This window comes from Equus quagga, chromosome 7, assembly GCF_021613505.1.
Source record: "Equus quagga isolate Etosha38 chromosome 7, UCLA_HA_Equagga_1.0, whole genome shotgun sequence".
NCBI lineage: Eukaryota > Metazoa > Chordata > Mammalia > Perissodactyla > Equidae > Equus > Equus quagga.
In genome coordinates, this window is record NC_060273.1 from 60,246,617 (window position 1) to 60,318,705 (window position 72,089).

At 36.2% G+C, this 72,089-nt stretch overlaps 1 protein-coding gene across 1 annotated transcript; it reads right to left on the reverse strand.

The window, feature by feature from the left end:
* Positions 1–1,166: 1,166 nt before the first annotated feature.
* GABRA1 (gamma-aminobutyric acid type A receptor subunit alpha1) lies at positions 1,167–53,106 on the reverse strand. The gene is made up of 9 exons (XM_046668035.1): positions 53,033–53,106; positions 49,625–49,734; positions 36,201–36,268; positions 28,934–29,154; positions 26,564–26,646; positions 19,980–20,123; positions 10,895–11,047; positions 6,126–6,328; positions 1,167–1,478 (listed from the first exon to the last, which is right to left on the reverse strand). The coding sequence occupies exons 1-9, from the start codon at positions 53,104–53,106 to the stop codon at positions 1,167–1,169; spliced, it is 1,368 nt and encodes a 455-aa protein (XP_046523991.1).
* Positions 53,107–72,089: the final 18,983 nt, after the last annotated feature.

Below are 72,089 nucleotides of genomic sequence, written 5' to 3' on the forward strand. Positions count from 1 at the left end.
CTTAAATGCAGGCTCTAAAGGTGTTTCCACAGCACTTAACAACATTCTAACAGCTAAGAGCGGTGAGTCCTACACAACGTTTTAAGAACAGAACTTTAAAAAAAGTAAAAAATGTACAATCTCATGCTGTATATTTACATATAGAATTTATATATTCTATTTTTGTTTACTGGTCATAAATATCAATCTAAAGCTTTTAATGTACTGTTATATAAAATAATACATTCAACAATTCTAGAGCTTGCAAAATATTTTTGCCCCTCTAAAAACATCTTCATAATGAGAATCAAGTGATTATTGGACCCATGTGCTATGTGGATATAGACAGGGTATAAAAGGGAATCTTTTTTAATTGTTTTATTTTATTTAATGGTTTTTTTTTTTTGGTTTTTCTTGAGTGTATGTCTCTGCTAAGATGATTCCTCATCGAGTCTTGAGGTAAAAGCTCCGATGAGAGTGAAGTAGCCTATTTAAAGCATTTCTCTCCATTGGACTAAATGTGCTCTATAGTGAGGATGTGCACCTTTGCCTATGCAACTCCCATGAATTTTAAAGTAGCATTTACCACGAAAATAATGCATTAGGCATTTTTAAAAGGAGAAAGAATGGGGATCTTCAGCTTTGGAAACAAAATGTTAAAGCTATACATCGGTTTTAAAACAAAATAAAAATGTAAGCACGCTGTCGTTTGTGCAATAAAGACATGGATTTTTAAAATCTGTTCTGCATCAAACATTCATAATTTATTCTTTTAAACACCTTCACATAAAAATATTTTTTGACATATACAGTATCTTCTTTTAAGAGTATTTGGAAATATGTATCTACAAATGACCTGGAGTGATAGCTCAGTTTTATTTTTCTTCTACTTTTCCTCATACCTTTGGACCTACTCCCCCCCTCCTCTCCTCTTTCTTTCATTCTGTCTCCTTCTGTCGCGATTTTGCCTTCTTGCTCCCTCTCTGAGAATCCTGTCTCTCAGCTGTATACTCTGCTCTGCTCTGGACTGCCAGACAGGGGTCTGTTGTTCTTGTATGAATTATGGAAACAAGAAAACCTTCAAATTCTTTAAGACAGAGGCAATAAAGCAGATGGGAATTACCTAGTTGGGAACAGAAAGCAATTCCCAGTGCAGAGGACTGAACAACTGACTATGAATAAAGGACCTACTGATGTGGGGTGGGGGCTTTTAGCTGAGGCTCTCTGTTTAAATATGTCGCCCAATAGACCAAGTTAAAGATTCCAAAGAGCAGAGGGAAGGCTATTCTTGACAGTCGGTCAATTTTGCTGACACTGTTAAAGGTTTTCTTGGGTTCCGGTGGTTTTGTTTCTGGCTTGACTTCTTTTGGTTCAATGGTTGCACTTTTAGCAATGGTGGCTAAGCCAGGGTCACCCCTGGCCAAATTAGGGGTGTAGCTGGTTGCTGTTGGAGCGTAAGTGTTGTTTTTCTTAATGAGAGGATCCTTCACTTTCTTTGGCTGTAGAAGGAAATATAAAAGCATTTTGTTTAGCATGGAAAGCAAGTTTATAAGCTGCCGAGCAAAGTGGCCCTTACTTTGAAACTCAAATCTGTGCTTTGCTTAAAATCTACGAAATGTAACTTCTGACTGTATTATTGGGATAAATTAAAAATGCAGACACAAATATCCAGTTACAAGATTAACAAGTTTGGAGACTTAATGTATAGCATGGTGTTTACAGTTAATAATACTGTATCATATACTTGAATGTAGCTTAGACTAGATCTCTAATGTTCTCACCTCAAAAAAGAAATAGTAACCATGTGACCGAGTGGAGACAGCTAGCTAAGGCTGTGGTGGTAATCAATTCACAACATATAAATGTATCAAATCAAGCACATTGTACACGTTAAATTTACACAATGTTGTGTGTCAATTATATCTCTGTAAAGTTGGATAAACAATGCAGACACAATATTTTCCAGGCTGTCCCATCAAGAAGTAGAGTCTATTTCCCCACTCATTCAAGTCACTACACTTGTGACCTTGCTAGAGTGATGCTGTACTGGCTTAGGAGCCCATCCTCAAGAAGCTTTACAGTCTCAGTCTTTACCTTCTGAAATATTCCACTGCCATGTGAAGTGAAGCAGCCGGGACTGGACTACTGAGTGACCAGAAACCATGTGCACCAAGAGCCCCAGCCAGTATCGGGCCCTAGTACTGCGAGAGAGGCCATTGTGGATCTTCTCTCCCTGGCAGAGCCTCCAGTTTACTGCAACTATGTAACTGAGCCCAGCTCAGACTAATAGAATTGCCACCCAGGTCATTCTCAGCCCGAAATGCGTGGTTGCTGTTTTAGGTCACTAAGTTTTGGGGTGGTTTGTTTTGTAGCAATAAATTACCAAGACAATTACTGTTTGCTCCTTCTCCCCATATTACAAATGGGCAAATGATAAAGCAGGGTTATTCAGGGTATCCCGAATTCAAATCTTGATCAGTGCCAGCTGCTCATCAATGATTGACAACTGCAGCATTTCTTAGGGTTTCCGTCAGATAGACATTTCTAAAAAATGAAGTGGAACATTGTTTAGAGCTATGTGGTCTGATACAGTTGCTACTAGCCACTTGTGACTATTGAGCACTTGAAATGTGACTAGTCTGATTTGAGATGTGCTGTAAGTATAAAATACACATGGGATTTTGAAGACTTAGTGTGAAAAAAAAAAAAGAATGCAATACATCTCCTTAATAATGCTTTGTATGGTTTACACGTTGTGAAGGTAATAGCTTTTATATATTGGCTAAAGTATATTATTAAGCTAAATTTCACTCCTTTATGCTTTTTGAATAAGGCTATTAGAAAATTTTAAATTGCACACATGGCTCACGTTTGTGGCTCATTTTTGTTTCTGTTGGATAGTACTAGTCTAGAAGAGTCGTTCTCATTCTTTTGTGCACTAAATCACCAGTTAAAAATTTTTTAAGTGCAAATGTCTTGGGCACAATCTCATATTTTGAATCAGAATTCCTAGGAGTGGAACTTGATTATTATGCCAAAAAATCTATACAGAGAATATCGATGAGCAGCTAAACTTGACCAACTAGAATTGCTATCTGGATAATTTGTATTTTTATTATCAAATCACAATGAAATATTACTTCCAGAATACCTGATGCTTTTTACAAGGCACGTCAGGAATTCTAACGAGTTAATTTCTTTATTATACAGCTCTGTGAACTATCTGCTACTTTTTCTCCCCTCCAAAACCTTAAGCATATGTTAGGACAAAAAAAAAGTCCGGATTTTTTTTTTCTAGTATTATGTCACTAACATCAAGGCCACTTACTTCAAGTATATGTACACCCATTTTGTAGTGAAGGCAGATTTGGTTAAGCTTTATGAGGAGTGGCAGAAGTTTCCATAACTATTTGTACAAAAATAAAGTGAGTAAATGTGATTCTCTCTGAATATGGTCCAAGTGACTACAGGTCATAAATAGATATGATTTATTTCAACACAAACAGCCAAACAGAACTTGTATTGAGTCCATTTGTTAAAAAATAAGAGTTCTACTATCAAAGGATACGTTAAAAAGCAAGTATATCCTTCAGATAAAATGCATATGTATCCTGATGTTGAAGAGAAAATGGGTTCCAATCTATTCAAAACGTGTTGAGTGACAGACACTCTGTTAGATAAACTGAAATGAACAATCTGCAACAGGAAAAATTCTTGAATAGTTGATATTATTGATAGATTTCATCTCTCCCAGTGCCAGTATATCATAATACCCCAAAACTAAAATTTCTCAAGCTAAGTTTTTAGTAATAATTAATAGTTTTTTTCACTTCTGAAAATGTTGAGTTCCCTCATATTCTCTAAGAAGCTGATATTTCTATCAGCAATTAATCGTATGAGGATGGATCTTAGGCAGGCTATTGTATGCTCACCTGATAATGTGATGACCTATGGGAATTTTCTTTTTCCATGTTAGAGACCAGAAATTTAACTTACCTGGTTACAGGAAAAATATTTTATTCACCCTCTCTGAATGTCAAAATGAGACCTGCATCATACTCTCTGTAATAAGCGAATTAAATTGGCAAAGCCCTAGGGAAGATTTTTACAGAGGCATAAATAATTTATAGAAAATAATGTCTTTCTCATTAGGATGATCAATATAGATATAGATGTAGCATTTATAAATATATATGTACATATCGGTATAAATAAGATATGACTACACCAAATCTATATATGTACAATGAATAACAATGACTGTAGATTGATAGAGTTTAAAATACTTTGAGACACAGAACTTCAAAGACAATGTGAGGTCAGGGAGATAAATATAAACTGAACTATGAGCTCACCAATGCCTCAACTCAAATTCTATGCTTTCAGACCAAATTCCATTTCATCTAACCACTAGTCACTAACACCTGATACTGATAAGCCAGAATCTGAAAGACACTGGCTTCTTGTAGCATGCAGAGAAAGTATCAGGATAGAAAAGCAACTTTTCCCATTGTTTACACTTCACTTTGCAGTTGCAAATCACCAATGTTTGCCTATTATTAATTCTGAAAAAATCTTTAGTGGAGCATTTCAGTGATTCCACGTCGTGCATTTTTAAGATTTTCATGTCTATGACCATGGGCTACGTCTTACAATTAGTAGTGTCTTAGGATCACCCATCTCGGGGTTTGTCTCTCTCTTCTTTGGGCTGCCTTTTCATTCTAGGACAAGTGGAGGGCATCAATGGCTAAGGCAAGTATTTGAGAGTAACTCTATCTCCACCCTCCCGCCCCTCTCCTACTGGTAAATGCAATCTCTTTATCTTCTCTCTATCAAACCTGAGCCAAGCTTCTTGGATTGCAAATTCAGAGATTTTTTTTTTTATACTGAGTAAACATGTCACGACAAGGTGAATTTTGAGAGCCTGGTTTTGGTACATGTTGGCTGCAATAGCATATCCTATACAGAACCTTCTTTGCTTTTACTAGTATAGGAGATGATTGGGATGTTCAACTGATTCATTCATGGCTGAAGGGTAAATCTCAAAGAGCTTTCACTTGGCAGCATATTACCTTTCTCACTTATACATATATTAATGGTACACCTTATAATTAGTAACACTTTAGATTTTATTAAATATGATAAATGTTTCCACCACAAAGGATTCTCTTTTCTGGTACATTTGTGAAGATGTGGAAAAAGTATCACTAAACAGATTTCTTTATTGCAGACCCCCTCAGACTCTTTAATACACTGTGACTCTGTGACCCATCATGTGCCATTATTCAAGTATATTTTACCACAGAAGTGTATTTCCAGGGGCTATCTCAAGGGACTAGTATTCAGTGGAACAGAATTTTGGGACAGTCGCTGTAGAGTGACTCCTCCTGGTTTACTTCTAGATGTCTTATGAGCTCGGTGTCTCTGACCTTGCCCTTCTTTCCACCATCCCAAGGCTCGCCTGCATTCTGACATATTTTCCTTCAAACCTCAGAAGTAGAATTATCCTCCCGACTGTGCTTTAAAACCCGCTCTACAATAGGTTCTAATCGAGGAGAACAGTGATAGTCTTGACTGGATAATTTTCTACAACGAAGAATTTTTCTGTCATTTCTGTGTGTCATGATCCTTAAAGCAAAGCTCTATTTTGGAGGGAGAAAATATGTTTCCTGCTCTGCACTTCACTGAAAATTGGAGATAATGCATTTTGCAAAGGCGATTAAATTGAGGCATTATAGTAATAATATATGACCAAAGTGATTAGGCTCAGAAAACAACCAACAGACTATGATTTTTAAGTTGTAAAAATTATAAGGGTGTGTGTAAGCTTATTTGCTCCTAATGTCAGGTTTGTTAAAACTGTTCTCAAATCAATAGAAACCATAGGAAAGCATATTTGAGGCAGAATGTTTACCTTTGTATCTCTCCTTTATCCCCTTCGCTATACACATCTATCCGCTCAAACAACTTCTCTCCTTAGCAATAACAAAATTATCATAGCACTGTACCATTTATGACAGAAGAAAAAAAATCCTCATTGCCATCTTTCTGCAACTTTCATCCATTCTCCCAATTCCAAACATTCTATCTCATAGGTTTAAAAAGACATAGTAGTGATATATCACAGGGGATATTAAAGCATTTACCTTTTCTGGAACCACACTTTTGCCATCCCATGCATAACCTCTCTTGGTGAAATAGTTTACTGTGGCAAACTCGATCAGAGCTGAGAACACAAAGGCATAGCACACTGCAATAAACCAATCCATAGCAGTTGCATAAGCCACCTTAGGGAGGGAATTTCTGGCGCTGATACTCAAAGTTGTCATGGTGAGCACAGTTGTTACTCCTGAAAAGAAAGAAATTAAGTGAATTTGTAATTTCAAACCACAAAATTTCATCCCTGGAGTTCAGCGTACTTGCGGAAAGGGAAACCAACAGGACCACGGAGAGACTGTTTTCTAGTTCAGCCCACTTTGGTTTGAGACGGATGAGTTTTACTTTCACCTCAGTGTAGTTTTCAGTTCATGGTGTGGCAGTACTGAGGGGGATCTGTTGGAGGGCTAAAGTGCTCTGCTATTGAGAAGCTGTGAATAAGATAGGAAACACCTTTAAATGGGCATCTTGAACATGGTGTCCTGGGGAGGAAGGAAATATTCCCTCACTGTCCCCAACTCTTTGAAAAGAAATAGCTCTTCACTGTCTCTGATCCACAAGAAATCTCTGGATCTTCAGCTCTAATATTCCACTCATGTACCCCGAATGTATAAACTAAGAAGCCAATATCTTCTTGATAATTGATAGATCATTGCATTATCTTAGGATAATATTTTCTTACATTATTAATTCTTCTGCTTTTATGCTATTTTTTCTTGATTCTGAAATAGCCATTCTTTTGAAGAAATTCCTGACATAACTTACATGTAACTTCTTTGAGGTCACATAGCTCAGAAGTGGCAAAACCAAAATTTGAACACAAGTTTTTCTGACTTAAATGCCCACAATCTTTCCCTTTCTGTTAATACTGCTTTATCTTCCCTATCGTGTGAATCCATCTGTAGTGATTAAAATTATCCATATTCAGAAAAGTTTTAAGTCAGTTGTTTTTAGTTTATTTACATAATTATGAGTTGGCATGTGAATGATGGTATCCAATAATGTTCATTTAACAAATTAATATTATCAAACTAATATGTAATGTACTGTACTAGTTAGAATATTTAAGATCCTTTTTAAGCTGTTTGAAAATGTATAATAAACAATTCACAGTGACCCAAAGCAGGTGGCTCAAGCTGTATGGTGTGGAAAAATTCTAACCCCTTCCGGTGACTAGTACCAACCTCACCACTTATTGGCTCTGTGGCTTCGAGCAAGTTAATTAACTTCCAGAGACCTCAGTCTTCATATCTGTAAAAGGGGTAATTTAGACTTCATTCTCTTGACTGTCTGTATCATTGTTGAAATTCTAAGAGAGGGAAATTTCTGCACATTCACAAGATTATTTGAGGATTAAATATAATATGTGAAAGCATGTTAAAGATGATAATTATTGTCATCGAAGATATTGTCATCACATGTCTAAAACTCATATCTATTATTCCTCTTTTAATTAATTTTTAGAGAATCAACAGGGTCACACAGCTAGTAGGTGGCTAATTTGTCGAGGCTGCTTTAAACCATCCAATATTCCATAGTTTTCCAGGAATTTCAAGGCAGATAATCTTTGTAAATATATTAACAAGTCACAGGATTAAGAAGAAACACTGAGGCTTTATTAAATCATATTTTTGAGACATGGTCAAGTTGTAAGGAATAGACTTACTTTGAACTTTGGAGGTGTTACAGAAACTTCTGAGGCATTATCCATATTACATAACCAATAGATGGTTTAAGGAATATTGGCTGGAAAACAGCCCCGAGATTTAAATATCAATATTTACTTGAGCAAATTGCAAGGTAATTAAATGTCTGTATTTAGAGAACAGAGCAACCCAGTTTCAAATCCCAAGTCTGTAAGTGCTCAATGACCTTGGGAAAATTGCCTCACGATTCTGAGCTTCTGTTTTTTGTTTCTCAAATTATTTCCTTGTCAATTAATTTTGATAAGTCTAACTCAGAGGGCTATTGTGAATATTAAATAAAATAGTGTAATAAAGTGTTTAGCACTTGGCCTGATACTGACTAAGGGCAAAGTTAATGACTATTATTATTGACAACTTCAGTCCTGTTTGATAAATTCCTGCTATGGTGAATTTCTATTTTTTGAAATTTTGGTTTATGTAGGCAGCTGTCAGAAGTAATTGGCGAATGGGTGTTCCTAAAACAAGTGCATCCATAAATTAAAAGCAGTTAGGAATAGTATAGAGAGAGGGGTATGTGTGTGTTGTCTTACAATTCCTGCTATAGAGAAAATGAAGGGAATGACAGTGTACTAAGGATCCGTTAAGTTTCAATTACCGAGCCTGATAATTTACGTATTTTATTTTATTTTTCTCACTTAATCTTTTAAACAGTGCTATTTGACTTCAATTGTACTCTCATTTTATAGGCAACTGAAGCTTAGAAAAATGAAGATTGAACCTAAAACTTGCATCTGTCTGGCGGCAAAATTACATGACCACATCGCCTCCAAAAGAGAGAATATGGAAGGTCAAGAAAATGATGTTTTAAGACTTAAAAATAGCCTTCACTTTTGTTGCATTCTAGATGCCTTTAATAGACTATTATAAAGTACAACTTCTAGGATTTTTCCTCTTATTTCTTTAGACACTCATGGCCCTCTCAGGCATCTCACACAGCTCAGAGGAATGTGCTGAGTTCAGACTAAAAAGAATGGAAACGTGTACTAAATAAATGTTAAAAGGCTAAAGGTCTTCGAAAATTGTGTTCGTGATTTTATTGAACTTAAAACATTAGATATATAGCTTGATAAACAGAAATACTTGCCACAGCTGGGTGTACAGATATGTAGTTACGTTCACCAAAAGGGCACGAGTCAGCTGAGATACCAGATTGTTGAAAATGTTAAGAGCAATGTTTTGGATCTATAAAACATTCCAAAATGCTTTAGAGAATTTCCAAAAAGGAAGGGTAGGACTTGTTGGGAGAGGGGGAGAAAAATCTTTTTCACTATAGTGCTGGGCCCATTCTACAAAATAAACATCAAGTAAATATCTTGTGTGTGATAATTTGTTTTTGTAAAATTCCTAGTGAATAAAGGTCTCGAACTACATACACAGATAGAAGCGAGGATCTTGACAAGAGTTCAATCTTGAATTCTAATAAGCGGCTTCAATGCTAGCTAATCTTCACAAATGGAAATAAGGAAAACAAAGAGTTTGATTTGAACTATTCTTTTGCTTTATACCTGGATCCTGATGTAGCTTGTTCTTAGATTATCGTCAGGGCAAAGGTTCAGTGGTTTCCAACCTAGAAGCACTTTGCTAATTTCAGAAGAAAGGACTCCTTTTGGGGCACTTCTAGCAGAGTCTTGCTTTTTTCTGAGGTAACTGACTTTTCACACCTTGCCTGTTTTTGAAGGATGATACCAGAGGGATCTCTGCACATGAGTAATCCTTAGCTTAGACTGTAGGCTTCTTCAGGCTTTTATTCTGTAGTAAATGGTCTTAAATATAGCATGCGCCTTGCTGATATTTTTGGAATGGACTTTGCTAATTGCACCTTTCACCGATAAATAGGTGGTTGTTATTTGTTATTTCCAAATGAGTGATGTTGCCCACGACAACCCCATTTCATGTCTTGTCATTACAGTCAGATGGCACATTGGTTGTGGTACATGGTCTTTAAGGGCACAAGAGATCTAAGAGTTTGGATCTTACTCCAGACTCCTTCACCTAATAGCTTCTGATCTTGGGCACGGTACTTAATCTCCTGTGCTTTGGCTTTCTCATCTATAACACAGGGATAATAATTGTACAGAGGATTTTTTTAGTGTCAAATAAGATAATGCAGGCTTTTTTCATACAACAGAGTCTGATATAAAAGCACTCAAGAAACAGTATGTATGATTTTATTGTATTCAAATTTTAAGCTCCAGAATATAACTGTCATGAGGGGTGTGGTTTATGTCAAGGTCATTGCTGCATTCTGTGCCTAGAACATAGTGGGAGCTCAAAGTAGCCTTCAAATTAAATTCCCTGAATGAATCAATCAATCAATAAGTTTATTGTAATGGAATCCTTCGATTATGTCTTTCTGAAAAGTACAATTAAGGTAGTGTAGTATGATACAGGCAGAAAATATGTCTTTATATGAAATTTAAACTTCTAAAATAAGAAATTAAGGGGTGAGTTATCCTAAAAGCTTATTGCCTTTTAAACAAGTTTCCACTAGATTGCCCTAACTTGAAGCATCTAGAGTACTTAAAACATTTTAATAGAAAAAATTATATTCGTAACTCTTCTGAAGTGCACACATTAGGTAAAGTGAGATATTCTTTTACTGATATCATGGTCGCAAAGGAGCTCTCCCTACACGAGGAACCTCTGCTTTCATATATGTAAGGAAGCAGCTCTGCTGATATTTTCTCGGATTCTCAGAATATACACTGATACATGATTATGTGTTCTAAATGTATGCTTTAAATATTAATGTTTCTGTGTATGTGTATTTTAATCTATCCTGATGAATTTTATGCCTGCTTTATTTCACTTTTCTCCCAAAATATCAAATTAAATGTTCACTAATCCCATCTACTTACATGCACTGAAACAGTTTACTATTTAAGAAAAGAATTTTTTTGAAATCATGCTATAATGAGAATGGTAATTCCTTGAACTTTTCTTTGTACCAACTTAAGATTTCAGTGTATAATATTTTTTTTCATTCCATTTGCCATGTCACCAGTCTAACTTGCCCTCCCGACCCTTGCATGCTTGTCTTGATTGGCACTTACCAAAGACAGTCCTCGCTGGTACAGACTCTCTGTTGAGCCAGAACGAGACTTGGGAGAGAATAACCGTCATTATGCATGGCAGATATGTTTGAATAACAAAATAGCCAATTTTTCTCTTCAGGTGAAAATGCGTGGTCATAACAACATATTCTCCTAGAGGATGAACAGACAGTAAGGTTGAGCAATTTGACTTTGAGAAGAAGTTATCTCTGAGTTTTGCTATTAGCAGTAAAGACCTAGAGGTTTGACACATCCTTTCTCCATGTGACATTTGGTTCCTGAAGAGAAAAGCTTTCATCCAAGAAAGAAAAGATGCATTTTTAAAACACTCCAAAATAGCTCTGAGGATAAGATTGAGGTGCCAAGTTCTCATAGATATTCTTACATCCTAATCCTGGTACATTATACATTTAAGACACATCTGAGCATATATTTACAGATTGCCTTTAATGACCATAAAGGCAATGTGTTGGATCCTGATGACATACACCAATTGCTTAGAACAGACCAGATCTTGAGGGTTGTCCACTGCAGGAAAGATTCAGGCTGTCTGATGAAGGAGATTTGGCATCCAAATCAGGAGAGCCAAATTTTAGCTCCAGCACTTCCTTTCAATAGCTTTCTGACTTTGGGTAAGTCATTTAATTTAGTCTGATCTTCAGAATGAAGAAGAGAGTGGGATAGAATCCAGTGTTTCTCAAAATTTATTTTGAGGAACACTTTCCTCAGAAAGTGTTCTTTCAGGTGAGGCCAGGAAAATCTGCATTTATAACCAGCTTTTGAGCTTGTCCTGATTCCTGGCTTGGTCTGGGAAACAATGCAGGAGGTGTTTTTGTTTTGTTTTGTTTTTTAAATATTATATCTTTTCAATTACAAGTCTTAGAAGTTTTTAGCTTTATTCGCTCTGAATATATGCTGAGATATCTGTGGGTGGGTTGCTAAGAAAACATTACTCTCTTTTGCATTCATATTTCTCTATCTTTCTCCTTCCCTTCACCTCCAAACTTTTCCCTACTCAACCTGCAATTCATGCCTCAGCCACGGCCATCCAGCTTCAGCCTCTATAATGTGGCTAAAACTGCTCAAAACCTCAGTCCTAAAGATCTGCGTCTTCAAGCTGACTCTTCGCCTCCTCTGCAGCATTAGGAATTAAGCACTGCTGACTGCCCCATCATCTTGATAGCCCACTCTGGATTCATATTCTCCCTTTATCTCTCATTTTGCGTTTCTTCTGCTAACTTATTGATTATTTCAATCAGGGAGTATTTATTGAATTCTTTCTTTCTGTTAGGCACTAATCTTCATCTTTATGCAGAGTAAAGGTTCCTGGTGTAGCTCTGTCTTCAGCTTTCTGCCCCATTTTTTTCGCGACTCTAAGAGGGGATTTTCCTTCCCATCCCTGTGCTTCTAGTGTCATTTCTATACAGAGGGCTGCCAAATCTACATCTCTAAGTGACATTGCTCTCAAAATAGAAACCTGTATTTCCAAATACCTACTAGGTATCTTATAGATATATTGATTTTTCACTGACATCACAAACTAAATATTTTCAAAACTGACATTCATTAACCTTTCCCATAAGAAATAATGACCAGCATATAACAGTGCTGCTTTTCCACTTGGCATTCATCTCTAGATTAACAGCACTGTCGTTCGTCTATTCACTCAGGCTAAAAACCTGGAGTTAATCCCTGGATGTTAAGGAGGGCTTGTGAAAGAGAAAGGAATCCTTTGATCACCACAATTTTAATTTCACCTGTGCAGTATCTCTCGATCTATCTCTTATCTTGTGGCCACTGCTCTGATCTCCTTTGTAGATTCCTTACAATCATCTATTAGCTGTTGTGTTTGCCTCCAGTCAAGTCTTAACTCCAATTTTCCCTAAATTTTGATGTCTCGGTGATCTTTTTAAAGCATATGTAAACACCTTAAGATACCTTAATGGATTCCCATTATCTACATCAGGGTTTCTCAACCTCAGCATATTGACATTTTGGACCAGATAATGGTTGTGCGTGGCTGTCTTGTGCTTTATAGGATATTTAGACACATCCCTGGCCTCTACTCACTAGATGCCATTAGCAAACACTCTCCCCTCCCCCACCATGACAAGCAACGTCTCCAGTTTTACAAACTAAAAAGCAAAGTCTCTAACTTGGATTCAAGACTCGCCACATCCTAGCTCTAAGACGCATTTCAGTCTCACGTCTCATGTCACACAACGCATTTTCACATCTCAGAATCTTGACCTAGAAATATTCTCTGCTTGACATCTTCTGTTACTGAATGTTTTGGCTATCTATGAGTTAGGCTCAGCCCAAGTACCAAGCCCACAGTGGAAAAGGAAGAAATGTACTGTAGAAGAAATCATGTGCTTTGGAAGTAAATTAATTTGGGTTCAAAACTCAGATATGCTATTTTCTTGCTGTGTAGCCTTGGGCAACTCGCTTAAACTCTCTGATCCTGTTTCCTTATTTTTAAAATACTGAGAAGTATATTGTGGGGCAAATAAAGAATATGGACTCTAAGATTATGCTACATAAGAATTTTAAAATAAATTTCATGTTTTTTCTGCATGTTCTTCTCTCTTCTCCTCAATCAGAATTGGTAGAAGTATTGGTAGAAGAAATGCATTTACTCTCTATATTAAAAAATCATTTATGCATTCACATATGCTTTCATTACTAACGCTCATGAATGATAAAACCTGCCATTTACTGATGAATACTGAGTAACTTCAATTTTATTGATAGCTCCTGTTTATATTTATAATATCTCATACTTTTAATTTTAGATATTTATAAACTTATATCCTTCCGTCCAAACTGAAGGCTAATTGAGGAGCAAGATAGGTCTTTGGACATAGCATGGCCTTACATATTCTAAGTACTCAGTACCTGCCTATGGTGAAAGGCATGCACCGGGGCTTAAGGGCACTTGTTCAAATGAACATCCATGAGCATCTCTTTTGAAGGATACACAAAACGTTAACTAATCTTTTTTTCATTTTCTGTAGATACTTTTGGTGATATTTTCAAGGTCATCTGAAAACAGTGGTCCAAATCTGAGAAAAATGCATGATACCAATTTTCCCAGGACTCAGCTAAACTGTGACTTGTGTGGACACAGCTATGTTACATTTCACCCTCCCGGGAGGGTGCATTATGATTCCTAACGATTCATTCAGTTGTGGCCTGCAAAATGTCATCAGCTCAAAGGATAAAATTCCATCTTTCATATAATATCAGAAAAATGAACATCTACATATATTCCATTATCATCTTTTGTTGTTCGCAATGTGACATTTTGGGAAGATTCTGCAAAGAATATGATTTCGGAGATCTGAGGAGTTATTATTTGATATTACATTTGTTTTATAAACCACTTCCTCAGTAACAAATGAAAGAAAGAAGAGAAGAATTTCGAATCTTTTAAAATCATCTTCCTAAATGAAGTAAGAAAATCTAAGAAGTTCCGGTGCAAAACGTTTAAATAAGGAAAGGAAAAGGCAGCAAAATCAGAATCATGTTGTAATAGTCTAAAAATGAAAGAAAAACACAAAAGAAAATCAGTCGCCTAAATTGGATTGAAAGAGTATGTCTAGACATCAAGTGCTTATGCACGAAGCATGTTAAATTCTTTTCCTCCAATTCAACAGTCCAGAAGGATTTTAACTCATATACCCTTGAACATCATGTAACTCTGAGGGACGTTTGTAAATCAGATGTGACAATATTCCTGATACATTACAATAAAAATTAAGGGGAGTGGAAGAAACGAAGCAGGGACATAATTTTGTAAAGCAGCATCAAGGGCTTGTTTAGACCTGGCTCCCATTCTTTGCTTTCTTAAATGCTAGTTACTTAAAGGGTAAATACCTTGCTTAACTTTATTTGACTTCAGTTTGCTGATTTGTTCAATTAAAATGATAGTGTTTTACTTAACTGTTCCTGGGATGCTGTGAAGATACAATTAAATAATAGATGTGAAAGCACTTTTGGAAAATTCTGAGTCACACACAGATTTACAGTGTAAAGATAGAAAGATTAGAAATGTGTTCTCTCCAGCTCAAGAAATTAACCATTCACTTCTTCAACAAAATTGTGGTAAACATTGATTCCATGTAAAGCTGTCATTTTCCTTTCAAGTATTCTCAACTTAGTGTTTTCTACAGATGCTAACTTTTAAAGAAGAATGAGATATCAAAAATATCATTGAAGGTGGGGTTGGTATTTTAAAATCTGCTTCAGAGAGTACTGAAATAGAAATAAGGAAACAATGTTTAGAGTTTTAGGCCAGTTAGCCTCTCTGGACTGTCTTCTCATCTTACATACAAATAGATTGACCAGATGACTATAGACTCTTCCTCTGTCACCCCTGGTTTTCACATTTTATGGTTATAAATATTTCTCTGGAGATTATGTACTAGGCTGTAGGAATGCGAGCCCTGGGGCTTCTTTGTAGAATATTCATCACCATTGTTTCTCCCTGGTTGGGGAAGACAGTTGAGCTCATTCATTTTGACCCTGCAGGGTCATCCTTAAATCAACTCATGCGGAGAAGACTGTCTCTAGAAAAGAGCATCCCGCAATTTCTCGCGGTCATCTGTCCTAAGGATAAACAACAGCCATTCATAAGGAATAAACATTCTTATTCAGCAAAACCAACCTACATTTTCCTTGATCAGATTTGTCTTTTGACTTAGGTAAAGATGAGGACTTTCTAGTCATCACTGTATGTTTTTAAAAAAAGCATTACATACTATTACATTCTTATTGTTTTCTGGCCATGATATTCTTCTTATGCCGAATAACTAATTTAATTATTTTTACTTCTTGGTATAAATCATGTTTTCATGTTCTTTAATCACTATTATAATTTTTTCCCTGGGCTCTCTTTAAAGAATTACCAATCAAGCATAACGTGGTGTAGCAGAATGGGACAGGGGGCCATGCCTGGGGTCTAGTTTCAAACTGCCTTTCCTGATACTTCTAGCAGAAATGATCTCTTCTTCATGTCATCCTGTATCTCTCTTGTAATAACTCCATCATCATTATTAATAGTAATATTTAATGTTTATTACATAATTTTTTATGTCAGATACTCTGCTAAGCAGTTTATATGCATTTTTCTTATTTCAATCTCAGAGCAGCTCGTGAAGTAGATCCTCTTATAATCTCCAGATAGTACAAAAGGAGAGATGAACAGAGAAATGTTGTGCCAAAGGTCACACAGTTAATGAGTAGTAAAACCGGAGTTCAAACCCTTGCAGTATAACTCCGGAGTCCACACTCTTAAACTCTGTGCTGTGCCACACAACAAATGTTGCTGCATTTTCACATGTCTATCTTGCCAGTTACTAGTGTATCAGGTGGTTGAAAGCACAGACTCTACAGCTGGACTATCCAGGTTCAAATCCCAACTCTGCCACTGCCTAGCTGTGTGATCTTGGAAAAACTGTCAAACTTTTCTGGGCCGCAGTTATGTCCCACCTGGAAAATGGGGATAATAATAACGCCTACATCCTCAGATTGTTGTAGGCATTAGATGCGAGGATTAGAACTGTGGCAATACATGTTAGCTACTTATATCGCTCAACAATGAGCTTCCCAATAGTAGGAACTATGTATCTGCCATCTCTCTTCTCCAGGGCCAATCACAGTGTCAAACACAGCAAATGAGCAAATGATTGAAGGGATAAGTGAATAAATGAGTAACAGAGAATTGCATTGGATTTGAAAACTGACTGAACTCATCCTTCTGTGTGCCTGTAAAGGTATGCTCTGCCAGATGAATAAGTGCATTTCAAACTAAGTCTATAATTTTCTCCCGCCAAATCTGATGGCAGACTCCAAGGAAGGGATCGAACCTCTACTGTGTTTGCACTGAATTAAAAAATCCAGATGTTAGATTGAGACTCATATTTTTTCCTCCTGTGTCATTGAAGTGATCTAGAAGTATTTTGACCTGAAAGAGGTCACAGGTAGTAGATGTCCACATGTGTGTTGGTTGTAGGCAAGTGGGGCAACATCTTCTAATCTCCTAAGAGGTGATCTGAATTGATTCTCTCCCCACAGAGAATTTTAAGTTAGAAAAAGATGCTTTTTATCTAGTTATCCTCAATATGTGTGCTCTTTCCTGCCATCATTCTTAGTCTTTTGGCAGAAACAGGGAGGTAATAATACTCAATGTCATTTATCTTAATGTTTTCAGGGCTCCACGAGAAGATGTGAAATATGAGATTGAACACCTTACACAAGATCTTTGTTTCTTCCCATAGAAGTCTATCATGTTGCGTTTTTGATGAGCTAAAGTAGATCCAGAGGAAGTGTAGTTCACTATCTTACTGTGGAGTTGAAAATGTACATTAAATTGAGCTCCTACATTTGAAAATTTACTCATTATTCTCCTCACTGCATCTCCCCCATATCCATTATGAGAATGATAAGAAAAAGCTCTTATTTTGTGCAATTAATCTTGCTGCTCTAGCACAGAATGATGACTTTTAATGGACCAAACCTATAAGGTCCAGCCAGTTTGGTGGTGGTGGATTGGGCCACTGTCTCTCATCCCATTGCCCCTATTTGTCACTGTATCTTTTTAGAATAACTATAATGCAGGTAGGTTGAATCCCAAGGAAACCAGAGGTAAGAGAGTTCTCCAAGTGCATCAGACTAAGCTACTCATTTTGCACACATGGGAACTGAGACATAGAGAGAGATATGGTGATATGTCAAGGTCACTAGTGCTAGAACTAGAATGGAGCCCTTTCTCCTCTGAGAAACCTTTGTGGCTTGTATATACTTATGCTATTGCAGACACGCTCCAGCACTTGAATTACTGTTTCCCTGGCATCCTCCAACCTCCCTTCTAGTCATAATAGATGGGAAATCTCTTGAGGAAGAGTTCTATGTCTATTACTTTGAATGCCCTGGGCCTAGAACAGGGATTATTTGATTCCCAAGAAATACAGATTAACAAAATACAAGTCAACACCTGCAGCAACCCTTCCTTGATTATCCAAGGCTGGATTCATTTATTTTTTATTCATTAAGTCAAAATATTTATTTAGTGCCTCCTCTGTATTAGCTACTATAGTAAATAATAGGGATGCAGAAGATAGACATGGTCCCCGCCCTCACAAAAATGTTAATCACAGCACTTGCCACCCATTTTGATAATTACAGTTTATGTGTTTGTCTTCCTTTAGCCCTCAGATTCCTTGGGAGCAAGATCTCTATGTTGTCTATCATTGACCCCAGTGCTTGTCACAATATCCAACTTATAATAGCATTCAATTTTTAAAAAGTAAACACTGCTCATTTTAGTATCTTTTCCGACATAACTTGTGAGGAAGGAAAATTTTCAGTATTTTCCGTGTTCTGGGATATTTTCAAGACTACAGCAAAAACTACTACATACCATTTTGAGCATCTACTATATAACACTCTGCTTAGTGTTTTATATTACCTCAACCTTAAAGCAAAATTGTAGTCCACATTCTTCAAAGAGACCAGAGTTTCTAATTGGATAAATAACGACCTTTCCACTATGTGATGTACATTTCCAATGTGGACAAAGCTGGGAAACAATATTCTTTATTTTTCAAAGCAAGAGACACAAATATGTAAGCTTCTAGGGTAGCCATAGATGCTTTAAAACAAGCAAAAGACAGATCCTGCTAAGCAGGGACTACCCAATAATCATAGCAAGATATATTGACCTATTACTTGAATATGTTAACATGATCAGGGTCCCCATATAAAGTTTGAAATTTAAGAAAGAAATTTTTCTGAGAAAAATCTCACTCTTGTCCTTATTTATTACTACATTATCTTTCTTTAGAAATTACAAATCAGAGTGAGTGAACTAACTTAAAATTTTAAAGACAACCATAAAAGTAATTCTTGACCCTTGCTAAGCTTTCAATAATTGAACATAATTTAAAATTTGGGGATTGAGGGGGAGTAAGTTTTCCTAATTGTTAGAATCCAAATTTTACTTATGATTATATGGCCTTATGATCACATTCAGTTGGTTACAAAATGGATACTTGCATAACTAAACTCATCTTACTTCTTGCAATAACGTTAAAAATTTAAAATTTTGTATCCAGCTGTCTAGCCCTGTCTGATCTAGTTTTGAGTATTTCATTGGTAAAACAGTTACCATACTAAGAGGGATAGCATCTTACCTACTTCTGATTCCAAACTGGAGTGATGAGTAATGTGATTATGTTTCTGTAGGTTTTAGCTGTGGAAGATCCTTGGCTAGAAATACAGGGGGATTTGTAGAAGAAATTGGCTTTTTGGCATCCTGTATGTAATGATCACTGCTCCGAATTCACCAAGATTCATTGAATCATAGCACTAAATGGGGCCTGGATGATATTAATAGCTATTATTTATTAAGAGCTTTTTATTTGCTAGGAAGTGTGATAAGTACTCTTCATGGATTTAATTTATTCCTTCCAAAAGCCCTGTGAAGTAACCGTAATCAACTGGCAAGGTGGAGGAGTAAGAATTTAACCCAGCTGTTCTTCCCCAAGAGTTTTCATACTTAGGGACTGTGCTACACTGATCACACAGAAGCAGTGCTTTATTTTGCAAAGAAATGGGAGCCCGCTCTGTGGCCAAGTAGTTAAGTTCGAGTACTCCACTTGGGCAGCCCAGGGTTTCTCCAGTTCAGATCCTGGGTGCAGACATGGCACCTCTCATCAAGCCATGCTTGGGAGGTGTCCCACATGGCAGAGCCAGAAGGACCTACAACTAGAATATACAACTATATACTGGTGGGCTTTGAGGAGAAGAAGAGGAAGCAAAAAAAAAAAAAAGATTGATAACAGATGTTAGCTCAGGTGCCAATCTTAAAAACAAACAAGCAGACAAACAAAGGCTAAAGGACTTTAAATGACAAGTCCAAGGTCACAGGTCTATAGAATTTATGCTAGTTCTCAGCTCAACTCTTCCCCAGTTCAGTGCAATTTTTTTCCCTCTCTAGTTATGTTATTGAAGGACTCATTGAATTTTCATATTCTTACAAAAACTTTTTAGGCTCCGTTCTCCATATCTGGAATACACTTACCTGTACTGGACTGAACAATTCCTGAGTCTACTGTTTGTCCAAGAAGATCATACTGGTTTAGGCGCGATCCATCTTCTGCTACAACCACTGAGCGTGCTGGCTCTCTGGTCCACTCATAAACAACTTCTGCTCTCGTATAAGCATCTGAAAGGAAAGAATGAAAAATGTCCACATGTTTTGTCCCTTCGTTTCTCCTAATTAGTTGGTGTGTTCTATCAGCTTCATATTTTCTATTGCATGGTTCCAGAGGTCAGGCTTGGAAAGGAGAGCTCGTATCCCTTAATTTAGGAAAACTAAAACATATTTTCCCAATTCATTCAGTTATCTGTTCACTCTTATGACAAATCGTTGTTAAGCATCTGCAAAGGACAAAATACCTTGTGGAGGATACTGTAGTGAACATAACAAACAAGGTCTCCTGGTCTTGTGGAGCATGCACTGCAGTAATGAGGACAAAGATGGCTAAGCTAATGAATATATAATCTCTAGTAGTGTTAAATGCAATAAAGCCGTACACAACAGGTAAAGGGATAGAGAATGAAGAGGTAGGGACTCACAGAGGGTCACTAAGACAATGACATTTATACAAGTACATGACAGAAATAAGTCTTGGGGAAGAGTACTTTCTTTGAGCAAACTAACAAGTTTCTTCTTGAGGGCAGGTAAAATCCTGACATGTTTGAGGAAGAACAGGAAGACCAATGTGGCTAGAATGAAGTACATGAGAGATGAAATGAGGTTTGAGGCAGCAATCTGGGTCCGGATTATGTCAGGTCAGGAGAAGGTCATGATAAATGTGAAAAATAACACTGGAAATTTTACTGAGCATCTATTCTAAAAGAAGTCTAATTTTCTTTGTCTTTAAATAAATTTTTATAGGTATTTGTTATTATGAGGATGATGATAATGTGTTATACCATAAAGCTCTTTACCCCTTTCAAGCATTTTCATTTGCCATGTCACTTTTTCACCTAGCCATCCTCCTATAGGAGAAGTTAGGTCTTAATCCTGATCTTTAATTCAGGAAGGTTGGGGGAGGAGGTATACAGAGTGAGAGAGAAGGAAGAGGAATTCCATAGCTTTTCTGATGTCTAGTCACAGAACACCCGCTTCACATAGGTTGAAATAATGGTACATACTCTTCTCTGTTTAGATATAGATTGATATTAAGTACTTAAGGAATATCACAATAGCAAAACCAAACTGTTTCTGGATTTTGAGAGAAAGATATGATAGCAAAAGTTGGTCTTACTGTGAAAGCTTCACCCCTTGGCCAACTTCTCCATTAGGGACAGTAGGTACAGTGCCCAGGGCTCACAATGCTTTTAAGAGGCACAAAAATGTTCTAATTTCTTTCAAAATCAGAAGAAAAAATGAATATTCTCTACCTTGAATTACATTCACTTTTATATCAACAGTCATAAAATTAAAATAAGTTTTCAATATGTATTTTTGGAGGGATAGTCCACAAATGCAAAAGTGCTGAGGGCCCAGAAAAGTCATAACGTGTCCCTACTTGACCCAATCCCCTTCCCCAGGTAACAAGGCTTGGATGTTTTTCCAAATCTGTATTTATCCAAGCCGAAATATTACGAGATGTAAAACGATGTTTGTCTTTTTACCCAAGCATGGAGCTGCCTAAAGTGATGTGAGCCCGTGCCCCTCATTCTCTGAACAAAGCTTCTTAAAGTGACCACTTGTACCTTGGGTGAGTGACCCAGAAAAATGTAGTCAGTGTTCCCTAGATTTTACGTGGGTATTCTGTCTGCTCCAGCATCATTTATGGACCAACATACAACTTACAGATATCTTTTTAAACAAATTTTTCCAGAAGTTTGAGAGAATACACTAGGAATTAATTTAGTGGTATTGCTTCTTTTATGAAACATGTTAAGAGTGACAAATCGATAATTTTGAATTTGTCTTCATTATCTTATCTTTTTTAATTGTAGTTGTCCTCATTGACTGTTGTTTTCACTTCACTAGTCTTTTATTTGTTAATTTGTTACTTATTTATTTAATTTCAGCTTTATTGAGGTATAATTGACAAGGAAAATTGAAAGATATTTAAAGTACACGCTGTGAAGATTTGATATATGTATATATTGTGAAAGGATTCCTCCCATGGAGTTAACACATCTTACTGACTTTAAAAAAAAACCTGAAGGATTTCAGCATTGTTTATACTTGGAGGATCGCATTGTTAAGAGGGTCTAAAACTTCATTTATTTAAAAAAAAACCCCTTTGAAGAGAGCAGAGCACACTAGTTTGAGAAGAACCACATTGCTTACAATGTAGGTACCGATGTTCAGCAAAATGTTTTTCTGATCATGATAAATTCTTATTTTTTAAAAGGAAGGGTTATACCCAAGAAGACATATTGAGTTTATGGTAACATAGAATCATTGAATGCTAATGTGGAAGGACTCTAGAGGTCATACAGTTTATCTCATTTTACAGATGGCAAACTGAGGCACAGAAACACTCAACGATTTATTTACAGGTGCATAGCTGCTTAGTGGGAAAACTGAGATGAGAACATAGAATGCCATTCATTCGACTCCACTGCTGTTAGTAAGGATTTTCTAGGCAAAAACTGTATATTATATGCTCAAAAGCCACGCAACGATACTTGGTGGTCACATGATTATTGATGAAGTCTAGGCCTGTGTCATTTTATAATAAATTAAAGCTCTCGCTACGGTATCGCACTGTCATTCGCAACAGTGCCTGGCATCTATCTTTTTATACCTTGTCAGGTGTCACCAATGTGCTGCTAATAGAGTCGAAGAGAGAAAAAAATGTGTCACCATTTACTTCTCCATGTAATTCAGTGTTTCATTTCTTAATTTCTTGGAAACTCTATTGTGTATGAAATCTATCATAAACATGACATTGTTGTGAAAATGAGATGACTCATTGTTCATGTCTCTCAATGGAAATCTCCCAAAATGTACAGTTAATTCACATGATGAAAATTGGTGTTTTCAGATGTAGAAAACGGATATGCCCATGGCCTCACAATAGGTGGTATCAGTATACCTTGTTTCTTCACTTCAGTATCTGGAAAGCAGATCCTATGAAAACTTTCTTGATTTAAGACTATTCAGTATAAATAAAAGAAGGTTAAAAAAGAGTCTCCAATTATTTAGTCAAAAATATTAAGTTCAGATCTCAAGTAAATCAGCAGATTACCTAAAGAAATATTTTTAAAAAGACGAAAAGGTTTGGGTCGGGGTTATGAAAGAACTTTGCGGTGATGCAGCACTGGGAGCATGGACTTAGAAGAGCGTCTGCTCGTTGGCACTGTCACTTCACATCTATGCGACTTTGTTTCTCCACTTGTATGAAGCAGGCACAGTGAGTAATGTCTAAAGTTATTCATTGTTCAGAATTTATTGAAATTTCTCTGTGACTCGCTTACAGTCAGGAGACGATCATTTACTAAGTCCACACTAGATGTAGCACTTGCCCAGATCTTATTGTAAAAATATAATCGGAATCTCTTCTTTTAGAATCAGAGCCTTATTTCGTATTTTCCTCAAAAAGCAGCTGAAGGATGTCCGCTACATGATGCACATTGTTTTCAGGATATCCGGCCTTATGAAGAGGGCTTTATCACCAACAAGCAGAAAGTGTAATTTACTTCTGACAGTCGGAATCCAATGGAGAGTGGTAAGGAAACATCTGCCTTTCCAAGTTTGGTTCTTATCAACACATGGATGAAGTTACTTCAGATGCTTCATAAACATTTATTACATGGTGTTCTACTAAATTATTGCAAAATCCTCTTCTTTTTCTCTTGCTGATTCTCTTCTCCGATGTTTGGCAAGATGTTTGCTTCAAAAATTGGGTCAAAACATTTTTAGCTCACTTTTGCCTCAGTTTCTTCATCTCTGAAATGTGCTAGTTAGTCCAGGTCAGAGAAATGGCTACACAATAAATGGACCACCACTGTTCCTGTCATGCCAATGGCAGGCAGTGGTTCCGTCATGGCGTGCTCCCCCACCAAGCATGTGCCCTCTGAGCCTACTTTTCAATGTCAAGTCTACTCTGATTAAGTTTAATTCCCCATAGGTCTTAAACCCTCTTTTCTGAGACTTAAATACTGAAGGGGCATTTAAAACCTGATTATTGTAATGTTTATTCATTCAATAAATAATTTATTGAGTGCCTACACTGTATTACGCTCTATGCTAGGAAATACTGAACAAAACAGATATTGCTCTCATAGAGTTTACAGTCTCCAGACAGTAAAAATGTTAACAAATCAATAAAATGAATAATTACTTCTGTGACAAACAGTATAAAATAAACTTGTCTTGTGATCAAGAAGGCTGATGAGCTTGTATGCAAATTTTGATGAGGTCGTCAGGGAAGGCCCTAGGAGATGAATATTTATGCTGAGATGTAGAGAGAAAAAAAAATCCCAGCCACACTAAGAACCAGAGGAAGAGTAACCCAGGCAAAGAAAAGAGCATGTGCAAAGGCTCTGAGGTGGAAAATAGCTTGCTTACTTTTCTTTAACTTCGGTTTTCTTATAAGAGATACTATTCGTTTTCTACTCACTATCCGTTTCCTCCTTCCTAAAATACCTCCAATTTTCTTCAGGAGGGCAATGTATATATTTTAAAATACCTCTTCCCACCCTCCTTTGCAGGTAGTTAGCATTGGCAAGGTGACACAGCTTTGATTAACGAAGTGTGGGAAGACATCTGTTAGGATTTTAGGGAAAGTTTTTTTCTTTTTCATGCAGGCACTATTCCTTTCCTCTTTGCCCATTCATCCTCTTTATCTTGAAAGCAGATGCAATGACTGGAGTTGCAGCAGCCATTTTGTGGTCAAGAAAAACATCTAAGGACATCTTAAGATATTATCCTTGTTAAGATGCTGAACTAACCAGCAATCAATCAGCAGTCACTTTCCTTTGCATAACTTATATGAAAACATAAACCCCTCTTTTTTTTCCAGCTATACTCATTGCTTGAAAGCATTCTTGACTAATATACTAAACATATAATTCATTGTCCAAAATGACATAATTTTGAAGGCAAAAGGGGGTACTATTAGTAGTTATACCAGGGTATTAGGAATAAATCAGTACTGTTCCAGGCAAACTACGATGCATGATCTCCCTAACCAGAGAGTTCCTTTGAGGATTAGATGAGCCGATGCATATACAAATGTTTAATATACTGCCTGGCATACTACTAACATGTGATACTTAATATTATTATTAAAAATGGAACTGGTAATCAGGAGAAAACATAATAGTCCCTGGCATAGAATATACATTAAATTAAATTGGGAAAAGAATGGAGAGAAAGGAGTTAGCACCAAAGGCCTATTTAGCTGACAGTTGTTGAAGTAGTTTATCCTTGGGTTTCAAGATAGAATGAGATTTATAAATAGAGGAAGTTGTCTCTCCATGACTAGTGCTGCTAGGAGCCTGAAGGCCCTTTGCTATTTTCTTTACTTGCTGTCTTCCTACACTACCACTATTTTTCTTCTATGAATCATATCTTCACCAAAATAGTTGCTCAGACTGCCTGTCTAGTGAGAACAGAAAGCTGGTTATGTAGTCCGGGAGTTGACTCAGTCCTTGTATGTAACTCCCCTGCAGGAAACCAGGACTACATATTCCCACTCACTTTATGTATGCGTACTAGTCAGAGCAGAAGGGGAGAGGAAGACCAGAGGACCTGACTCTGCTGCCCACTGTTCTCTTGCCTCCTCTGACACGTGCCTGCGTATTTTCAAGTAGCAGAAACCCAGAAAGTTATTACAAAGGGGATTTATCTAAGATATTTTCCAGAGCGTTAATATATACATAAATTTTATGGGATAGACAAACAAATCTAGAACTTTTTTGTGTGCATGTGTGAGGAAGATTGGCCCTGAGCTAACATCTGTGCCAATCTTCCTCTTTTATGTGGGATGCCGCCACAGTGTGGCTTGACAAATGGTGCTAGGTCCATACCTGGGATCCAAACCCACAAACCCCAGGCCACCAAAGCAGAGCACATGAACTGAACCACTACACCACCAAACTGGCCTCTAGAGCTTTTTCAACACGACGATCAGAGTAAATTCTTTTCTGGCTACACCTTTTAACTGTAGGCTTCATTATTAAGAAGCACCTAATTATTGCCCTTTGCCACCTACCAATATTTCCATCTGATAAACAAGTTGAATCATTCTTAAGGTCAAACAAGTGTCAGTAATGATATAAAATAAACACAATGATCTCCATTTATTGGAAAGAAAATGCTATCTTTGATGTATAAGCATCCATTCTCCACTTGATTTTTATGAATACAACTTCAACAAACAGAATTTTTCCACAAAATAGTTAAACTCATTCTTTCTAGTCCAGGAGTTGGGAATATCCCCTTCCTAAAATAATATTAAAAAGTGAAGTCAAATATTATTACTTATAGAAAGTACTTGCAGCAAATCACTATTTAAACTTTCTTGATGCTCTTTATTTGTCTCTCTAGCAGACATAACGAATTGGAGGTCTCTTGCTTAAAGACTTAGACTTCTCATAAGAATAAAAAACAATTAAAATAAATTTACTCACAGCTTCCAAACTTTAGTGGGCAGGCATGGGCATCCATAGGGAAGTCCTCCAAATGCATTGGACATTCAGCTCTCACCGTCAGCCTTATCGATTAAGGGAAATATAGGATATAAACAAGAGCCCTATAGATTAGATACTTCCTGATAAATTTGATTGAGATCTCACTAACTATAGCAAATATATTAACAAAGCAGGAGAGACAGGCACAAACTGCAGTGCTATTCTGAGCTGTCAATCATCAAATGATCTAAAAAGAATTATTTAGAACAATGACTGGACTCTACCCATATTTTTGCTTGTTTTGAGAAAATAGGTGACACTTGATTTTGCATCATGGGCAAGCATTGCTAACGTTTTCCAAAACAACCCACCTCGTTACAGGAAATCTTTTGAGAATAAAACTGGGTGTAAGCAAATAAATACTTGCCAAAATACTAATTCATCCTTTGTTGAGAAGATGGATAGCAAGGAAGAGAAGAGAATTTCTCCCTTCCTAACTGGAGCTCTTCCTACCTCCTTCTCTAAAGTAGTACCAAATGCGTAACACAACAAAGGAACAGGTGAAGGAGGAACTGTCCCTCAGCTTTGCGAAATTGAGATTGATGCAAAGTCTACTTGAGACTTTATCTGTGATCTAACCACTTTCCAACCATTTAGTTTTATTTACAAATCCACCGCCTAATTGAAGCCAGCACTTTGTTTTGCTTCTCTTTGGTCCCTGTGTTCTGGGAATGTTGATTCTATTTACATTTGAGAAAGGGTAGTTAAGAAAGGAATTCACTGAAATAGATTGGATCTCATGTGGTGGAATTCTGAGAGAATTTATATCCAAATTCCTCACATGATTTTTAGAAAATATATTTATCTATTAAGTAGCTCAAGAAATGTGATAGGATGTCTTTATAGCCAGTAAAAGCCCTAAATGATTATAATATTGAGTAAGCCGAATAGGAAATGAGTAAATTAATGATTAAATTTGCATTCTTAAGTCAAACCATTAAGGCAAGTAATAACACATTAGCAAAGGTACTGAGAAACTTACTAAATAGAACATATAAGCTAGTTATTGATGAAGAACACTGCATATATCAGAAACCATTGATTGGTAAACTATGCAGCATATGCAAATCGCTCCCCAGAAAATTGCCAGCTGGGTGGAATGAATATTGGATTTAGGCTAGAAAACATGTGAAGCGTATTTTGCAGGGGGAGACTATTTCAAATTTTAAATTTCAAATATAAATAGGTCCTGCTCAGATGATCTGGAGAAGTCTCAACACATCTGTCTGCTGATCTTCTATTTTCTTTGTCTCTTTTGGGAATTTTCATTCTTTAAATCCTATTACACTTTTACTTGTTGAGTCCAACATCTAACATGGCTCTTGAAGCATTTTTTCTTTCTTCCTCATTTGCATATTTGTGTATAAAAAGCTAGGAGTTCTGGCAGCTTTCTCCAAAAGCAAAATATCCTTCTATTCCCATGCTAAACAGAATCCACTAAGTCTAGGATTTTGCTTCCATTACCTTTTCATACCAAAGCAATAATTGAACAACCTGAATTGCCAAGTGCTGTCCAGATCGACAAAACAACATTCTAACAAGTCATCTGTGTATAAAATAACCTCTTCCCTTAAGAATGAGTCCCGGACAATTCTTATTTCTCATAAATTAGGAATATTTCTAAGCATTGCTTTTTTTCTTTAAAAATATTCAAAACCTTATTTGATCCATGTTTCCTTCATTCAATCATAAATGAATGACTAGTATCTAGGTGTTGGGCTTCCTAGTAATCTCAAAATGGAGGAAACGTTGATAAAGCAGAAATATATATGCAGTTTTCAATTTAAGCAAAATTAAGAATATCTACAGTATCAATCTAGCAATATCATTGTGGATTCATATATTTCTTCAAATTTATACTCCCATATGAATCTATGTTTTTTAAGACTGGAGATTTCCCTAGTTTCATTCTTTTTCCCTTCTTATTAAGTAGAAACATTCTCAGATATATGCTTTGAGACAGCTTCTAGAAAGTTAATCTAGATCTTACTGGAATGCAGGAATATATAAGGTTAATAGTAGGGAGAGGAAGTTTCTCATATTGAATTAGAGTATGTTGGAGAGATACATTGCATTACTTAATATACATCTTAAACATGCTTTCCCATTTTATCTAATCATTTTACTTAACACTTGAATAATATTTTAACCAGTTTATTTTTCATAGGAAGGTAATTATTAAAGTTGAAAAAACAGGGAAAACGGGAAACCAGATGCTCTATCCTGGCCCATCAGCTTGATGCTCACCTACACTTGGGAGAGAAAGAAAAGCACAGACAGATTCACAAACGGAAAGGCAGTCGTCCTCACCTCATGGTGTACAACAAGGTGCCATCCTCCGTGATCCTCAGGAGTTTGTTGGGCATGGTCATATTGTGTGCCACTGACTTCTTCCCATTGTGAAAAAACGTATCCGGAGTCCAAATCTTACTTGCCATTAGGTTATTTAACCGAAGAACTGTCATGGGTCCTTTAAATTTTAACCTTTCATCCTTCCAGCTTTGACGGAAAAATACGTCTATTGTATATTCCTAGGTAATTTTGGAAAATGGCAAAGAATTCACTGTGCTGTATTATGCAATGCAAATAGCTTACACAGACAATGCACCATTTTTGCAACTGTAAAAGCAAAATATGAGCTAGGTGATGTTTCTAGAAGTAAACTTGTGGTGGCCTGTACATATTGGTGTCAAGTGAATCATTGATTGGTATAACCATTTTTGAAAATATCATAAATGCCTGAAATATTCCTTGGTCCAAAAAATTCTGCTGATTATCTCCTTAGATACGTGAAAGGAAAATAACACCCTCCACTACACCAGCGCTGGAAGAGACAGAACTTATTGCATACAAAAACAAAACTCATGTTGGAGGTTATTACATATAGGAAAATGTTTAAATTAGACAATTCCAGTTATAAAGATAAAGCACAGTGTTTTTGGGGAGGCCCTCCTGTGGTCTCAGAAAACCTCACACCCAATGTGAAATTCTTTGTGGTTCTAATGTGGGTGTGACAATCCCATCTTCTTTTTGGCTAAGTAAACATTTTTTTTTCACAGACATTGTATACAGCTTTCCAATTCTCCCACACAATGAAAATAAGAAATTTGTTTAACTGGTAATTTGGATTTTTTCCAAGGAAAAAAAAAGAATGCCGAATACGCTAGTGTGCATCAGTGTGTGTTTGTGAGTGCATGTGTGTATGAGACGCATAAGAAATGTGTGAAGCTCATCATCATTCACAGCCAGGGAATCTATTTATTTGAATAAACACAGCATTCCTTATGGCAATACCCAGAGACAAACATCTGCTAATCTGAAAGCAAGCAATATGACTTCCCAGCTCCTAAAATTGAAAAGGGTAATATCCATCTTTCTTGCAGTACTTGTTACTCTGACACTAAATTTGGAACTCAATGGTTTGAAATAAAGATGGCCACATTCTCCATTATTCTTAGCATGCTCCCAACAGGAAGAAAGACTAACGCGAAAACGTCATGCTACATTTACTTAATCCTGTAAACCTTGATGCGTCAGAAAGCTGTTCTTTTTTTAATCTTGTACATATCGTCTTTAGGACAGACATAATTAATGTCTGTGTGTAGGTGTTTTGTGCAGGAATTTAACTACCCCTCTCTTTCTCCAGGTTTAAGCAAGATTGGGTAAAGACTGAATAAAGGTTTATCCCTCTGGCACGTGTTTGGTATGGCTGAGCTCTCACAGATCAAGTAACTAACAAGTATTTTTGGATAGTTTATAATGCCCCAGGTATAGTGCTAAATGCCGACTGAGATAGAAACAAGGAAGTGTAACACGCTGCCAGTCTCTCTTTGTAGGCAAGAGAAGTTACTTTGTTTGTTGGTTAGGTTTTTTTGTGTCTGGAAGCGTCAGCTGAAAGGCAGCAGGACACAGGAATTCACTCACCAAGAAACATTTCCTAAGCATCTGTTAAATTCAGCGGAGGGAGAAACTATTTAGACTTGGATGCTGTAAGAAAAACTCGTGGAGGAGTAGCATGGGCATAGAATGGTATTTTCCATGAGGAGAGAAATGGGGAGGGAGCCTGTGGATTACGTCAGGAGATTCTATGGAGCAGCAGCGCTTGCCAGGGAAGTAGAGTGGATGGATTTACTTTGGGTTGTGCACGTTCTCTTCTCTGGACAACAGACAGGTAAGCTTATGAGATAGGGGTATGATAATGATAAGATTCCTATTACTTGGGAATCAGACACATAAGCTCTGTTCTCTGTCCAACTGAACTACCTTCGCTGGGTCAACAGCAGAGGGAGTGGCCACTTGTAGACCAAAGTTCCAAAGATGTCTAAACTGACCATGTTCCCGTGGAGCTAAAAATTTTGTACATTTGTTTGCTTGGTCTAAGGAGATTTTTGAAAATAAAATGTTAACTATAAAATAAACTTAAAATATATTTATTATCAAACTTCCATAAGATATATCCCAAAGGCAATGATTTCAAAAAATTACATCAAAATTTACCAAGACCTGATGTTTACATATTTAGCATGTTACAGCCAGCTTTACTTACCGGTGCTAATGGCAGACAATGAAATCCCCAAATTCATTTAATATAGTCTCCCTTCAAATATTGTACTGGTCACACAAGCATGCAAGCATACACAAGCACACATACATGGAACAAAATTAACTAGATAAGCTTTTATTTCCATGTTCCACTCTGTGAGAACTAGAAATGAAGACTGAAATAAAAGGAGTTGATAGTGATCAGATCTTGCCTAATCAAGAGTGTAAATATTTGCTCTCTCATTTCCTAAAAATCGCCCTTGCAAGATTGCCATGAGAGCAGCTGGCAGCTCTCAGGTGACCTTGCCCTCATGGTCACAGTTCATTTAGACCACGATGGGCCAGATGCCCTTCTTCAGGAAGTTGGAACAAGAAGGAGGAGAGGGCAGAGCCGTAGCACAATGGTTACAAATGTAAGTTTTAAACCTCCTAACTAACTAGAACTGAATTGTTCGTCTGCCAGATGAATGGCTTTAGGTCATTTTCTTACCTTCTTCAAGCCCCAGTTTCCTATCAATAAAGTGGGGATCAGGGCAGTACTTATTACACTTACCTATTGTAAGAACTGAGTTAATACAAAGGAACAGCTTGCAAGAATGTCTGTAACATAGGAAGTTCTCAGTAAATGCTAGGAGTTATTATTTGTCTCTTTTTTTTATCAACACAAATTTATATTAGATTTCTATGTTGCTGGGAACGAAAAAGTGCTATTTCTTAGGAAGGGTGGTAGGACATGAAACCTGAGGAAAGTGAGAGGGTGGTCGTCACCAAGCAAAGCAAAAACAGAAGGCGAAAGAGAAGACTCCACAGAACAGTGTCTGCACAGCTAGAAAGCTCTAGTGATGAATCTGTTTAAGATTCCATGTTCCAGCTCCCACCACTCAAGTGAAAATCTCTCCAAGTTACCCGGTTCAACCGAGCAGGTCCCTGGAGACTGTGAGCTTTATTCTGAAGACTGGGACAAAACATCCATTATGCTCCTAAATAAATATTGTATTGAGGTGTCCCCGTTTGCACCATTTGTTAGCTTCTGTGTGTGCTTTGATTTAACACATTTTAAGCAGTATGGAAAACAGGGCTCTGTGACTGCACTGCCTGGATATTTCTGTCAGAACCTGGTGCTCTGGGAATGTGCTGTTTGATTGCCAATTAATGGTTTTTAAGATAAAGTTAAGGAGCTGTCCTAATTTTGTTTTCTATTCCAGATGAAGTCAGATGCCTTGGGAGCTGTGGAGTCTCTGGAGACAGACAGCCTGAGTTCAAGTTGCTACCTAGCTGGGTCACTTTCCTCCTCGGGAAAAAAGTGGATAATAATAATACTTAGCTAAAATGTTTGGCATGAGGGTTAGATGAAATATGATCTGTAAAACTCTTAGCATGTGCCTAACATATTGCAAGCATTCAATAATGTTGACTGTTGTTATGGTTAATATTATTAATTAGGTATTCTATTAGTTCACACTTTAAAAACGACAAAGCTTTTCCAGTCTTGAAAAATAGCTTTGTCATTCTGCCTTCTAATTTTGATAGCCTCTAAATCATACTGCTCTTTCTTATGCATAATTCTCCCATTATGTGGCTTAAATGATTAATCTTCTCAAACAAAGTGGTCAGGTACAATTTCCACTAACCACTTAGCAAATCAGTTGCAGACCTATGGATAATTTGATCCTTTGAGAGAACAATTCAAACATTGTCTGATGCATGAGTTTTAGACAATAGGGAGTATCACTGGGTTAGACACTGTTCCATCTTCCTATCCGATATTTGACCAAAGGCCAAGTGTGAAAAGTAATTCATGATAATCACAGGGTTAATGGGTATCAAAATCCTATTGTTCACCTTTAATCTGAAAAAAAAGATATCATTGATTCCTTAAATCACAGTTAATCTGAACCAATAACTCAGAGGCATGCTAAATATTTTTCAAGAGAAAAGTTTTTGATGGCATTTGGCTTTATCTGGGCACTCTCTCTTAGTAACTCTTAGGGAGCATGTACTCTGTGAGGCATCATGCTAGGTTCTCAGAGATAGAGAAGAAGAGACAGGGATAAAGAAGAGATAGAGAAAGAAGATCCATTTTTAATTATTATTATTATTATTATTAGGAGAAATAATATCATTATTGTGTGTGATGTTTGCAATGCTTCATCACCTCTCCTAATGTTTCGGTCAATGAGAAGAGAGTTTTACCAGGGTAAGGCTTCTGAATGCTCTCCATTCCCTCACACTCTACTATTTGGGGCGGGGAGGAGGGAGGAATAATTTAATCTGATGGGTGAATGTGTAAGGAGAAATCAATCTTGCCTATCTCAGCCTCTTTATCTTGTCTTTTCCATTTTGGAAGCTGACTGTCCATCATACTCACAAATTCTGCTGCGTTCCATCATGCTACAACTTTTGCATGGACAGGCTACACCCTGGCAGAGGTAGGCCAACATGCCAATTGACTAGGTTGGTTAATCTGGCTAATCCCAATGTTTACTCCCTGGAAATCCACTTGTCTGCCGACATAAACCACCTTCTGCAATATCATCATTACTAATAAAGATGATATTCTCATTTTCCATAGCCCTTACTCTATTGTCTTATTTCTCAAAAGGTTCAGAACTCAGGTAGGGAAGAAGGTGTTATTTACTGAGTCCTGTTAAGACCTTAAGTTTTTAAAGATAATACAGACTCCGAAACCTATCATCAAATAAGTAGTAATTCAACACTTATGGTAAATCAGCAATGCTCTGATACTGTAAGGAATGTGAAACAAGTGTGTCTTTACATTTTTTGGCATCACTTTAGGAAAATAAGACATTTATATAAGAGAAAAAACTTTGCAAAGCAGTACTGTATATGAGACCTAAAGCTAAATTGTATTTTACAGCCAATAAATGTGATTAGAATGCAGAAAGAGAAAGCAAATTTGTTATTGGGTTAATAAAAAAATGTTTTCATCAAGCATTGGGTCTTGGTTTGGGCCTTTGTGGAAATATAGGATTCAGATGAGTGAAGAATACAGGAAATTTCCATGGAGAGTACATGGCATGAAAAAGAATTCAGGGATAAAAATAATAATAAGTTTATTGAGCACTATCAATAGACACTTTAGTTACATATCTCATTTAAAATTTCTGACAATCTTACAAGGATAGGCAATTTTAATAATACACCCACTTCAGAGACTTTGAGCTTTGTAAGCTTAAGTGATTCACGCAAGGTCATGCTGCTGCGGGTGGCAGGGTTGGAATTCCACCAGCCTGAATCCTAGAGCCAGTCCTCCTGGCCCACGAGTGGTATTGCCTCACAGAAAGTAGCACTTATGCAAATGACTAAAGTCAATAGTCAATACTGGGAAGGAGTGAGGACAAGTGGTAAAAGTATTTGTGGGTTGTATGGAATACAGGCAGGGGACTTTAAATTTGACCTTAAACCTGACTGGGATGTATCAAATGTTCCTACTTAGAAGAGTAGCTTGGGAGACTAGTGCTGTGGGAAGAATGAGTTCCAACATGGGAGCAACATAATAGGTCCTCAGAGAGCAGTCAATTTAGCAAAACATATTGTATCACAAAGTATTTCAATAAAGAGGTCTACAGACTGACCACAGTGACGAAATGAGTTGCCAGAGGGGTAAACCCATAATTATGGTAACTTTCATATCTCTATTTCTTACATACTAAAAATGGCTGACATTTTTGAGTACTTATTATATGCCAAGAATTTTTTAAGTGCTTTTCATGCATTAACTCATTTAAGACTTGTGGTAACCCCATGAGGTGTTATTATTCCTCCCATCTTACACATGAAGAAACTGAGGCAGAGAGATATTAAGTAACTTCCCCAAGGGTACAACTTTGTAAGTGGAGGAGCTGAGATTATAAATCTAGTCATTCTGATTCCGAAATCTGTATTCTTCCCTACCACTCTGCTGTCTCTCATATGCTCCACTGACTCTAATTTGCATGGTTGGTACATTTCATTACCTGTCTTAAGATGTAAAATATCTCATTATCCTGAGCCAGCATTTCCCAATGTTTGACCCACAGCATACTAGTGCTACAGAATGTCAACAACTATCGCATGACAAATATGATTGAAAAACACTAGATTAAATGTAGTTAAACAGGTTTTCTTACTTCAGGACTTGTCAGAGCTTCTACCCTGCCAAGGTACATACAGTGTGAATTTCTACACTTTGAGAAATGTGGTCGAAGTCGATGTTTTTTGTAACTTTTATTCTGAATTAATCTGAGCTACTATGAAATCAGAGGGTTTTTATGTTAGTCTGGTGTCAAAAAAGGGCATTTCAAAAATAACACTCCATTATTATACCTTTGAAATATTCATAATGATGTGTCTTCATGGCCTCTTTATGATTTTTTTGCTTATATAGGAGCTTGGCTGTTATGAGTTCAGAAATATTATATAATATCTACAGAGCTCTACTGATTTATCAGTTCTCATCAAATAGAAGAGAAATTCACGTTAATTTATTTGGGTTGGAAAACAAAGAAAAGGTATGTGTTCATTTTATTCCCACTCTTGGTAGTAATTTGACAAATGCCTTGATTATTTCTTTGTCTAATTCTGGTCAAGTATTCATGCTGCTTTTTAAAATCATTTCTCCTTTTTAGCCAAAAATAATTCATAAATCACAATGTTTATGGCTATTCCATAACAGTGCTAGCTACTCAGAAACCTAGCATCCTTGAATCAACATGTCCTCCTAACTGAAATGTAAGTTGACTCTCACTATTTGGCTTACAGAACATAAACTAAGGCAAAGCAATCATTTCCACGATGGAAAAAAAGAAGACTTCAGTGGTTGATAGCCTTAAATAGAGCCGGCCTGGGAAGTAAACGGATATTTTCTATTATATAAATATTATATATATCATGTATTACCTATCACTCACACGGAGAGACACAAAGATATAGCCAAGCTATTCCAAGTTGCTCGCTAAATACTTAGTCCACATTTTTCTTTTAAAGTTAAATTTAGAAAATACCTCAAGAAAACCAAAAATGCAGTGTCACTTACCATGTCATGGTCTGAAACGGGTCCGAAACTGGTGACGAAGATGTCAGTCTTCACTTCAGTTACACGCTCTGATGAAGCAGGAAATTGGGACAGTGAATGTCTATCAACAGCCCTTATTAGACCTCACCACCACATCCTCACATCCAAATGGGAAATTTATTGGCTTTGATTAGCTATTTCTAAAATTGGTCCACTGTGTAGTCCCGATAATTTACTGCTTACACATGAAATTTCACACTTAATATTTTTCAGTGGAGAACGGAGCTTAAATATTCCACTTTGGGAGGCAGAGGCTTTATGGAGAAGTCAGCTGCAGCTTAATAAATTCTTCAAGAATGGACACAATTTCCTAAATGATACCGAACCATTTCACATTGTAATAAAAATATGTTAGCAGGTGGGTACGGGTTAAGCTTAAATATTCCTACAGCTCACCAGATCCTCCAGGTGTTTAGACTACTCTTGGGAAGTATACAGTATACTGTAGCAAGCTTTATTAACTCTTTAAGGACCCACGGGTATATTTTGCAAATGATTGCTTTCTGGCACTAAATCATAACTGAATTATCCAAATTAATCCCTGGGAAAAATCTGACAACCTATACAGGTAGCTTCAATTTTAAAGATGAGAAGAACATATTATGGCACAGAAAAAGTTCATTTAATAGATTCCATTTCAAGTTCAACATGATTTTATTTTATTGGCCTCTGAGGTATATATATCAACCAATAAAACATTTTTATCGTAGTTTGCTGACAACTCAGCACAGACATTTTCAACAAAATATAGTCACTCACCAAAAAAATGTTGTTTGCATAAAAGGAAACAATTTGTTGAGGGGTGTGAATGGAAAAGATGAATTTGTAATGTTCAACTTTAGCTTTGAGAAATAATGGTCCAGTATCTTAAGTAATTCATTTCATTTATCAAGACATTTGTATGTCTGTCATAAGATGTCAAAAAGGTGATCCAATATGTGCAATAATGAGTTCTTTTGAAAATCAAGAATTTTATCCCTCAGCCATTCACTTGTAAATAGTTAATATTTTCAGTATAAATTTCTTTCAAGGAGGTCATGTTATACATTCCACATAATGTCTACCTCAAATGAAAAAATACTTTGGAGGCAGAGATAGTCCCTTCACCAACCAATCCAATATTTTTTGTCTTTTTTTTTTGGTAATCAATTTCATTGGCTCCCAAATGCTTAAATGAGCCCCTGGACATAAAAAATTTCTGGGGTTTCCCCTTTAAGAACTTCAAAATGGAAGACATAGTTTGAGATAAAGAAAAATAGAATTGTGTTTTTAGAACTCGCTTCCAACCTCAGCTTTAACATTCTCCAGCAACTGCGTAGCTTGAAAGGAGCAGCTGTCAGCAGTAAATGTCGCCTGTATTAACTACTTGTCTTTAATACTGGTCCCCATTCTCACCCCTTCCAGCAGTCATTTTCCCAATCTGTACATCTCTCTCTCTGTTGCACATGCTCTTTCCATACAAATTTTTTACCAGAAGGACTCTTTTCCTTAGTTTAGACATCTGTTATTTCTTAAGGCTATCACAAGCTCATACTTTATTAGAATGTGAGAACTGGCTTTCAAATAAAAATAATAATAATAAAAAGTAAATATATCCTATCTATTCACAAAAGCTAGAATTTATCTTATTGATTGAGCTTATTTTTATCCTTTCTTTGTCAGCATTTCCTTTTCTAGATGAAGGAAAGGAGCCATCAATTGAATTTCCTTTGATTTAATAAAATATGCACTTATTGTCATGAAAAAAAGTAGAAAAAGAAAGATAGATTATAGAGAGTTGGGCATATTTTCCTCCTAAATTCCTTGTGTACCAGGTATGCCTCTTATTGGAAATAATTTTATTTCTTATTATTTACAGATTAATATCTTGGAATTAAAAGCACCTTAAATTGCGTGATCAAGGAGAACCAATATCTACATTGTCTTTCTACATAAGTCTTGAAATAGATCCTCTTGTTATTTATTAATTTTGCAGTTGGTTGACAACCTAATTTTGTTTCCAAGGTTGAGTTTCAGTTCTCTCAGGATTACAAATGATACGATTTATGGTGAATACCTTATGAACTCGAGTGGCATCTATAGAATTAAATGATGTCCATGCTTACATTTTATTCTGTGGCAGCAATCTACCATTAAATGCATGCCTGTTTGGGAAATATATGCTAATTCCTGTGTGCCACTTGCAAGTGCCTGGCGGCATGGGACAGCCCTCCTGCACTCCTTTTTCACTATTATCTAGTTCTTGAGTATGAGGAGGCATAATTTCTGCACTCTAAGGTAACTCTCCGAGGTAACTCGCTTACGAAAATTGGCTTACCAGATGTTTTAGGAGCAACCAATCTGTTTTATTTAGCATGATAAAGTGCTTTGAAGAAGAGATATCCACTTGCCAAATATATGCGCTATTTCCTTCTGCTGCTTTTAGATTGTCAGGAGATGACTATGCTATAAGCAATGAATTCCAAAGGCCAAAAAGCCTATTTATAACAATTACTGTACCCATCAAATAGAACATAAAACATGGTTAAGTTTACAGACATTAATTACCATGCACAATTCTCATTGTGCCATATAAAGATCAGGTATCAATGGAAAGCAGTTCACATAAACGGTTATAACCACATTTTAGAAGTTTATTTCTTTCATCTTTTCTCTATCCTCGCCCCTAAGTGTGTTTACTATACTAGCTTATCACCTTCCAGTGCTTCATCTTATTTTCTACTAGCCACTTGGAAATATCAGAAGATATTTCCCAAACTTCACTCCTGCAATATTCCAAGACATATACCCTGACCAAAAGCCTTCACCTCATGCATCTCTCAAATGACCTTCTCACCATGCACTCTAATCATACAGATATCCTTAAAGAGTTTCCGATTTTTGCTCTTTGTTTATCCTTTTTCTCCTCCAAACAAATTCACAAACTCTAAGCTGAAGTTAGCAAAATTTGCAAGTCCCAAACTGAAGGATCCCTGTTGGGGATTGCAGTGACCGCTCAACTACTAAATGGAAGAGGTGAGTGATGGCATCAAAGAGGAAGGAGCACAGGGCAACATAATCCGGGGGGCCATCTGGAGCTCGGGATATGATAATCAGAAGAGGAGAACAACCACTTTCTCTACTTTCCCTTCTAATGTATTTCCCTTGCCACACACCCAGTTTACTTTGACTTCTCATCAGCTGCTAGTGAGTACCCAGTGGAACAAAAAGTTTCCATTGCTGGAACACTCTGCTTATTATGCCTCTGGAAGATTCGTCATGAACATTAGCATGCTAATGTCTCTAAGAAATCGTGTTTTAAATAAATGCGGTCAACTTTGTTTACCCTTGGTTTCCCAAATTTATTTGGGAATGCTACTCTAAGACATTACAAAAGCTTTAGGGTAAGCATGAGGACAACATAAAACATGTTGTTTATAAAAAAAAATATAAAGTAAAATAAAAAATACAGCTTCATAGTATAAGTTTGGAAATTTCAGAAAAATATGAAAAAATGAAACATTCCATGGAATACCACCATCCACATAAATCCACTGTTAATATCTTGACATATTCTCTCATATTTTTTCTATTAAAATATCTATTTACTGATTATCTTCAACCCACATTCTCACTCAGTTGACTACAATTTCCATGACAAGGAATAGGCTCCTTAGACCAAAAGTGTGTCTTTCACTACTGCTCACTAGGAATTCCCTGAGTGGAACATGAAGTCATTCTTCTTTAAGACAAAAGATTTATAATCCAGAGTGCAAAGGTTCTAGATACTCAGAGGATTGTTGTGAATAAACCAGCCAAATTGTAAATAGTGACATGGTTAACTTGCTTTTTTGGCAAAGAAATAGTGGTTTGAAATCAAGACCTTTTTAGGTCCAGGACCAGGCTTAAATGGAAGATATGCTTATATGTATGCACTTTGCTGAGATCTAGGGGAATTGTTGAGGAAACTTCTTTTTCCCAATTCTGGGAAAATTTAGTCATCTTATCCCCCTCCCTTCCAACTTGAAATCCCCAAGGGGGAGAACATATATATAAAATATGTAAATTATTTATTGTCTAAGGAACACATACATATATATAATATGCAAATTATTTATTATTTAAGGAACTTTGGAGCATTAGAATCTAAATCGTATGCTCTAATACGAGACTGTATTGACAGCGCTAGACTCTAAAGTCTTATTAGAAATACCTAGAAAGTACTCACAGCCTTTCTAAAGATCTTGTGAGGAAAAGTCAAGATAGTTTTATGCCTCGAAATATTCCACTTAAGAGTGTACAACAGGAGTCAGGAACTTCTAATGAAGTTCAACTAGAATGATTATACATCTACCAAAAATTAAATATGAATGAACCTCTTATGTAACTAGAAAATCATCTGAAAATGGAAATCAATTAAAATAACTCGGTTGGAAGAAATGATCAAAGAGTAGATTAATCAGCAAATAATTTCTTTCAACAAAATATTTTCTTCACAATAATCCTTCCCTGTCCAATGTAAAAAAAATCAACAGATTGTTTAAAATTAATATAGATATATGCACCTGTTTAAGTTTTCGAGGGATAAACATAGAATAGAATTGTGTAAGGGATTGGTCCAGTGACACAGTGGTTAAGTTCACACGTTCCGCTTCCGCCACCTGGGGTTTGCCAGCTCAGATCCCGGGTGTGGACATGGCACTGCTTGGCATGCCATCCTGTGGAAGGCATCCCACATATAAAGTAGAGGAAGATGGGCACGGATGTTAGCTGAGGGCCAGCCTTCCTCAGCAAAAAGAGGAGAACTGGCAGTAGTTAGCTCAAGGCTAATCTTCCTCCAAAAAAAAAAAAAGAATAGAGTTGTGTAAAATGAGATTATGATGATGATGATTGTTACTATTACAGTGATTGGGGATATCTTAAAATAGTAGAATAATGTAAATGAAGTATTTGATGATAAACAAACGAATTAAAATCATTCTTTAAACAAGCACATCCTTCAAAGACATGTTGTATATATATAAAAATATATAGATAGATATACACACACATACATGTATACACACAAATACACACTGTATTACAGACTCTACAGCTGCTATACAGCAGTAGATCTGTTCTTACTGAGGATTTCTGACAATGTTGACATCCTGCTGATAAGCATTGAAATAACAGATGTGTTGAAGTGATAATTCAAAAAGGTGATTACTGCTTGAGGCAGAAATAAGAAAAGCAGTGTAGTATAGTAAGTGGTAAGCACATTGGATTAAGAGTCAAAACACTTGAATTTTAACTCTGATTTTTCTGGAGAACAAACTGTGATGTTAGATCAATCCTTTAATCTCTCTGAGCCTGTTTTCTCACTCTTTCAGTGAAGAAATAATACCCGTGCAGTCAACTACTCTGATTGGAGTGAGTGAAGGTCAAAAAAGACGGTGACACGAAAAATACTTTGAGTTGTGTGTGTTGGTTACATTAATTTAGTCAACAAATGTTTCCTAAGCACTTTCTTTGTGCCAGGCAGGCGCTGTTGTAAGTAACAGTAACACATTGGTGAACAAAAGTGCAAATGTTCCTGTTCTTCTGTAGCATATGTCATGGTCTTAGGGAAAATATTTTAGATAGAAATATAGATTGATAGACAATAGAGAGATGATAGATAGATATAATTACATACATAGTTATGTACAAACACAAACACACCAATTATATTAATTAACTTCAGATCATTATAAATGCTCTGAAAGGATGTCTTTTGAAGAGATAACTTTGAACTTAGATCTGAAAAATGAGAAAAGTTAAGGGATGGGCAGATCCAGGGAGAAAAATTTCAAGGAGAGGAAAGAACAAGATCCGAGGTGAGAATGAATGTGTTAGCTTTAAGAAATAAAAAGTCCAATATATCTGGAGCCTGGTGATGCTGATGATCATGGTACAAGATAACACTCTAGAAGCATGTAGGGCCACACCTAAACAGCTTTGTGCATTTCACTAAGCAGTTGACTTTTATTCTGATGCCATGAGAAACCTTTGGGTAATGAAGTGAAATGATGTTACTTGCAGTTTAAGAAGATAGCTGATGCTATCTGAATAATGTATTGTAAGAGTGTAATTAAAAAATGGAAGAAGGAATCAACACTGAAGAATTATAGGTGGTGTTTTATTAGGAATGTCTATTACAACTATTTGTTTAACATGGCGTTAGCCGTATTTTCACTGAAAATGCTGTCTGCTGAGGAATTCAGAGTACTATTCACTGGGCCCTGTTCTGTGGACTCCTAACTTATGAAGAAGGTTTATTGCCTCTGTGAGGCTACATTGTGTCTATTAATTCACAGAGGCAGTCATTGTATGGAGACTAAATGGACTAGCATTAGTCATCGTAATAAAGTATATCTTTGAAACGGTCCTGTTTGGAAATTGAAAATATCCTGGGCTCCCTACAGAATGATCAAGGTGTACTCCTGGATTGGACAATGTTTCAGCTCCTTGCCTATCTGCCTGGAGCAACATTTTTGCTCCCTGTCCTTCATTTCCATTCCTTTAATTCTTTAGAATTGTTGGCAATTTTCCCTAGCTGATAGAGCTACTTAATTTTGGCTGTGTTCAGTTACTAAACCTGGATATGGGATAGAAATCATATTTCAAAGTGTCTAACCAATCTCCGATCCCCTGGTGTTTTCTGATTCTAAGAACTCAAATGATACAACCATCTCCCAGGAAAAAAGGTAAATTTTATTGAGGCAGAAATTTATCTCATGTCCACTGAGAATTTCCCTCCTTTCCTCCTTGTATTATGGCAGTTTCTATTGGGAGAGGGCTAACCTTTTGAAAAGAGTATGATTGCTGTGTTAAAGGAATGGGTTTCTTTTGGTCTATATAAGTTGATGAAAGTTGAATAACCTGCAAGAGCATTGAGGCATCGTGCTTCCTGTTTCCATTATAGCATTTTAGTTATATGAGAATAACAATATAATAACCTTAGAGGATATGGCACCCACTTAGGGCTTTGTTTTCTCTTAAGTTTCCCAAAATGCAGAGTCCATGACTATTAACAATGGGATTCTTGTCTCAGAAACACTACAACATTATTTTTCAAATAAAGAATTCAGATTCTATCTGAAAAAAGCAATCGTTAATAGAAAAAATATATATTTTTAATATTCCACATTTGCTCCAGAATCAAGATGGGAAATGGAAACTACACAAAAAGTCAAAAGTAACTACACAAAAAATGAAGTGCAGCCGTTTACTAATAATTTGGCCTTTATGACTTGAGCATAGTTGCAGTGGCTGGATTTTATCTTAGGCAATTCTTGGCACCGATCAGTAGATGATTTATAGACAATAGAAAAAGATGAGGGCAGAAAGTTTCTGAACATGCTACAACATTCCTCTGGGTATCTAGAGGGGACTCATCAGACAGGCTGGCTTCAGGAGCTGGCTGGACTTCTCAGCTAGGAATGGTTCAAAGGTGCTCTCGGCTCATTTTAACAATTCCTCTTGGGTTTTTTGGTAACTGCCTTTTCTCTGAAATTCAACTGAATTATGGAATGCCTATACACAGGATTTCTGTGGAAACAGATAGCATTCTGCCAAAGTCTGAGTATCTGTTCCACACCTTACATTAAAAACACCAGATGAAACTATAACAAATTTAAAAAGGGTTCCAGAGTAGAATTTTAAAAGATCATACTAGAAGCCATTATCTGGTCAAGTAAATACAGCAACAACAAATATTGGATAAATCTAACCTTTTAAATTTTTTTGATATGCATTGTCAGTAATTTAGAATCTTTTTATTTTATCCAAAGTTATCACATTGTGACAGAAATATCTTGTCCCCTAAATTTTTGAAATTCTGGGTTTTTAATATAAATGCAAAATGTCTGTTGTAACTTTAGTTGAACATGAATAAAATGGTTGCCTCTGATCTCAATGTCACACAGGGTACCAAAAAAATAATAAAAGATCACATGAATATCAGATGTTTTATAATCTTGAGATAGAATGAAGTTGAATTGTAAAAAACATTAAACTATGCCGCTTTCCCTAACCTCTAGTCATCTAAATTTACAAAGTTGAGCAAAACGTCAAAAAAGTTCATCTGCTTTTTTTTCAGAGCACTCAGTTTTCCACCTTTATTTCTTTTGACGTAGAGAAACATAATCCAAGATCCCAGGTTAATTCCCCAAGGAGCCAACGTCGCTTTGCCTGCTGCATGCTTCACCTTGCTTATATGAAGATGCTTCTACCTTAAAGCTGAGGTCTCTTGCAATAATTGGGTTGAAGAAAGTCTAAAAAGTCTTATACAGGCATAAAAACATCCAAAATTAAGAAAAGTAAGAAGATAAGGAGAAAGTCTTCTTTGAGGCATAGATTGTTCGTTAAATAAAAAGTCACTGCTGAAATACCTTGAGAGAAAACCCCAGTTACACTCTGGTTACAGATATTCATCTGACACCTTCAATTAAGTAAAATCTAAAACACTGTTCCTCCCTCAATTCTATAACACTTACAGGAAAAAGAAGATCTTAACTAAATATCTGTTAAGGGTATAGTAGGGAAAAATAAAATCTATTCTCTACCTACTTATTTATTTATCTACTTCTCCTCCCATCCATCTGGATTTTGTTACATGATGAGTACGCATTTGTCTCTCTTTCCTGTCCTTTCTTTCTCTATATGGTTTGATAATAAAATCTTTGAGAGACATCCAGCATCCCATACATTATTTATTGAGATTAAATTTAAGGCAGAATTTAGAAATTATACCGTATTTCCAGGAACTACCATTAGCAGGGAAGGAGAGGGGGAAAAGTTCTTTAATTCCTTTAAAATGTGGCTAAACCAAGATCTCCTTCTTTTGGCACTATCCTGTTTGAGTTCCATTTAGAAATGATTTTGCCCCAATCTATTTTCCAAGAAGTGAAATGAAATCGTTTATAGAAGAACATGTCTTTTGTAAGCTAGATGCGCTACAATGAGCCCGTGCATAGGAGGAAGGGCAAACCCTCAGCCTGGTGGTATGTTCCAGACAATAAACTATACAGCATCCGCCTGGCTCACCTGGGATCTTGTCACATCATCAATAAAGGGTAGGTTGTATATATAATGGGTCCAAAGGGAAGGGAAAGATGTCATTGGAGGGGCCTTTCTTGTCCTTAAAAACCTGTAAGATTCCTTCAGAATTAAGTTTTGGATCTATGCTTATGGGGCGGTTTTGCCCCCCCACCCAGAGTGCATGGGGAGCTGCGATGATGGTAGCTGAAATTTTACCCAGGTGGGTTCAGTTCAGGGCAACATCATTGAATTTTTTAGGAAGTTGGAGAAAATCCAGCCTTCTTTAGTTTATTATAATCACACTCAACAAGGAGAAACCTTGGGAAAACGAATTTTCTCACATAGTATTTGGTTTGGTCCTGATTTAAAATAAAACAAGGAATCTTGATTAATCAAGGACACCTGAGCCTACCCATCTTCAAACACAGAGGCCTCTCCTTTGCCGTCTCCTCTGAGCTGATCTCCACAATCTCCATCCCTCTCCCTTCTATTTTCTTTCCTTAATTTCAGTACCCTCTTTTTCTCTCCTTTTTTCTCTAACCTTTTCTTCCTTTCTTATCTTCCCATTTTTTCTGGCTTTTACCTGCCTCCCTCCCCCTACTGTCCCCAAACATTTTATTCTTCCATATGGACCAGACTTTAGGTAAGAACCTCTCACAAACGTTCATCAGGCTCTGGTTGCAATGAAGCAGCAGCCCTTTGCGCCCTGTCCTCAAAGAAAGAGATTTTAAATGAAAATGATTTCAACAATTACTGACAATTGGCTTTGTATTTTTTGGCTACTGAGTATTTCAATTGAAGTCTATTCAAAGTTTCTGTCCTTAACTTTGCACTTAAAATATGAACATGGCCAATTTATTTTTCTCATTATGGTCCTGAACAGAGTATATTATTAGAATTCCACACATTCTTATTCTTTTTAGCTCTTCTATCTAAAAAAAAGAAAAAAGTTTCTTTTTTCCAGGATGTCTCTCTTTCTGTTATCCGTTTCTTTTCAGTTTCTCAGGAGTGCTCTTGGCCCTGAAAAGGTAGCCTTTCTAAATAGTGTTACAATGTCCACAGACTGATTTCCATCAGCAGGATGAACCAAGTTATATATTGTGTTTCTCAGTTATTGGACCTAGGGTGTGCATCTCCAAAGAGTTATGCTCCACCTTCTGATGAGCTGTGTGTTTCTGCAAACAGCTAAAGATGAATTTGCACAAACAAGAGTTTCTTACATTAGTCTGAAGTCTTAGCTGATCGCATTTCTGTATTTTCTGAGGATATTCAGAACGAAATATCCCTGCCTTCTGCACAGTGTTGTGATTTTTATAAAACCAGACTTTTGTTGTAATAAGAAGAGAGTGGGCCCCTTTCTCTTGCAAAAGAAGATTATCCCAGCTGTGATCATGAGCCTACTTAAGAGGAAATTTTTACCACTTATAAGCTAGTGATAATCATCTTTCGAGTATTTCTTCTACATAGTCTTTTCATCTGAAATCAAATGGATCATGTAAAAAAAAAAAGGTCCCTTTTTGCAATGGAGATCTACTGGAATGCATGTCATACTTAACTTGCCAGAAATCTATGGTAAAGAAATAAAATTAAATAATTCTGCAGAAAAATATATATTGGATAATTTCAATTTATAGTATCTATAAATCATGATGTTAGCATTTTTTTCTTATTCTGTAGCAGATTATGTTTTAAAAAATATCTAAAAACTATGTTTAATATCTTAAGGTATTGTTTTCTAAAGACAGCGAGACATTCTTAAAATGTATTTTAAAATGTTAATGACTGTGGAGATATATGTAAGAAGCACATGGCATTAATCTCTTAAGGCTAAAAAGTGCACTCTAAAAACAATAATAACAGTTAAGTTAGTCAGTATTAAAGCTTTTTCATAAATCTCAAATCCATCAAATTTAATTGCAATATGTTCCAGGATGATACATAAAATAGAAATGAAGGAAGATATTTGAGCTACTTTTTAATTCATTTTAATGTCTATCATATCCTGAAAATCACTGTTTCCAAGAATCATAAAAATCAAAAAAGTCAACTTTAGCAAAGGTTAAAGCACATTCATTCTTTTTAATTTTCCAAAGTCCTTGAATTCTCTATTACTATAGCACTTTATATCCATTTCAATTAAAAAGATTGTACCTTGTCTATATTTGGCCAACTACTATTTCTGTTCTTTAAATACATGTCTATTTTTGTTATTTTGGGGAGATTAAATAGATAATAAAAGTAGATTCTACGAAAACAGTAATATTCCCATATGAATTAATGTAGTTGTTTTTGTTAACAAAACTACCGTTATCTTGCGTTTTGAAAATTAACTTTTCAACCTATTCTTAGTCTACATTACACCTCCTTAAGGTCTGTGGTTCTCCAAAACATGGGTGCAGATATGAGGAGTAGGTAAAATACTTTGTGCTTACACTGTATTTGATTAAAAAGCCAACATACACATTTATTAAAGAGTTATTACATGTAATTACATGTAAATGAGCAGTCATGGACTTGTTACCTGTACTCCAAACAACAATACAACCACACAGCTGATCATTAAACAAGGTGTGTGTGTGTGTGTATGTGTGTGTATATGTAAAATTCTATAACAAAACTAAAAACTATGCACAGAACTTACAGAGGATACTCATATTCACATATTAAAGTATTAATTGGGATTTCCTAAACTAGAATGAAGACAAGGTTTTCTAGATGTGTTATAAAATTCTACTGATTTTGTAAGGATTGATATCATGAAGTGGGAAAGAGAATAAGTAAGGAAATCAGAGACTTGCTCATCAGTCCTTTAGAAAGTCTTGCTTTTCAAAAGTTACATCACTATCTTGACTGTTTCTTCTTTTTGTACATTCCTCCCCTACCTGCAGTCTTTGTAATTTATTTCAAATTTTCTGAATGAAGAAGGACTTTCCTGAAGCCAATCCAGCTGCTTAGATATGCACAGACATTCTATTAATACACCACATACACAATTATGCACTCCGTTTTGTGACCAATACCTTTGTTCCTTAAGGTTTTTTTCCTAAGAACTTAGTAAAGGAAAAGTAGGTAGAGTACAAACTTGAAGAAACTTGAATCACATGTCCTAGAATGAATGCTTGAGATCGGTAAGAAAGGACACCTAGTCAGACCTTTGACATGTATTCCAGTTGTGTCCTTGATAAAGCAGTTCCCCTTAAACCTCTGAAACACTGATGATATTTGGCAACTTCAAAACAGACCCATGATCCACATCCATGTGATTACACTACCCGAAGTATTAAAACAAAAAAAAGACTAAATCCATGCTATCATTTAGTTTTAAAATCGAAATTTGAATTCTTAAGCTTCTTATTGTTTGCAAATCTTCACTGTCTAAATGAAGAAGAGATGATTTTCTTAATATTGCCATTTAATTGTAATTTCAGTATTGCTATTGAATACTTTCTACACATGCTTTCGAGAAGGTACAGCATAAGTCATAGTTGGAAATCATAGATTCTAACCCTGATTTCTTATGTGACTTTGAAATATAATGTATTTCCTCGCTTCACTTCTTTTACTCTGAGATCAATATTTTCTTTTGGCTTCATTAGACTTTGTTTAACTATATAAGACAGGTTGATTGTTGTATTCAAGCATTATTCAAATAAGTGTGTAATGTCTAGCACTATTTACTCTTATTGTTATAAATATTGTATTTGTAAGTGCTGTTTTCTTCCAAAGTGGAAATTTAATAGTATAACCAATTAATTGGTATACAAAGAAAAATACAATTTACTACAGAGCATTAAGGTTTAAGTTCAAATGCATGGTTAAAAATATTACCATCTGTCTCATTCACCTTTTATCCTAGAGGTGATGGCAATATAACACAAAATAGCGATCAATATGTGATCAATATTCCAAAACAATAGTGATCAATATTCCGAAACAAATGTTTGGAGCAATAGATGAGAGATATTCTACTTGAATTCAACGCAGACATAGCAATGCCGAATGAAGGAGATGCAGTCTTTGGGCTGGAAGGGAGAATGTTGCCCCTATGTTTTCCCTGTATAAGGAAATCACTACAAGGAAAACATTATGATTGTCAAGTAAATGCAGCATTTCTTCCGTATCATTATGAGAAATTTGTATCTGCCTTTTACTACGTAGGGGAATGTGCATGGAACTACCATGGTAAATTGAGTTAACATTGAGCAATCTATTAAAAATAGGATTAGTTGTCAAACTACATACTGCCGCTCCTATTACTTTACCATTTAGAAGGAAAGCATGGCATTAATAGAAAAGATCTAATATTGTTCTCTAAAATTAAAAACAAAAAATAATGGACCCACCTCCCAATCCCGGTCTTAAGCGATTGTCATAACCATCTAGGAGTCGGTCCAAAATCCTGGTGAAGACAGTGGTATTGTCTTTAAGTTCATCTTGTGATGGTTGCCCACAGCTGAAGAAAGCATAGAGGTGATATCTAAATTATACATTTCTACTCAAACCTTTTTCCAAATAAAGTCTTCCTCACATTTTCCTACGTTCCTTTCTATTGGATCTTAATTTGAAAAGCCCTTCTGGTAAAGCAAAAAAGTTATACTCTAATTCTTCCATTTTCTCATAGATGGTAAGCTCTTTATTCTAATATTTCTAACTATGGAAGGAAAATTCCAGGCAACGAGTTCTGTCTCTTTTCGTTTATAATTCTCAGCATGTGTACAATGCCGTAGTGCCTATTTTCTTGGGGCGAGCAAGACTGCTAACGCATGCTAGGGAAAACAAATCTGAGAAACTTCTTCCTGAGTAGATATATGCATTTATGAGATACCAAAATAATTAATAGTTTTGTTTTCATTTAACATGTAGCGTAAGCCTAAGATTTTGCCTACCAACATCCTTTCCTTCATCCACTTCATATATAACTGTGTTTTGTTTTGATGCTCTGTCAAGACATTTAGATGAGAAAAATAGATAAAACTTGTTTCTTAGGACAATTATATTTCACATCAGTGTGCAATTTCCATTCCCCTTAAAGTTTATGAACAAATTTTTATCTTATCTAGTCCAACCTCTAATTAATTGAATGTTATTTCTGGTCTTAGAAGTAAAAGATACCTTAATATATGGTTTACTAAACGATAATGCAAGATTAGTGTTTTCTTTAAGAAAACACAGCTATTCATGACCAGAGCTTGAACTAGAAGCCAGTTTTCTTCAACTTTTTGCCTAAAACTTTATTTCCATTCTTCTATATTGGAGAAATTGTTTCTATTTAGATCTTCCTACTTGAAGGTATAGTTTTTATCCCTTACCATTACCAGTCTTTGAGTTTCACGCTAGTTACTGCAGTTCAAATATTGTGTATTTCTTACATCAATCACATTATTATCTATGCTCCTTGCACCATATTTTATGTAATGATTAGGATGACACCTTCAAAATCCTTTGAGAGAAGAGTTTCCCATCTTAAGATGGATTACACTGACTGATATATTTCAATGATAGCTCTGACCTTGGGTAAACAAAAACGAATATAGAGTGTAAACTAAGAAACTGCCACAAAAATATCACTTTCATAGTTTCTATTTAGTGTGCTTTTGGCTTCACTCGTATGTGTTTATATTACTGATCAATCTAAGCAAAATAGTAACATTTGAAAGCAGGATTCATTCATTTGACAGGAGCAAGAAAGATAATCAAAGCATCATTTCAAAAATAAACACTATTTTTTAGGTAATTAATTTTATATCGGCAAAATGCAACAACCATTTTTATGAGAAAATTTTAATTTAACTAAGCTATTATAACTAAAAGCTAATGAAGATATTAAACATACGAAACACATCTTGATGAAATAATTTTTCATTCTCCTAAATTCAACATTAATACCCTGCAGATTGAGAGTTTACTGTCCTTTGGCAAAATTGAACATCTTACTAGTTTTTGAAATTAAATTTTCAGCAAGCTCTGTGTCTTTCAGGATGTCTCATTAGCATATGAGTGCAGAAAGCAAAAATAGTTTTCTAAAAGCAATTGTTTATTAAAACTCATTGTCACAAAAACAACTGCCATGCATGCATCTTTCAAGGATATTGGAAGGTCATCTTGACATAGGTGGAAAATAAATGCTAGCACACCTTAAGTTGTGAGGAGAGCCTGATCAAGTAGTCTAAAGAAGAAAGCAGTAAAATAAGAAGGGAGGAAAAGATGAGATGGGGACATGACAGAGCACAATTAGACTGTTAATACGATTCCTAGAACATGGAGTTGTCTATTATCTTTACTTGCATTCCCTTTGTTTTTACAGCTTATATCAAATTCAGAAAATGCTTCTTTCCCCTGATTTTGTCTTATCAATGTTGTTTTCACCAAATATTTGCATTGGAATACAAACACCTGAAAGACACTTTTCCCTCCCTCCCAGAAAACTAGTTCCACCATCCCAATTGGAATGATAATCTTTCTTTTACGTGATTTTCTAATCAGGTTATTCTTAGTCTTCATCTCTAATTTACTATGTCCAATTGTAATTGTCAGAGAACAACCCTAGGATAAAGATCAAGATTATTTATTTGCTATTAAACACTTATGCCAATGTAATGTTTCCTAAATTGAACATATAATTTGAAGACAAATGTCAGTTGCAGTACCTGATTTTGATTCCATATGAACCACTATATAATAAAACACTGTGCACTGACTCCATCTACAGGTCATTACAATAGTAACACTTCAGATAATTTCTCAAAAGCAGTGAAGAACATTTAACTCCTCAGATTAAGAGTCTGGCAATAATGCATTTCCCATTCATCTGGCACTCATTATTTACCATACAGGAGAGGCAAAAACAAAAACAGACAACTTCTCAATTTAAAAAAATTCTCTAAATTCATGTCTTTCCAGACAATTCCACTTCTCTGCCTTAACTCATAAGGGCTCACTTTCTGTTAGATTTTGAATAATCTCAGGTTTTTATAATATGTCTGAGACTTTCTTACGTGCCATAGGAGTAGACTAAACAAGAAATATAAAAGCAGATAACAGAGAATCTGAAATATTTAGTCATTTATATGGTTGCTACTATAAAATGTTTATACGCTTGATTGAATCATTAGCAAGTATTTTGAATATGGTTAAGCATATTATTAAATTTTGCCCATGACTTGTCTCCAAAGTAGTTACACTTAAATAGAAAAGTTTGATTTTATCTAACGTTCTTAAAATTTTTTCTGGTATAGTCTATCTCTATTGGTTATATAAATAATGGTTTCAAAACATAATATGCACATACGTTTACAGAGCCTTATGACTTTCAAATTACAAATAGTGTTTCACACTTTCTATCTCCTTATAGTCATAAGTTGTTCTATGATCTTTCCAATTGGCTAGAAATTTTCTTGTTGGAAAACCAACTCTCATGGTATGCAGACATTAACTGGGCTAACTTTTTCTATGAATTAGGAAACCGCATGTTTTGTTCAGTTACAACTGAACAGTTGAAAAGTTCAATTTAAGACTTTAATGTTAATACATTCCTTAACAAAAGTGTGCTAAACGTATTCTAACCAACATGCAAATAAGATGATTATTTTTTCATACTGCTCTTCTTTATTCTTAGCTGAAATTTTATCGCAGTTAAGTTTTTTGAATTCCCTTAGTCATGAATTCATCTAAGGACAATTTTCTTCCCCCTGAAAAAATAAATGAAAAAGTTGCAGAAATTCTCATGCAGATTTAAAATAAAGTGTCCCCACCTTCTTCCAGTCAATGTGCCCAGAAGGAGGGTCCAGGCCCAAAGATAGTCAGAGAGATCCGGACTTTTCTTCATCGCGGGCTTGTGCAGCTGAAAAGTAGAACAAGCAGAGATCAATGTCTCTTGCAAGAAACATCAGGTTATAACCACTAGGGCTGACTGAGGCAGTTCAGATGAATGCTTTGAAGTCAGGAAATGACCTCACTGGGATATGACACCTCATTGGAAGCAATGGAAACCTGGACCATCCATTCTCCACTTTTCCCTTCCATTTCTCCATTCAGAAATATATCAGTGTCTTAATGTCTCCTGCAAAAGAATACAAGTTGAAATGCTTTCAGGTGACAATATTGCTCAACATAAAAACTGTGAGTTGTTTTTTTTCTCTAGGTTTTATATTTCCAATATAGTTTGAATTACTCTCTTCTTGTTGCTTATCATCCGAAAATTTTGACCTTTCTGATTTGAGTTGCCACAACTAAACTGTGCACTGAAATTTTTAAGCTGGTGTCTATAACAGGGAAAGCGTGTTTGGGGGTTGGGATGGGATAGGTTAATATGCTTTGATGACTGAATTCATCTTTGAATTCTGGATGTTCCTTGATTTCAGAAGCAACCATATTTATCTTTTTTTAAAAACCCATAGGAAACACACTGTTGAATGCCGAAGTCATGCTTTTAGTCTCTGCCTGTGATTGCCTTCTTATATATGCTCACTAATGCTTCTGTGAGGCTAAAGGACACAATTTATAGTCAAGCCATGTGCTGATCTCCCTCTCACACACAAACCACACTCACATAAATGTATACAAACATGCGCACACGCATCTTTTAAGCCCTCTCCAATTCTGCCAGGTTGCTGCTGGAAAATGTTTCATCTCAAACAGATGGAAGCTGGAGTGCTTTGCTTTGCATGAATAAGGGAATCTTTTTTTCTCTCTTAGGTAAAGTGCAATCAATCACCATCTGATTGTTGAATTTAGACTTGGTAGTGGGATGCTGGAGGAATGGAGGAGTACGGAGAGCTTAGAGAATTTTTAAAAATTATAATCAATTTGTGGAGTCAATTTTTAAAAATCAGTGCACTACCTGGTTAAGAAGCAGGTATGGTAACACTTTATTTTAATATGCTAGAATTAATTCAAACCATAATTTGAGAAATGTTCAAGGTATCTATTAGCACTTCCCTGAATCTATACTCTTTAGCAGAGTCAATGATTAATGGATTGCAAGTCTTTTAAAGCTTATTTTTCATTAAGCACTCTATATTTTAATGTGGTCTGCTTTTACATACATCTACACAAATGCCTTCCACACTCTCGGGTATCATTTATATCAGTAAAAACCATTACAAACAGGCACGTAAGCAATGAAACATAATTGATGTGTTTAGAGTGAAATGGTCTAAATCTAGAGATAAGAGCAATGAGCTTCATAATTTTTATTTGATTTAGTGGCTGGTTTTGACACAGATGAGTTGAATATGACAAGAAATGTTGGATAAATATCATTATGTTAAAATATTGCACCTAAATCCACAATTATAATTCACCCTTTTATTAATCTTCAACATCTGTTATGAAGGAAAAACAACTTCTTTGACTCTGAATATTTTTTGTTCTTTATAAAAAAAGGTAATGCCTGAAGGGGTAAATGAAACAAAACAAAACGCCAAGGCAAGGTACCAGAGCTTTTTGTCCTCCTCTGACATTTTAAAAAGAGAAAAACAAACGTATCATGGCACTCGAGTTGTTAAGAAAGTTTCTTGCAAATGCAAACAGAACAGTTTAAAAGAAATGCTAAGCTCCCTCCTTACCCCTTTCCACCTTCAACCCCCGCCCATCAAACACACGTACTCCGATACCCATACCCCATGCCACCCATATCAAATGATAAGTTGAGTGTTTCGTGTGCAGAATGGGAGAGACCCCTACACCAGAGGGCATATCAGCAGCGTCCACTGGAAAGGAGAAAGGCATTTTTGCAGCCAGAACGAGAGAGTGCCTTCCCCAGGATAGAACATCGAGACAGGTTTTCTGTCCCAGCGTCGTAACTTTAGACGATGGCCCCCAACGCCCCTCCCCACCTCATCCCAGCTCCCTCTTGCAAGAAAAGACCAAAACAACATGTCACCACCCACCCCGCGGAACAAATTCAAATCTGCCTAAGAAAGGGGGAAAGAAAAAGAGAGAGACAGAGAAGAAAATAACGCTCCTATCGCTGCGGTTTTCGCCCAGAAAGAAAAACATTCGTTGTATCTACCTGCTATGGGATCACGCTCTTGTCCTGTTCCCTCTTTCTGTTTTGTCTATAGCATTCCTGTCTCTCCAGCTAGGAAAAGCCACGTTCAAAGCTCTATGTGTTGCAGTCCCAAGCCGCACTTACCTCGGGCCCCCTCTGGGCACAGGATCGCTCAAGACCCGGGAAAAGTCTGCGAGAGAAAATCGTGGAGATCCTGGAGCCAGCGCGAGTCCGCGAGTCCGGGCGCGCCGGGAGCGGAGGGGCGTCCTCGCTCTGCCTCTCACTCACTCGGTCTGAGCCATCATGGACTCTGCGTGCTCCTTTGCTGAAGATTTCACACCCAAATTTGCTTCCCAATATCCAATCTGCAGCTATACAACAAAAGATTTCTCTTTACCAAGACAGTAGTAATACGTCCCAGGGCAAACCGGATGTGAAATAGGCGGTGACTTCATGCCAGAGAGATTTTATTTTAGAAAGGAAGGTGGTACCAGCCTCTGGATCTGGAGACCAATCCGCCCATTTTTTATATGCAGCACAATTTAACTTGCACCGCTCTGGCCCTAATCCCCTTCTCTGTAGCTGCAGACTCAAATCCTTCTACAATCTGCTGCAAGCTTTCCCTTTTGCGGGGAATAGGAATGGGGGAGGGAAGGGTAGAAAGGGTTAGAGACATACGGAGGACACTTAGAATCTTTTCACACTTTCAATCTATGAGCACTCTATTTTAAGGGATGTCCATTAAAAATACAACTGATCAGTATAACTATTTCACCTTTGATCAAATATTTAACCACTGCATGCATATGAATGAATGCAAGCTACGAAACAGGGCGATGCAGGGTTACACATGTGGAGAGCGATGCTCTTCTCTCCTCTCTCCCTCACACGTACTCCCACACACATGTCTGGTCCCTGTGTCTTGCAGAGTCACGGATGATGAGGGATTGTAGGGAAGAGTTCTGGCCAGTAGGGAATTGGCCACAGGGTTTAGAGAGTCTTTCGCACTTTCACAGGTTGTGAGCGCTTTCCATCCCATCTTAGTCTGTAGTTTAGAGGACAGCAAAAACGCGCTCCGGAACAGGGTTTTTAATCTGTGAAGGCAACTGTTTGTCTGTTTATGTTATGATGGGGAAAACGCAGGCTCCCTTAAATATGGATTGTGCTGGGTTCCTAGGATGAGGAGTATTTAACTTTGAATAAATCGCCCGGATCATTTCTAGGTTTGAGAGTCGTATCTCCATTTCCGGAATCATTCGCTTGCCTCGAACTCCATCATTCTCGGGATTAGGAAAATTGAAGAGGGGGAGGAGAGAAGATTAACAAAAAGATTTTTAGAAGTCAGGACAAAAGCCTCTTCTACTTTTTTTCTCTGCCCTCTTTTATTCCTCTCCCTGGTGGCTCTCCACCCACGAATAATTATACACTTAGAGAAGGAGGGTGTGTTTCCACATCAGTCTAACTACATTTCCAAGGAATCAGAGACGACTGTAGCTCTCTCCCTGGATTTTGTGAATGGGTGTTTGTAGCAGGGAGGAGACGGGTGCTGTCTTCCTGGGAGCGCTTACCGAAATGACCTAAAACACTGGAGCTGTCCCTTCAGCACTTTCGCCCGGACTAGGTAGGAGGTGCTGAAGAGATGGGGCGCCTCCATGTAACGCTTCTGGTGAGTAAGGTCCGAACTTTGGTGAGCTCCCTAGCCGTTTTCCCCAAGAGGACTTCTAGCAGAAGAGACGTTTGGGATCGGGGCGGAGCTTGGCCAAGTGAAGAAAAATTCTAAATGACCAGTCCCCTCAGAGGTTTTTGATTCTACAAGTGTTCTTTGACCTTGTGCTGCAATGCGATCAGCTTACATGATTAAAACTTAAGACAGGTATTGAAATGACAAGGAATATAAAATTGAAGGCTATATTCAGAGTTGGGCTAGTTTATTTTCTGAGTTTTGAAAGAGAAGTGTTATTGGGAAATGATTTTAGAAATAAATCTTCAAGGAAGGGAGATTTGAAGATTATATGATATGCTTGTTTCTGGGCAGGAGTTGCCTACTCTGTTCAGAAACAACAAATGTCAATGTATCCTAAAAGAGATCCTTTGAAAAAACATCATAGCTTCCCTATGTGACATTTCCTAATTTTTATTTATTTATTTGCTTATTCATTAACTCATTTATTGAGCAGTTCTGAGACTAAAACTCACTTTAGTAAGGTTTTGAAACCCTGGGTTAACAATTAGAAAACATTATTTTCTCACCTGACAATATATAATGTAATTCCATAGTTTTGTTTTGATTCAACAAGGACTGATTGTCCTAAAAATGTGAGCTTTTAGTCTTTTTTTCCTCTCCTGGTTAAATTGTCACAGTTCCTTTTACTCTCCTCTACAAATTTAGAATAACTTCCTATCCATCTGATGACATACAACCAAATCACTCTACTGATTATGTTTTTTTCAAGCACAGTCACTGAATCTTTATCATTTGAGTAGTAATCTCTGAGAACAATGCCAATCACATCTTGCCTCAAACTAAAAGTGTTATGTGACTATCCAACAGGGTACAGTTGCTCAGCATTTCCATATATTTTAAAACAAATAAATATTTATAAATAATTATTGAGTTTATCTTAAAATTATACCATGCATATGGAAATGGAAATGTCCATACTATGATTCTCTATTTAAGATACTCAAAAGTAGTTTTTACTAGATAATGTGTATATAATTTGTTTTGGGACATGTATGTTTTTAATAAATAAATTTAATAAATAAATTGTAGTTGTTTAAAGTATTAATAATTTGCTCCAAAAACAGCAATTGCAACTCTAAACTATGAACGTGTTTATTATTTTCCATCTAAGGTATCATTAACATATGCACATAAAACCAGGGAATAAAATGTAATAAGTTAATGGCAAAAAACAAAAAAAGAAATTAGTAGCAAAGATATAATTTACTTTATAATGTCTTGTTACATTTACTCTTTTACATAATTCTTGACATTCTTGTTTTTTCTGTTACCCAGGAGAATAAATCCTTTCAAAGTGTGGACATCTGATTGAAGTAAGTTCTTGAAACAATAATAACCATGATGTTTAATATTCTTAAAGTGTTTACTCAGTGCCAAGTAATGTGCTAACCAATTTGCATAAATCATTCAATTTAATTCTCAGCACAAGTCCATGAGAGATAGTCTTAATATCTCTGTTTTACAAATCACTCAATAAATTATGGATCAGAGAGAGTGAGAGACTGCTCAAGGTCACACAGTTAATGAGTGCTCATGCTAGAATGCAAACCCAGATTTCTGACTTCAAAGCTTATTCTCTTAACCACACTTCTTTCTACATTACTTTATTTCCTTACGGTGTGGTTGTGAGCTTACGTTAAAATCTGTTTTATTCCTCTTATGTCTATGTTTGGCTGTCTTCATATCAGTTACATAAAACCTACCTTTGAATATTTAAAAAAAATATTTATTCAAGATGACGTTCTTTCTTTCAATGATCTAGTGCATCCAACTGCAGCATAATGTCAGGCTTACTGTAGTATTTCCAAGTTTTCTGCTACTTCCTTCTGTCTTAGGAGGCCAGCTGCAAAGGCTTTCCAAATAGTCTCGAGTTCTGGGCAGAAGGGATTTGAGGTCAAACCCAGGACCAGGGATCCTGGGGAGGCCTGATAGCTCTATTTCCAGTGTCGCAGTCTGGTACATTTTGCTTTTTCTGTCAATTTTAAATGGCAGGAAGCCCTGACCTAATTGAAGAAGTGGTACTGATTCTTTTCAACAAAAATGTTTTTACTTCCTCCAACTAAATGTGAACCAAATGAGAAAAAAAAATAGCAAGAGTGTTCTCATTAATTCAGTGTGGCTTTTTATCATTCACAAAATAATTTTGGGTGAGGGAGGAGAAGAGCCAAGTAAAAATGATAAAATATCAAATAAGTTTCAGCTAAAATTTAGAATAAAGTGCTCTTTATAAAGATATTTTCATGGCTCAGATAGATACATTGAAAATATATTTTAATGTTAACATCCTATGGAACATGGTTATCAATCAGCAACAGTAAACCCACAGGTTGCATTTAAACATGATTTCTCCTATATTTATGTATATATACTTGGATATTTATATAGAATGTTTACACTCACCAAACTAGTTCCCTTTTTCTAATTTCCTTGTGCATAATACAGACCATCTTGTGAATGAACTATACTAGCACATCCAGAGGCTATTCCTTCTTTTACAACTGGTATTGAGATAATAGCTTAGTTGAGAAAAAGAAAAGAATTGTGCTTTAAGTAATAGAATAGTTTTCGTACCTTAATGTAGATGCCTTTGTCATGTGGGTTACTCAGACAAATTCTTTTTGCAGACTGGAAGGCTAGTTTGACATCTCAGCATAGTGACAGACATGGTAAGTATAGTAAAATCAAAACCAAAATTTTCTCATATCTGAGTCATAAATGTTTGGCACTCTAAAGGAACTTAGAGATTGTCTGCCCCAACCACTTTGACAGATCACAAAGATTATATAATTATTGCTGTGATCTTTGCAGAAGTTGAACCCAGGTTAGCATGGCACAGTGAATGCTCCTACATGGCTAGATATCTGAAGACACCTAATAGCTGTGTGACCATTGGTACATCCCTGAACTTTCCTAACCTCATCTTCTAAAGTTTTAAAATGAGATAATGTTACATTATTAGCTGGTTGTGGAATAATATGGGAAAATAAATGTGAATCACATAGTCCTCTTGCATGACAGCTAACAGGTATGCAATGAAGCCAATTTCCTCTCTCCCTCTTATCTCAACAAATTCATTATTTTTTGTGCATTTTAGTGCATTCTCTATGGCACATGCATATAACTCCTAATACTGTTTTTATTATCCATATTTTGCATTAAGATTTAACTGAAACATAAAATCCTCGGTTATCAAACAAGATAGTGTGACAAGTTAGGTCCCATGCCACCTTAATCCTAAGCCCATGTGCTTATTTCTAAGGTGTTCTGAGAAAATGAATGCTTCTCACTACACCTGCCTTAGGCATAGAGTATTTTACATGCACTCTAAACCAGGAAGATTTAAAGAGCATATGCTCCAAGATAGAGCCAACCACAGCACATGTTTCAACCACAGCTACTACAGTCAGCCACGGACTCCCTCAGAGGAACATTTTACAACATTATTTTTTCATAAGATTTAAGAAGGATCCAACCAATACCCGTCAGGAATAAAATGTATATGTGAGACCCAGACTCTATTTAATAATCATGTAAGTAGGACACTATCCAATTTTCTTCTGTGGCAGCTTTCAGTTTATCAACAACTCACATGTAACCTAGATTCACTGATTTTCTTTCAAAATCTTTTCTTTTCACAGATTTCAAACCCATCAACCCAAGCAGGAAAATGCAGACTTATTCAGAGTTAAGAGGAGTGATAATAAGCTAACAGTTGAAAGAAATTATTTATTTCCAAATATCAAACAAATATCAACAATTTTAAAAACTTTGAATAAGGGTTTAGGACTCTAGATTCTATTGGCAACATGAATATTGCAGTGTAAGCCAGGAAGGAGGTAAGAAAATGAGCATAGTTTATTAAAATGCTATCACAACTCTAGCTTAGATATCTTAAAATGCTATGTCTTATATGACTTGATTAAGGTAACGTGCATTCTCTATTTTTATAACAAAATTAAGGCATTCAGGATGTATATGTGTTTTCTTTGGCAAACTTTAAGTATGTGTGTGTGTGTACACATAGTCTCTGTGTAAACTCTTTTAAATCGTAAGAATGCTTATTTACCCCTGTTTTTCTTTGTTAAGGTGAACAAAATGAATAGATATTCAATCAATATCATTTAGTAAGTGTCTGGTATGCAGAAAGGAAAAATAAAGATCTCAGCTGGGGAATCAATTTAGAGAGATTAATTATCAGAAATAATAAAAAACAATAGACATGTTGCCACCAAGAAATTGCGTTTACTTTATGCAGAATCTTATAGCATGATTAGGATATACCTAGAATATTTGAGAATTTTAATGTGGCCTCATTATCCTATTGGGCAGATGCATTTACATATTTGTTTGAAATCATAAACCACAAAAAGTGACACAAACATTAAAGCAGCATTTAAAAAAATCGTTCATCATGCCCCGAATGGCCATAGGATTTGTGGAAAGGATACGAAATGGAAGGATTTACTAGAACAAAGATCAAGAATTAAGACACTAATGCCCCATCTGTTTAAGAGCTCCCAATCCTTGATGTTTACAATAATTGTGTTCTGTGGAACGAAATGAAAACGAGTTGGTGAAATGTGGATGCATTTTTTATTATGGAAATTTACAAATATATCCAAATGTGACAAATATTCTTGTGTTAAATGTAGAAAATATAACTTATTCGATTTTTTACTATAATTTACAACTATACAAAAGAATCTCTCTCAACTTACCCCTTTCCAATTTTGCTTATAATAACATTCACCAAGAGTTTTCTTAGAGAAAATTTCATAACCTCCAATTTAATTGTATATATATTGAGCAAGGGCAGGGAGGGAGTTTTAAAGATGAGTGATAATCATTTTTAAGTAATTTTGTTTATGAAACAATGATAAGCCCATGCAAATCTCAGAAATGTAGACTTTCTCCCACGAGAACTCATAATTTGTCCCAGAAAGCATTGCTCTGGATGAGTAAAAAGATACAATATGAGAAACCATATCATCCAATACCAACTTAACATAAAGAATCAAGATGATAAATGAAGATATATTTACTTGCCCCACACTTCAACTGCTTATAAAGATGACAGCACATAATTGCCTTTGAAACATGTAAAATGTGATTTTGAAAGCAAGTGAGTGGGCCTACTGTTTGTCACTACTCACATTCAGTGTTAGAAATTCAACATAGGGGCTGGCCCTGTGGCCCAGCGGTTAAGTTCGGGCACTCCGCTGCAGGCGGCCCAGTGTTTCGTTGGTTCGAATCCTGGGCGCGGACATGGCACTGCTTATCAAACCACGCTGAGGCAGCGTCCCACATGCTACAACTAGAAGGACCCACAACGAAGAATATACAACTATGTACCTGGGGGCTTTGGGGAGAAAAAGGAAAAAAATAAAATCTTAAAAAAAAAAGAAATTTAACATAAAGTAGACCATTCTTAAATTCGCTCGAGGAAATGAGAGAAGGAACTCCAAAATACTCCTTCCTCCTACTAAATAAGCTCTTATTTAGTACCTATAACATACCAGACAGTATACTGAGGGTTTTTTTTTCACATAATTCTTTCAACTGTATTCTTACAATAGTTCTGTTCACAGATAGAGAATCTAGGTTCAAAAAGAATAAGGAACTTTTCCAGAGACACATGGCTTATAAATCAGAACTCAGATTTGAAACCAGGCATGGATTTTGTGGCTTCCAAAAATTTGTGATTGTAAGGCAATGAAGGTAAAACCCTTCCATGTAGCCTGGGAGTAGAACTGTCATGAGAAACACATGAGAATATTTATGATCGCAAATATTTGGAATGATGAATGAGAGTTCTTATAAATTAAAATTTTTAAAAAGTTTAGTATGGGAAAGCAGAATAATGTATTTAAGACAGTAGAATTTGGAGTCAGACATTTTCTTTCTTTGTCAATTACTGTTTGGCCACTTAATGTCTCTAAACTTCAGTCTCTTTATTTGTAATAGAAGAGTAATAATTTCATTTTACACGGGACTTTCATATATAGTACTTGCAAAGTAGTTAATACGTTAAAATATTTTCAACGGTTGGTAGCTATGGTTATTATTAACACAATCTTTACAATGTGACCTCCTGTGATACACATGTAACTTTTCATAGAACATTTGTTAGCTTTTCAAATATTGAAATTAACTTTTTACACATGGAAACCAATTAAGTTGAGACTTTGCAGTTGAACCAACTCACTCACCAAAATTTATCATATACCAGATTGACCATTTGGTTTTTATACCATATAGGTATAGCCTGAAGCAAGAAAGCATTAGCCTTTGCAAGGAAAGTGAACTCATTATTTCAGAGAAATTTGACTCAGCAGGTGGTAAGACATAAGACATAAAATGCTCAAGGCTGAAGTAACTGTAAGACTCAACCATAAGCCCGCAATAGGAGGTGAAAAATTCTGTCTCCATCCAACTCTGCTCAAGTATTTTGCCAACGTGACAATGTAGGTTTAGTGAAAATATAGAATGGCTTAATATCAAAATCAGACAAAATGGAATACAAAGTAAATGGGATAAAATTAATGAATAAGTAAGAGGTTAAGGAGTATTACCTACTCTTGCTATGTCTTACTCTATTGTCACAATAGTAGATATTGCTGAAGTAGGAAACACTTCAGAAACTCTAGAAGAAAATATTGAAAGACAGTCATTTATTATGGATTCAGCAAATTCTGAAATTGCAAAGCAAACTTTACGAGACAAAGAAAGAATCAGAGAACACTCTTGTGGAGATCTATTTCTATACCATGCTTTTTCTTTTATTTATTTTTATGGGAATATTTCAACAGGGAAGTTCATTTCATTGTGAACCAAGTGAGTCATATCACTGTTCTGAAACACAAATAGGAACTATTACTGAACTAAAAATCATATAAAACATTATGTTTTGCTTTATGCTTCTTTGACAGACTTGTTTAATAGACTGGTTTGAGTTAAGAGTGTGCTTCTATTTCTTCTAAACTATCAAAGTGAAATAAAGTGAGAACTTAGACACAGTGTCTGAAAAGCAGCTTAACTAGACTGATGTTCTGTTCCTATCCTTCATTATTAGCTCTGTGAACCATGTTAAAATACTATAGTGACTTTTTAAGTGACCTTGAGAGACTCATACCTCTAGGAAAGCTAGCTATTTCAGGGATGGAGCTGTCCTAAGTTAGTCTGACAGCCATATGTGTAAGTCATGATTTCAGGGCCTGGAGAAATTTTTGTCAGGCACCCGAGCAAGTCAGCAATTCAGATCTGCCCTGTGGCTTTGGAAGAATATGGTTGGGGAAGGTCAGTTAAGGTTCAGAAAGCCTTTGTCAAAGGCTTAAGGAGGATGCAAATACAAGCCTTATTCTCAGACAGGGCAGCATCTCTCCCATATATATGGTCATGAAAGACCTCATCACTTATGAAAAAAAAAAATCCATTACAAACTGTGGTCTCCTACCCTCACATTTCCTAAAATCAGTGGACAATTTGGCTCTGAGCAACATATAAGAACAAAGAAAATAAAAAATAAGAATAGAAGATGGGCTAATACCTTCTTTGATAAGAGCTTGTGAAGCACCAGGAAAATATAAGAGAAAAATGAAAAACATTTTAGGACTAAATTTGTTTAACCTTATGGTAGCTCCTCTACTGTAACGCGTGGGTACCGGTAGAGAAAGTGTAAGATTTGAAATTGTCGTCCACAATTTTCTTATCTTTCTTCCCTTTGATACGTCATTCTTACCCTAAAGTTCCTAAAATCTCTTCTCTTTTGAAATACATTGATTAAGACATAAAGAGAAGTATGGTCTTCAGAGCTCAGGACATCAAATATCATGGAAAAATATAATTTTATATAAAATCTTAAAAAAATGATTCTTGAGTAATATTAGCTAGTTATTTGTGCCGTTTTCATTTGAAGAGGCCTCAGCAAACATCTGTTGTTCACATCATTATTTCTATCTACTGTCCAAATTTAAATCCAAATCCAGATTTGAGATTCCCTCGTTTGACAGCATCCTCTATTAAAGGACCCACCTGCTCAGGCCTACTGCTTTCACTTTCTCAGGCTCATTTGCAGAATTCGCATCTATATATATTACTGCCTTGCAGTTTCCAGAACTTATTTCATACAAAATCTTTACAAATGTACTGAATAATATAATCAGATTATTTTTAGAACTGATTAAGTCAATTCAAAAGTTCCTCTGAAGGACTAAATATGAACAAAATCACCAAGAATTTTTTTTGGGAAAAATATATCTAAGCATAGGGATTGTTCTGCCACATTGGTCTATCTGGTAAAACAATCTGTATGCCTAGAAACTATAGTAAATAAATGCAATAGTTCTGGTTCAGAAAGATGTGTACAGCTATAAAAACAATGCAGTGCCCAGAAAGAGATCCATGCTTGTATGAGAAATTTTATAAGAAAAGGTAGTATTTCCAATTGATGTGACACAATTTATTATTAAATACATGGCACAAGATTGTGAGTCACACATTACAATGAAACAAAATACAGACGAGAAAAACCCTTAAATTTAGATTTGTACTTCCAACTGTAAATAAAACTGAATTCCCGGGGAAGGTAGGAATCTACAAAAATTATGTAAATCAATTAAATCAGTAACAAAAGGCAAACAACTCACAGAGAAATGGGTTCCGAGGATGAAATGGTACATCAGTAATGAGATTCTGCTAACAGAAGCATGGGAGCAGATATTGAACTGCAATTGTGATCAAGGAAATGCAAACTACAAAAATATAATGTCCTGGTGAGCAGATTAATAAAACTTTTTAAAGAATTTAATGTCCTTATTTAATGTTCATCTGAGTTTTTGGTAATAGAATTGGCAGCAATCTGTTAGTATATACCAAATTTTGATACCAAAATTTAAGTCAGTAACCCTATTTCTAGGAATCTATTCAATAGATATTTTAGTGCGAGTGGGGAAGGGTAAATCTAATGGAGGTTTAATGTAGGATCATCTGTAAATACCTCTAAAATTAGAGCCATCTTAAAAGCTCAAAAACAGGGAAATGGTTGAATACATTTTGATATATTCACATCATGAAATCATATGTAGTGTTGTAAAAAAATGAAGAAATCTTTACCCATTGGCACAAATAGATGCTTGCAATGTATTGCTGAATCAAAAAGCAAACATCTAAATAGTATGATTTCTGTTTTGCAAAATATGTATAACATCAAGATAAAATACAAGTCTGAAATGGTACCCATTTCAAATACACACAACTGTCAACAGAGATCATAACTGTTTATTTTATCCTTTCCATATAGTACAATTTTTTTTAGTATCTACACATTTTATAAAATTTTTTATAAAACAATGACTAAAAGAGAAGAATATGAGTTTGATTCCTGGGTACAGACGAAATGAATCAATGACACTGGCGTCCGCTTAAAATCCCGGAAGTCTGGGGCTGGCCCCCGTGGCCTAGTGGTTAAGTTAGCGCGCTCCGCTGCAGGTGGCCCAGTGTTTCGTTGGTTCGAATCCTGGGCGCGGACATGGCACTGCTCATCAAACCACGCTGAGGCAGCGTCCCACATGCCACAACTAGAAGGACCCACAACAAAGAATATACAACTATGTACTGGGGGGCTTTGGGGAGAAAAAGGAAAAAAAAAAAAAACCCAGAAGTCTGACTCTAGGTTCACAAAGACAGGTTTGTTATCATAATTATCACCTAGAAGGAGCTGGATTCTCAAAATTGCTGAGATTTCATTCACTCCTCTTAGAAGCTGAGGAGGAAGTGGCAGCACGGTGCTAGAAGCTCATACTCACTGTCTCCATCTCCCTAATTATATAGTCATCCAGGAGTAACACTTCCCTTCCGAAATAAGGCACTTAGTTCAGAATCTTAGGCACTGCTCCAAATAATGTGCTTATAGGTTTACTGTAAATTCAATAACAAATGATTAAAAAGTAGAGTCTGTCAATCAACTAAACAGACATGGTTAAGTATAAAAGACTCTCTGGTACATGCTATGAATAGCAGATCATTTTTATAGTATTACTAGAGTGGAGACTTAAAGCCAGTTCATTATTTTTGGTTTCAGGCACAATTCATTTTGTGCCTGCTAAATACCGTAGGGAGCATATGTTTAAGTACGTTAGCATCACGTTGATGGCAACCAGAGTTCTTTGCCTAGTCCTCTGCTGTAGACTTTGGAACTCTTCACTAGTCGTGTAATTTTCATGGTCGTATTGTTAAATAAATCCCCTCATCCTTTATGCTGAATGATGTATAAGTTTGCCTCTGGTTTTATACAACAGTTATGTAAGTAAGTACCTCCAAATCCTTATCAACCATGCTCTTCTCTCTCATTTGGAAGCTTTTTTTGTTCTTTGGGGTGGTTTTTTTTTTTTTTCCTCACATAGCCTCAACAAGGAGAGTAAGTTTTAAAATAGAGAGGAAATTTAAATGTCTAAAGTTTGTTTGTTGTCATCCCTAAAAAAAGTACCTTTATAAGTTCAGTGTTTATGGAGACATTAAAAAAAAAGTTAAACTCATGATCAAGAGAGAAATATAGCTCTACTTTGCATCTTTGTACAAAGAAAGATAATGATTCTTCCATATATGAATATACATTGCATTTTGGGCATCTATTTTCTACGAGTTGGAAGCACAGATTTCTGTCTGAAAGATGAAAAGATCAGGCTCAATCATTGATAAAAAAAATGTATCCACAGCAGCTTATTGAAACACTTCTAAATTTAAAACTCTGATCATTGCATTTTGCTATTGAGTAATGGTAGATGAGGTTAGCATTTCTTATTTCTCACCTAGCCTAAGGAAGTTTGCTTTTCAGAAGAGGAAATCAGTGAAGATTAACTGGATGGTCACGTCGTACAATACAGTGAAGTGTGGCAGGCATCCATCCAGGCTGGTCATAACGAGGAGGATTTCCCTTCTGCTCTTGAGATCAGGAGAGTTGAAGTTAGAGACAGGGGCATTAAGATGGGCATAAAGAAAGCAGAGGGGTTTTGTTCAAAACAAACTCTCTGAAATAAATCTCCAAGTCGAGGTATGGCAGGGCAGTTTCAGCGAAACGTGGGTCATGTCCTAGCTCAGCTAATTGCTGAACTGAGACAAGTCACTTCACCTTTCTGTGTCTCTGATTATTCACCTGAAAAGTAGGAGTAAGAGCCACTTCAAGTTTTTTCTTATGAAGCCTGTTAGTTATTTAAATAAAATGCTTATCACAGTGCCTGGCACGTGATAAATGCTCAATAAACATTTAAAAAATATTACTGATATTATTTCTATTATTTCTTTTCTTCCTAATAATATTATCATTATCGTTATTATAATAAAACCTTCTGAGACTCAGTTTCTAAATCTAGAGATTGAGATTAATATTTTTTCCTTACAGTGAGGTTAGAAATCAATAATCCAGGGGAAATTTCACTGTAGTGACCTTTACTGGAGACTGACACTATAACATTTTTATTTAGAGAATACCATGATGTCACCATTACTTGAGAATTTACAAAATAGCCGTGTAAATGCCACACATCAAGGAACACACTCCTCTCTGAATGCACTGTACAATTTAGGATTTAATGGCTGAATTCAAGATTCCTGGAAGACGTGATGCCAATGTATATTAGCATGAGCAGTCATCATGGGATTTAGATAATCCAGTCTTAAATGGTACATTCTATATACATAAAAGTTTAGAAATATCCAGGTCATAGGAACACTGATGTTAGATCAGTCAGAATGCACAATTACTTCTTCTCCTTGGCTTCATGAATCTATGCATAAGTAAAAATACGTTGATGTTGTGGGTTGCGCATTGTGTATGGCCCATCCCCTTCTGTATTTCTTTTTGAATACTAAAGGCTATGTCACAGTAAGTTGCAGGAATTAAGCAAGAATATTGTTTCCCTGTATATCAGCTCATATATCCCTTATGCATAAGATAAAAGACCTTATTGAACATTTTCAAAAACTTGACAGTTCAAGTACTGGTGCCTAGGCTTCTACTGAACTAAAAACTTCCCTCCCCTAATCATGACCCTACAAATATGGACTGATTTCATTCCAAACTACGACAGGCACATTTCCAACTCTAAAGTATTGGAGCCATGCTGATTAGCTTGCTAATACCAATAACAGTGATTCACATGAGGGGATTTTTCTCTGTGCAATCATGCTTTAGCTTCTCCTGCTGGGTTTAATATTCTAAGTGCTTCAGAGGATACCCAGCCCTCCATCCTCGTTGGAAAGCGTTGCTTGACTACCTCCCATCTGGTGTACTTAGGGAGATAGCCCTGAGAAACAGTGGCAGCTACTTCAAATGTTAAGGAGGCTATGCTTATGGGAGTAGAGCAGGGTAGGAAAACTGGTTTCAGAGCTGGAAAATCTGGGTTTCCTTACTCACCAATATTAGACAGTAAGCTCCCTGAGAGCCAGGAGCATTTAGAGTAAACAAAATGAATTGAGCAGGACACATCTAAGGTAGAATCTAGAAGAGCAAACTATACTTTGGGGTGAAGTGTGAGTTAGAGTTAGTGGGACTTATTGGGAGACAATTCTGTGTTGTTTTCTGCCATTTCTGCACATCTTATGAATAGAAACAATGAGTGATTTATTCCAGATTATATTTTCAAGGTTGTTTTTGTACTAAACAGCCTTGCAAGATCGAGTTTCTCTCTTCAGAGCAAAGAGCAGGCTTTCTTACAGCCTTGGAAGGTAGAGATACTGTTTCCATCTGGAACAAAGGGCAGGCATGCTGACTTCTCCTAATGAGGGATGCGGGTTCCCTAAGTTGAGGGTTCCTCTCCTATAATGCACCCCACTCCATATGTAGATGTCATCTAGCCCCCTTCATGTTGCCCTGTGGAAATTGGGGTATGTGGCTTGATGCTCATGATGCTTGATGCTCATGCTGCTTGCTCTGCTTTGAATAATAAAGTCTTTTGTCTTTGATGCACGAGTCTTATGTCTCTGCCAGCACCCATGAAACTGCAGCATAAAAAAGTGTTAGCTTGCAAGTAGGATAAAGTATTAGACCTTTCATAGTTCTTGACAGAACATAGAGAAATAAAGAGATACAGCATATAAAAGAACTCTAGAAGGGTAAAAGAGTAAACAATAGCCTGTGGTTCCCTTGCTTCATTTTTAATAAAGGTTAACTTAGCATTAATTTATTTATTCATATATTGAGCACCTCCCATGTGACAGGTATTAGTCGAGGTACCAGGAATACCGTACTGACTATGACTGACAATTTCCCTTCTCTCTTGCTGCACACCTACTAATGAGCAGAGACAAATAGTAATAGGTGAATAAATAAGTTTTTATATTTCCGATGGTTATAAAGCTAAATGAAAAAGATAATGTAATTAGTACAGCTTCTTTAATTAGGGTGATCAGGGAAGGCCTTTCTGAAGTGATGACATTTGGTATAAGATCTGCCATGTAGTTTTGGGGAAAGAACATTCCAGAAGGACAAGGAAAAGGAGAGGGAGAGGGAAAGGATGAGAAGGAGGGAAAAAGGAAAGACACAGAGAGAGAGAGGGGCAGCATGAGCTGAGACACTGAGGCTTGAACAAGAGAAAGAAAAGCAGTGTAGCTGGAACATAATGAGAAGAAAAATGATACCAGATGAATTTAGCAATTTGTGCAGGAGCTAGATCACATTGGAAATTGTAGACTACAGTAGGCAATCACAAGGGCTAGATGCTGTCTCTTTGCCTTTCTGAAGTTAAACTGGCTCACTTTCCTCATTATTTTTAAAAGACACAAACTTTGTCGATGCCATGAGTATTCTGAAAATAAGGAACACATTTGCACTGTGGAATGCAGGTGTATGAACTTCTAGGGAAAAAAAAAGCCTTTACCTAGAAATGTTTGGAGAACAGAAGTAAGCATATTTGCAAATAATTATTACTATTACTATTACATCTAAAACACTAATACTCTATCACTGCTAAAAATAACAATATAAAGATGAAGAGAAAGGAGAGGAGCAGGAGGAAGACAAGGAGGAAAACAAGAAATCATGGGGCGCTCAGTGTGCCAAGAACTATGCTCAATGCTTTACATACTTCTAAACTTCAAACTTACTCTGCAAAAGCTTCAATGCTCCTTTCAGAGATGGAAATTCAGGCTCAGAGAGGTGAAGTTCTTTGCCTGGGATTTTCCAGCTAGCCTGTGCCTGAGCCAGGATTTGAACCTTGGAACTATTGGGCTTCAGAGCCAGGATCTCTGCAGAATATGCAGCCTGTATTCTAAAGCAGCATCTTTAGGCTGCAGATGTTCTTCCCTTATAAAGCAGGCAGCCTTGTCTTCAGTTGACAGAGAATTGTGGTATCCCAGAGATTGCTAGGTTCAGTCATGGGACAAACTGATTGGTGGTTTTTATCTGCATTGTTTGAAAAGCCTGGCTCTCTATAGCGGCTGAAATACAGCACATAACATTTTTTCTTCCAGTGGATCCCATAGCAGACAGCAGATGTACAATGTCTACACAATAAGATAGGCAGAAGTGCCTAAATTGGTCATCTAGCATGAAAATATAGCTGACCCATGCTTTATTCCAGGTGCCTCTAGACTTTGGTCCTTTGGAAGGAAAGTGATGAGTTTCTGGAAAATATCTCTAAAGGGAAAGTATTATTATCATCCTAGAGAAAATGCTTCATAAATGCACCAAGTCAAAGGGAAGGGAAAACAAAAGATTATCTGAACTAACAAGGCAGATTCTGATCTAATAGAATAATAGAACACCAAATCCGAAGGGATCTGAAATTTACTCCTTACATAATTAGTAACTAATGACACAGTCTTACACTGGGACAAAATGTCTAAAAGATTGGCTAGACCAGTATTTCGAAAGCTGTGTTGCAAACAACGCGTGTTTCTTGAAATGCTAATGTTTTATGAAATTAAGATTTCATAGTGTGAAAAACCTCCAGCAGAATTTATTTATCCATATCGCTTCTTTCTTAGTAAAAGAACCCTGTTTAGTTTTATTTGGGGGAGGGGTATAACCAGGTTAATATAATATATTATAACCAGGTTAATACATTGTGTGTGTGTGTGT

Bases quoted from the DNA above. Each gene is read 5' to 3' on its own strand.
- GABRA1 (XM_046668035.1), bottom strand. From the start codon at position 53,106: ATGAAGAAAAGTCCGGATCTCTCTGACTATCTTTGGGCCTGGACCCTC. The intron at 49,735-53,032 runs GTGGGGACACTT...TGCTTTCTTCAG, and splicing joins GGCACATTGACTGGAAGAAG to CTGTGGGCAACCATCACAAG. The intron at 1,479-6,125 runs GTAAATGCTTTA...TTCCTTCTACAG, and splicing joins AAAGTGTGGTTCCAGAAAAG to CCAAAGAAAGTGAAGGATCC.